The following is a 72,089-nucleotide window of genomic DNA, read 5'->3' as shown; positions in this document are numbered from 1 at the left end:
CTAATAACTGTAAAGGCATATGCCAAACTGGGATTCATTGAAAGCTCCTTAACAAATATAGTGCGTTAACAAAGGACGTAGCATCCAAAGTTCTCGTTCGACCAATACTTGTACTTGAATATTACTCGTCAGTGTGGGATACATACACTCTTTGATATATAATATGGCTGGCGGCTGGCAGCCACAGAGTCTACGTCAGCACCGATCGTTTTGGGACAAATAACCTGGCCACACTGACAAATATTCTAAGTCCGGCCATCTGCAAGATCTGGCAACACTGTAAGCTACGGCTCTTCCTGGAAGACGCCTTGCCTCCAGTTCGAGGAAGTCTGTTCCGTTCATGTGAGTGATCTAGGGTTAAAATGCGTGACGTCCGAGTGTCTTGTCTCGCAATCGAGGCCCGTTGTCAGTTGTATTTTTATAGTTCCTTTCACCTGAATGTTGAAGTCAGCAGTGAAATGATAGCAAAGCTACTATTTGTTTCACTTTCTGACAATAGAGTTTCTCCCTTGCCCCTTGTCGAAAGCCCCTGTAACCGCTCATCGCTTTGGGTGATATAAAATGCTTTAATGTTGTCGAGTGATTCTACAAAACTTTCCAAAATTTGGGTGACGGCGGCATACGACTGTTTTTAGAATGATGACTTTTCTATTACACTAGTATGGCACAAAACTATTTCTATAGTTTGCGATCCAGTTAAAACACCTCACTAAGCGGTTTAATGTTATTATTAATGTTTTATATCTCACTTCTTTCCTTTTTAGAGGCACGTTGCACATTTTTAGGACCACGAATGGATTCATGGAGAACTTAACGCTAATAGAAACCAATTATATTTAAACCACCAAAACTGCCCATACTCCAAACTACCCCAAAGGGAAGAGAGTGGCTAAGGCCGGTGTCAGCAAACGCCTACAGGGTCTGTCTCATTGCTGTTCACTACATACCTACTGCTGACATGTTGGTCCTACGTGACGAGTAAACCTCAAATTCGTATCGTTGACGGTCGATTCGAATCTCTTCAGAGATGTTTGTATAATGTTGCAGCTTGATATTCGTCAGACTTCAACGGTCCCTCAAACAATTTACGGAGTGGAGAAGTCGAGAAGACTTAATGTGTTGAAGTTTTCTTCAGATTTCGTTAAACAAGTATTCCTAGCAATTCTCAGCTCAACTAAAACAAAAAGAAATTTTCAGTGCTTTGGTACCCACCGCGATTAAAACTTACAACCCACACCGCCGTCGAAGTGTAACACATATGCAGAACCATTGAGCTAATTAAACGTTGCAAGCAGCAGCCCTCTCATATCAGAAGATCAGTCTCTAGCCCCGATAACGCACCGATAACCATCAGAACAGTTGGTAGTTACGTAACGTACGGATTACAAGTCTAGAAATGAAAATATCCTTCTCAGTGTCTCATCTGACATGAAGACTATACAGCATAAGTCAAGGAAGGTGAATGTCAAGTGAAGTTAGCGGATCTACTGAGTGACATTTGCGGAAGTGCATGCACTCTAACAGGGTTGCCAAATATTTGCGACGATGTTGTTGATTCTTAGCTGTGCTAGAAGCAGCTATGCAGCAAACTGCTAAACGTGTTCATCTTATATGGGCTGGCAGAGGGGAGGCGCGCGAGACCGTTTGAATTTATGCTGCATTATCCCCTGGTCCCCCCCCCCCCCATGAACCATGGACCTTGCCGTTGGTGGGGAGGCTTGCGTGCCTCAGCGATACAGATAGCCGTACCGTAGGTGAAACCACAACGGAGGGGCATCTGTTGAGAGGCCAGACAAACGTGTGGTTCCTGAAGAGGGGCAGCAGCCTTTTCAGTAGTTGCAAGGGCAACATTCTGGATGATTCACTGATCTGGCCTTGTAACAATAACCAAAACGGCCTTGCTGTGCTGGTACTGCGAACGGCTGAAAGCAAGGGGAAACTACAGCCGTAATTTTTCCCGAGGGCATGCAGCTTTACTGTATGATTACATGATGATGGCGTCCTCTTGGGTAAAATATTCCGGAGGTAAAATAGTCCCCCATTCGGATCTCCGGGCGGGGACTACTCAAGAGGATGTCGTTATCAGGAGAAAGAAAACTGGCGTTCTACGGATCGGAGCGTGGAATGTCAGATCCCTTAATCGGGCTGGTAGGTTAGAAAATTTAAAAAGGGAAATAGATAGGTTGAAGTTAGATATAGTGGGAATTAGTGAAGTTCGGTGCCAGGAGGAACAAGACTTCTGGTCAGGTGACTACAGGGTTATAAACACAAAATCAAATAGGGGTAATGCAGGAGTAGGTTTAATAATGAATAGGAAAATAGGAATGCGAGTAAGCTACTACAAACAGCATAGTGAACGCATTATTGTGGCCAAGATAGATACGAAGCCCACACCTACTACAGTAGTACAAGTTTATATGCCAACTAGCTCTGCAGATGACGAAGAAATTGAAGAAATGTATAATGAAATAAAAGAAATTATTCAGATTGTGAAGGTAGACGAAAGTTTAATAGTCATGGGTGACTGGAATTCGAGTGTAGGAAAAGGGAGAGAAGGAAACATAGTAGGTGAACACGGATTGGGGGACAGAAATGAAAGAGGAAGCCGCCTGGTAGAATTTTGCACAGAGCACAACATAATCATAACTAACACTTGGTTTAAGAATCATGAAACAAGGTTGTATACATGGAAGAACCCTGGAGATACTAAAAGGTATCAGATAGATTATATAATGGTAAGACAGAGATTTAGGAACCAGGTTTTAAATTGTAAGACATTTCCAGGGGCAGATGTGGACTCTGACCACAATCTATTGGTTATGACCTGTAGATTAAAACTGAAGAAACTGCAAAAAGGTGGGAATTTAAGGAGATGGAACCTGGATAAACTAAAAGAACCAGAGGTTGTACAGAGATTCAGGGAGAGCATAAGGGAGCAATTGACAGGAATGGGGGAAATAAATACAGTAGAAGAAGAATGGGTAGCTTTGAGGGATGAAGTAGTGAAGGCAGCAGAGGACCAAGTAGGTAAAAAGACGAGGGATAGTAGAAATCCTTGGGTAACAGAAGAAATATTGAATTTAATTGATGAAAGGAGAAAATATAAAAATGCAGTAAGTGAAACAGGCAAAAAGGAATACAAACGTCTCAAAAATGAGATCGACAGGAAGTGCAAAATGGCTAAGCAGGGATGGCTAGAGGACAAATGTAAGGATGTAGAGGCCTATCTCACTAGAGGTAAGATAGATACCGCCTACAGGAAAATTAAAGAGACCTTTGGAGATAAGAGAACGACTTGTATGAATATCAAGAGCTCAGATGGAAACCCAGTTCTAAGCAAAGAAGGGAAAGCAGAAAGGTGGAAGGAGTATATAGAGGGTCTATACAAGGGCGATGTACTGGAGGACAATATTATGGAAATGGAAGAGGATGTAGATGAAGATGAAATGGGAGATATGATACTGCGTGAAGAATTTGACAGAGCACTGAAAGACCTGAGTCGAAACAAGCCCCCGGAGTAGACAATATTCCATTGGAACTACTGACGGCCGTGGGAGAGCCAGTCCTGACAAAACTCCACCATCTGATGAGCAAGATGTATGAGACAGGTGAAATACCCTCAGACTTCAAGAAGAATATAATAATTCCAATCCCAAAGAAAGCAGGTGTTGACAGATGTGAAAATTACCGAACTATCAGTTTAATAAGTCACAGCTGCAAAATACTAACGCGAATTCTTTACAGACGAATGGAAAAACTAGTAGAAGCCAACCTCGGGGAAGATCAGTTTGGATTCCGTAGAAACACTGGAACACGTAAGGCAATACTGACCTTACGACTTATCTTAGAAGAAAGATTAAGGAAAGGCAAACCTACGTTTCTAGCATTTGTAGACTTAGAGAAAGCTTTTGACAATGTTGACTGGAATACTCTCTTTCAAATTCTAAAGGTGGCAGGGGTAAAATACAGGGAGCGAAAGGCTATTTACAATTTGTACAGAAACCAAATGGCAGTTATAAGAGTCGAGGGACATGAAGGGGAAGCAGTGGTTGGGAAGGGAGTAAGACAGGATTGTAGCCTCTCCCCGATGTTGTTCAATCTGTATATTGAGCAAGCAGTAAAGGAAACAGAAGAAAAATTCGGAGTAGGTATTAAAATTCATGGAGAAGAAATAAAAACTTTGAGATTCGCCGATGACATTGTAATTCTGTCAGAGACAGCAAAGGACTTGGAAGAGCTTTTGAATGGAATGGACAGTGTCTTGAAAGGAGGATATAAGATGAACATCAACAAAAGCAAAACGAGGATAATGGAATGTAGTCTAATTAAGTCGGGTGATGCTGAGGGAATTAGATTAGGAAATGAGGCACTTAAAGTAGTAAAGGAGTTTTGCTACTTGGGGAGCAAAATAACTGATGATGGTCGAAGTAGAGAGGATATAAAATGTAGGCTGGCAATGGCAAGGAAAGCGTTTCTGAAGAAGAGAAATTTGTTAACATCCAGTATTGATTTAAGTGTCAGGAAGTCGTTTCTGAAAGTATTTGTATGGAGTGTAGCCATGTATGGAAGTGAAACATGGACGATAAACAGTTTGGACAAGAAGAGAATAGAAGCTTTCGAAATGTGGTGCTACAGAAGATTGCTGGAGATTAAATGGGTAGATCATGTAACTAATGAGGAGGTATTGAATTGGATTGGGGAGAAGAGAAGTTTGTGGCACAACTTGACCAGAAGAAGGAATCGGTTGGTAGGACATGTTCTGAGGCATCAAGGGATCACCAATTTAGTATTGGAGTGCAGCGTGGAGGGTAAAAATCGTAGAGGGAGACCAAGAGATGAATACACTAAGCAGATTCAGAAGGATGTAGGTTGCAGTAGGTACTGGGAGATGAAAAAGCTTGCACAGGATAGAGTAGCATGGAGAGCTGCATCAAACCAGTCTCAGGACTGAAGACCACAACAACAACAACATATCCCCTGGTACTTTCTAACGTCGCCATTTGTGCTATGTGTATTTAAGTCAATAAATTAAATTTAACCAGAATTCCTCAGTTTCTAGCTTTTCCAGCGTGGAAAGAGATTGTTAAGCGCTGTGTTATATGGTAAAAACATATGGACACCAAAGCTAGTGATATTAGTTTCGCTCGAGCAGGATATGGTATGCTGAGGTATTCAATTTTCCACAACAAATGCAACTCCCCAAAAATACAAAGGATTCAAACACTTTCATTGATAATTTGCAACGAAACCTTATTTTGATGGAATAAAAGGATATTGAAAATCAACCTTTTCTCACACATCACTACACAAGAAACCAAAATTTGTACCACCAAATCTACTGTCTGTTTGCACTCTTGTACATGTTGTATCGGTGAAGGCAAGAAGGAACGCAGATAACTAATTATTCGATACCACGCAGTAATCAATTCATTTGAGGACTGAGAAGAGACGAGAGTGCAAATATGTCACTGAACCGGAAACAGTTTTGTATAAGTATGGGCAATGGACACTTCACAGCATTCATACTTTTGTCATCCGGGGAGCCGTTTATATATCAAATGTATACCACATAGTCTACTCACTGCTTTCGTGTTGTCCCCCCCCCCCCCCCCTTTTCCTTTTCCCCGCCACTCTTATTTGGTCCGCAAAGACGAAAATAATGAAAATCCGTGTCACAGATGGCTCCTGCGAATTGTTCTAGGGACTTTTTCTGTGTTGTTGCTTGATATTTTGAAAGTGAAACACTAAACCTTCTCCAACGGTATTGGATCAAGATAGCTAGGAGACGTTTTAACTGCATACTAAATCGAATGTCGTAAGTGAAACACCTACTTGATGACCTGGAATTTACATACTACCTTACATATCTATGTAAACAAGAACAAGAAAAAACTATGCACTGTCGTGTGTCTGAATTGCTAAGGGACCAAACTGGTGAGATCATCGGTTCCTCGACTTACACACTACTTAAACTAACTTATGCTAAGAACAGCACACACACCCATGCCCGAGGGAGGACTCGAACCTTCGGCGGGAGCGGCAGCACAGTCAGTGACATGGCGCCTCAAACCGCGCGGCCCCTCCGCGCGGCTGTACTGTCGTAGACCATTTGAATAGTAGAACGAAACAATTATCAAACATGGCTGTAGAGTAACAGCTGTAAGTGGAAAACGAACAGCTGAGTCAAGGGTAAACAATGGTTGCGGTCACAAATTCATAGCTGTCTGTAGAAAAGTCCATCCATACTGTATATTCCATTGCTGAGTAACACAGTGCAATATTAATTTACTCGTCGTCGTGGTGTTAAATCAACAGAAAGTGTTGCTGAGTTCTGTCTGCGTCGCTGATTGTCGTTTACTCTTATCGGGATATTCCTATTGCCATGAACATAAGATGCGAAGCTAAATGTGCGTAGTCTGGGTGGCGAAACATGCAACATTCCATTCTTCCAGGTTCACATATCAAGTGCATTTCCACAAAATAGCAATACGAAATTTCTTGCAACTGAAGGACTGACAACAATAATAATAACTAACCAACAATGTGTTACAGTAGATGACAGATTAAAAATAAGAATAGGCTGGGCGTTCAGTTGGCGCAAAGCAAAGGTTTCTTTCTCACTTTGTTACTGAATTCCGTTCTTGATATTTCCAAATAAATATAAGAAACCGAAGCAATGTACATCGGCAAGCCGAGATCTGAGTCAGCAACTACCCTTCCACTAGCTTACGAGACAATAATGGTGCCATGGATATAGCATGAAGCATGATGACCTTCCTAGAGAGCTATAAAGCAGTTCTCATTTTCTCATTATTTCAAAGAACTTTTAAGCGGTTGCGTGCACATTATAAGATACAGCGTGTATGAAGTACCTTTCCATGTTTGACATCCTGAAAATAAGTTCACGCGAAACTCGTAAATAAACAGCGATTTGCTGAAATCAAGTGACTAATTTATTTTTTTAGAGTTTTAGAATTCAATATGTTTATCTAAGTGATCATTCGTCTACTCCTTCGCCGTACTAGTAGCAATTAAATCTTGTGCTGCCATGTTAAAACTGCAAGTCAACACACGAGACTCTCAACACGGTCCGTTCAAAAATTCGTATCTGTGTTCCCAGCTAATGGGCCTGCATCGTTAGTTACGAGAACTGCAGCAGACTCCGCATACGTCCTGACTCCAACAACGCACAGCTGGGGCCAGCAACTGTTTCGATGACCGTCGGAAATATACGTCGATGGTCGTATAAACCCGCTGAAGTGTGGGCACTTAACGGTGGGTTCCATCACAAAGGTAACAGTCATGATGCAGTAGCAGTGGGACCGAGTCACTACAGTGTGAGTGATTGCACTGATTGGAAATGGTACGGCTCTGCGCTGGTGAACAGAATGCCACGACAGTGGCTATATCGAGCGGAAAGGAGGAAGTGTCCGACCACGTGTGTCTAGTGAAGCAGATGATCAACGTCTGTTGGAGAAAGTACGAGCTAATCCGTTTCTGAGCAGCAGTGCACTGAGAGAGATTTGTCACTTTCCCAGTAGCGGTAAAACTGTTACGAGGAGGCTGAGAGACGCCCGTTTGTTTGTGGGAGAGCTGTTTCAAACAACCGTTGATCGACCATCAGGAAACAGACCACAGGGCTTTTGCGGCACAGTATATTGACTTTGATTGGAGTAAAATAGTCTTGTCCGACGAAAAAGGATTTTCTTTGTGTAGTGATGCCCCTGTTCAGATGAGACATGAAAGTTACTGTATAATATTATTTCAAAATCAATTTTTTTGTTCCTAAATGGTTTGAGCTTTGTGGTTGGTTACATGAAACAGATATAACCTGTTTCTTATATCCTGACTTCATTTGTCTGGTCAATAATCCGTTAAGTAAATGTAATAGCTGAACGTGTGCGTAATTGTTTTAACAAACAAACAGTTTGGTTGACTTAGGTGCACCGCCCACGGGGACTAAGTCCACGAAAGACAAAGGAGGGGAGGGTTCTCTGTTGCAGTGTGGAGCTATATTCCGGGTCGTGGAGAAGGTCCTCAGTGGAGAATAGATGGAATTGTTAACAGTAACGCCTATATAAATATGCTCATCTCCATCATGAAACCGTGTGTAGAAATGCTGCACCCACAGCATGAAATATATTTTCTGCATGAATGAACAATGAAAACTGGGGAGTTTGGAGTACTTTCAGTTTTTCGTAAGATTTATCCGTTACTTTCATGAACTGTACTTCTTGTCAAATCAACTGTACTACTCTCCATCCTACTCTTTTGATCTCCTCGTAATAAGTAGATATTAGTTCTGATACTGACAGCTTTCTCTGGCATCTCCTTAGTTTCTTACTTAGTACTACATTTCTTAATTATATTTGGAAGGAATAATTCTTTCTGGAACATGACCTATGTATTTCTTTTCATCCTTCCTTTTCCTCTCCTTAGTTTTTTATCCATCTTGTCTTGTCACAACACTCTGAGAATTGTTTTTCTCTGCATCTAATTTAATTTAGTCATTTTCTACTAATATTCAAATTCCCGTTGCCCCACACGAAGCATACGTTGTTTCTCCAGGGTACAGAAAATTGTTCTCAATATAATGCATTTGGTAGTGCGTTTCTGTATTTCTACCGCTGGTATGTCCACTTGTAAGAGTATTGTTCATAACCTTTAAAGGTTTTTGTAGTGCTATCATTCACCGTACTTTTATTAAAGATTTGTTTTCCTCTGTAGTTTCACTCCTGAAGTTGTTGAACTGCTGTACTTTATTACTTCTGTTGCCATCCATTTTTATACATTTATTTCTTTCTTCTTCCATACAGACTTTTTTTTGGTATGTCGGCTAGTACCTGCAATATTTTATTCATTTTGTTTCTAAGTCTGGACCCATTAGCTAGTCATTAAAGAATGTGATATAGTTCATCTCTTCACTGCTGAGTTTAGCTCGTCATGTGTCCTGTTCGTTGGTTGTTAGGTTTCTACAAAGTATACACATTGTTAAAGAAGACATATTCCAGTTTTTGCGATGTCGTAGGGGGCCCAACATAAGAAGAAATTTCTAGTATACGTGGGGTCTAATAAGCTTACCTTTTGAGATATGAGCCCATATTCTGCACAAGAGACGTGTTTCACGGTAGTGAAAATAAACCAAGTCTCATAGCTCTTCATATACGAGCTTTAGAGGCATTGCACACTGGACATTGTCATGTTTTGAACCCTACCATCACCCCTCAAAATATGAGATACATTTTTTGACACCTAGTATTTCTAACAGATACACTATGCGATCAAAAGTATCCGGACGCCTGCCTGAAAATGACTTACAAGTTAGTGGTGCCCTCCATCGGAACGCTGTAATTCAATATGGTGCTCGTCCACCAACACCCTTGATGACAGGTTCCACTCTCGTAGGCATACGTTCAATATGGTGCTGGACGGTTTCTTTGGGCATGGCAGCCCATTCTTCTCGGAGTGCTGCACTGAGGAGAGGTATCGATGTCGGTCGGTGAGGCCTGGCACGAAGTCGGAGTTCCAAAACATCCCAAAGATGTCCTATAGGATTCAAGTCAGGACTCTGTGCAGGCCAGTCCATTGCAGCGATGTTATTGTCCTGTAACCACTCCGCCATAGGCTGTGAATTATGAACAGCTACTCGATCGTGTTGAAAGGTGCAATCACTATCTCCGAATTTCTCTTGAACAGTGGGAAGCAAGAAGGTGCTTATAACATCAATGAAGGCCTGTGCTGTGATAGTGCCACGCAAATCAACAAGGGGTGCAAGCCCCTTCCATGAAAAACACGATTACATCATAACACCATCGCCTCCGCATTGTACTGTAAGCACTACACACGCTTGACCGGGCATTCGCCGTACCCACACCCTGCCATTGCATAACCACATTGTGTACCGTGATTCGTCACTCCACACAATGTTTCTCCGCTCTTCAATCGTCCAGTGTTTATGCTCCTTACACCAAGCGAGGCGTCGTTTGGCATTTGCCGGCGTGATATGTCGTTTATGAGAAGCCGCTCAACCATAAAGTCCAAGTTTACTCAGCTCCCGTCTAATTGTCATAGCACTTGCAATGGATCCTGATGGAGTTCGAAATTCCGGTGTGATGGTCTTGATAGACGTCCGACTATTACAAATTACGACTCTCTTCGACTGTCGGCGGCCTGTCAGTCGAGTTCGGCCTGTACGCTTTTGTGCTGCGCGTGAGCCTTCATGTTTGCACTTCACTATCACATCGGAAACAGTGGACCTAGGGATGTTTAGCTGTGTGGAAATCTCGCGTACAGCTGTATGACACAAGTGACACCCTGGCAAATGACCAAGTTCGAAGTCCGTGAGTTCCGCGGAGCGGCCCATCCTGCTCTCTCACGATGTCTAATGGCTACTGAGGTCGCTGATAAGGAGTACTTGGCAGTACGTGGCAGCACAATGCACCTAATATGAAAAACGTATGTTTTTGGGGGTGTCCGGATACTTTTGATCACATAGTGTATGTAGACAGAGGACAACCACGTCGTACTCACTCCCTGACTTCATATTCTTCTTTTATTCTATTTATAATAATTGCAATATGATTTATGCACAAACTATAATGAATCTTCCCCACTGATTCCAGTCCAACTTTTTTATAGTGTTAAATTTACAACTTCCAGTGAGCATCACTTGTAAATCAAGAAAGGCGAGATACTTCCATCAGTTTGTCATGTTTCTTTGACAAACACGACACACTGGAATATTTTGTTCCTATCTTAAAGATGGTTGATGGCTCTGAGCACTATGGGACTTAACATCTGTGGTCATCAGTCCTCTAGAACTTATAACTACTTAAACCTAACTAACCTAAGGACAACACACACATCCATGCCCTAGGCAGGATTCGAACCTGCGACCGTAGTTCCTGTCTTAAAGCTGGTCCCAATACACTGATCGATTTCTTCTTTTATTCTTATCTTAACACGTTTTTATTAGGTCGTTTTCTTGTGTCTGCCAATTTTGCAGTTGGAACTTAACATTAGATGATAATGAATATTAACTCGCTTTCGTTTCTGCTATATGACGGAGTGTACTTTCTTTTCCTGTGTGTTTGGTAAAAATTTTCCAGCTGATTTGAAACTGACTGCCCGATGAGCTAGAGACTGTAAATTTATAGCATACCGCAGAACTGGGTAACAATAAAAGATTTACTTTCTTTCTTGTCTGTTGTGTGGCGGAGTTTAGTCTGTATACCATTCCTATGCAACCCTATTGCTGTTTCAGCCCGGGAGTTCCGTAGTAAGAACGATTGCTGGTACGCCTGTCAGTAAGGTCGAATCACTCTAATTTTTACCTTCACCACCTTTTCCTAAGATAAATGTAGGACGAAGCAACTGAGTAGTTGGCCCAGATGAAGGGCAACTGAAATTTAACGCATGGCTGTGTTGTAATCTCATAAAAATTTTGAAAGCGATTGATATATTCGAAACAAAAAAGACTAAAAAACATAAGACAATTACTGAAATATAAACATTTTTAATACAACACGTTTTTAAGCGGACTAAGTGGTATAAAATAGTCTCTCCTAGCCAGTTCCATACAGTGTCCCACCCCCATACAGGCAGAGCTGAAAATTTTTGCTTCTCAGTTTCTAAAAGCTGAGGCAGCACTCGTAAAATTTAGAACCAAATCCGTGTGGCGCATAGGACAGATAACGGTAACTAGAGTGAAGAGTGTTGAGAAAAATCACACAACAGTCCATATCATTTGCAGTATAATAAAGTTTGAGTTACTTAGGTGAACTATTCATGCACCAGTGATCAATTGCATGCGCTCACACTTCTTCGTTTTAAATTTTGGGAGCATTGTCATAGCTATTGAAAATTGACAAGCCCAAAACTTCTTCAATATCTGATAGGATAAGGAATTTGTATTGGTCTAGGATAAATTATTTTAGATCTGTTATTCCTTTTTAAGAACTGGTTAAATAATTACACATTTCAAAAAAAGTTTTGAGTCACCTCGGTTCCGTGAGTTGTGGAACCTGTTCAGGAAATTGGAATAGAGATCAACATAAACATCATTTCCGCCCTTTTTATTGCTCATGAGAACCACACATTCCATGTTGTACCGCCATATAGCGAGACCTTCAGAGGTTGTGGTACAGATTGCTGTACGCACTGGTACCTCTAATACCCAGTAGCATGTCCTCTTGCATTGATGCATGCCTGTGTTCGTCGTGGCATACTATCCACAAGTTCATCAAGGCACTATTGGTCCAGATTGCCCCACTCCTCAACGGCGATTAGGGGTAGATCCCTCATAGTGGTTGGTGGGTCACGTCTTCCATGAAGAGCCCTTTTCAATGTATACCAGGCATGTTCGATATTGTTCATGTATGGAGAACATGTTGACTAGTCTAGCGATGTCGTTATGCTGAAGGCAGTCATTCACAAGATGTGAACGATGGGGATGCGAATTGTCGTCCATGAAGACAATGCCTCGCCAATATGCTGCCGATATGGTTGCACTGTCGGTCGGAGGATGGCATTCACGAATCGTACAGGCGTTACGGCGCCATCCTTGACCACCAGCGGCGTACGTTGGCCCACATAATGCCACCCCAGAACGGCAAGGAATTCCCACCTTGGTGCACTCGGTGGACAGTGTGTCTAAGGCGTTCAGCCTGACCGGGTTGCCTCCGCACATGTCTCTGACGATTGTCTGGTTGAAGGCATATGCGAACTCATCGGAGACGAGAACGTGATGCCTGTCTTTAGCGATCCTTTCGGCATGTTATGGGTCCATCTGTACCGCGCTGCATGGTGTCGTGGTAGCAAGGATGGACCTCGCCATGGACGTCGGAAGTGAAGTTACACATCATGCTTCCAACTGCGCTCAATTTGAGTCTTAACACGACGTCTTGTGGCTGCACGAAAAGCATTATTGAACATGGTGGCGTTATTGTCAGAGTTCCTCCGAGCCACAATCGGTAGGTATCGGTCATCCACAGCAGTTGTAGCCCTTGGGCAGCCTGAGCGAGGCAGGGCATCGACAGTTCCTGTCTCTCTGTACCTCCTGCATCTCCGAACAACATCACTTTGGTTCAAGACGCCTGGACACTTCCCTTGTTGAGAGTCCTTCCTGGCATACAGTAACAATGCGAACGCGATCGACCCGCAGTATTGACCGTCTAGGCATGGTTGAACTACAGACAACACGAGCTGTGTACCTCCGTCCTGGTCGAATGACTGGAACTTATCTGCTGTCGGGCAATCTCTGTGTAATAGGCGCTGCTCATGCATGGTTGTTTACATCTCTGGGCGGGTTCAGTGACATCTCTCAACAGTCAAATTGACTGTGTCTGTAATACAACAATCACAGTCAAGTCTATCTTCAGGAGTTCTTGGAACTGGGGTGGTGCCAAACATTTTTGATGTGCGTATTTACGAGATTCGTATGTTTCTTGAGGCTTTGAGGCCGGAACTTTGTACAGTTAACTACCTTAGCAGATTTTCATATCGTTTCCATATGGCCAATACCAGGTCATTCATAGTCGCTTCTGCCAACCTGCCTGACAAGGGAAATGTGCGAGGTCGGGGATAGGGACCAGAGTGGGGTGAACGGTGATCTAGTTTCAGATGCCAGTTGTCTATCCGCAAAGTCGTTTACACTGGTGGGCCTTCGTGAGGCGATATCGCTCTCGGAAAGAGATGAGATACCGGTATTAGTAACGTCTCACGCAAGCTCGCTATGGTGTGGGGTTCGATCCCAGTCCTGCGATAGATTTGTTTTTCATTTATCTGTTTCTTTACTCTTATTCTACTCTGATAACAGTTGAAGATTACCTTCATTACGTTTATTATAAAACAGATGACATGGAGATAAAATACAACCCATTTCATATTTATTATGGCGTAGTTACATACAGATGTATTAATTATAATTCAGTTTACACGTTTAATGCTGTTTTGTCGTCATGTCAACACTGGAAACATAAATTGTTTCATGAGTACGCCTCAAAGTGGCATTTATTTGTCACTAAATGTAAGGAGATACTTGTTTCATTCACATTCTGACGTCCGTTATTTATACCAACCGTAGGCGTTTGTTTCAAGCTCCGACCCGCGAGTGATCGCGCTGACACGAGGCGTGGAGAGACAACGGCAATGGCTGAAGCGACTTTGGCCACATTGTGCGAGCGGGCGTGTGTGACCTCCGATCTTGTGTCTTTGTGGGTGGAAGGAGAGAAAAAGGGGTACTAAAGTAAAGGGAAACTGTCGTTTTGAGCAAGCGAAGCCATGAATGAAAGTCTAACGGGTGGTCAGCATACTTCTTCACTATCTGCCGTAACATACACTAAAGCATTTCAACTCCAACAAAAATAAGAAAATAAACTCTTACACGACTTGCATCGAATCCAAAATTCCCGATAGGTTAGTCTAACATCAGACATTCTAGGCTATCTCAGCATTACAAACTAAGATGTCATTTTAATGGAGGATAATGCGTCCTGAACGAAGACCTACCGGCGTGCGTGAGATACCTGGTACCTTAAACTGCATCACCAACCATTTTGTGTTTTGACCCCCATCCCTGCGCCATCCTCTTAAAAGTGTGATTTTTTTCCACAGTTCTCATCCGAGTTTCATGGAATACGAAACCCTTTATCCTACTGTGATTTTTAAACGTCTAGCTTAGAAACCACAGCTATTACAGGGGTCGAATGTTTTCGCGGTATCGAAATTAAAAATTCTTAGCATTACTCAGTAATGTATTACTTCCAACCTGATAGGTAAGAATTTCTTTGAAGGATCATAGTCCCATTCACAACAGCAGAGCCATCTAGAACTGGTTTCAACGACAGAGAAGGATGAAACACCTTTCTTTCGTGACGAGATCACCAGACGTCAGCTCAATGGAAAGTATGTGGGCGGAAGTTGCGAGGTCGCTACCACTTCTAGCAATGCACGCAGGAAGACTATGGTCGAACATAGAGGCTATGTTGTGGGGGATTAATGTTCGGGAACATCTCTGTAGGCATCAAGCACTGTCCATGCCCTGATGGCTTCGAACTGTCATAAAAAATATGCAGAGGATGGGTGGGGGTACGAAAATCAAAATAAGCGCCAGATCAGCCACTCAGTAAGGGATTAATCTCCCAAGGGTTTCATGACGTACTTCAATCCCCTTGTTTCCAGGGCACTGAAACGGCTCTCTAAGAGCGCAAATATTGTCATCGGTTTGACTGGAAATACGGGGCGGACACTTCTGCCTATTCGTAGAATACAGCCTCCAGCCACTAAGTGTTTTATTCAATATTCCACACATTTCCCCGGCTTCTGGTGTGTATTAGTTTCCGTAAGAGATTAGTTTTTATTTATCGAAGAATGAGTGAAACTCGTTGGATAGTTTACTGTCACTAAATAAACAATTTACAATCAGCTGTATTTTTTCTTTACTTAATACTTTGTGCCCAACTGATGACTTTCGCAAAATATTTTTCATATTATTTGCATGAATGGTATTGACAAGAGAAAGCGCTCTACTGACACTGACACTCCCGAGAAATAACGTGATCAGTAGCTTGCAAAGCCATCTGCTGTGGTTACATTAGCAGAAAGATTAACGCTGAGGCAGCCACTGTGAAGGTATGGTTTTGGCTCTGATCGCATCATCCGATTGCTCCCATTATACAAATCCAACGAAACAAACTGAATCTGCGTTATTCGAATTCATACAGGGCCTACTCAGAAAAAAAGAAACCTTCCCAAACGCTAACGGATTTGAAATTCTTCAGAGTTAAAAGAGTTTTTCGAAAAGCATATAAATCTTTTCTGTCTCGTACGACATAAAACTTGCGTTACCATGAAGCAGGTAAATATTCATTTTTAGGATTCTGCTTCAACGTGTGGAGCCTATTGCCAGGTCGCATTTTAAACATTAACACAGGTAATAGTTGCGTATGCTACCATCGAATAGTCTATTTCCAGGCATGCATTGTTACCATCCAGAGAGTTTTATTGTAGGTCTTGCTGTCATTACGTCAAAAATGGTCCTTTGTTTTTGAACAGCTGTACAGAGCAATTGTCAGCTAAAACGATTTACTGCTCGAAAACAACGAACAGTTTTCATCATGCCTATAATTACGTATGACCGCCACTTTCTAAAATGGTAGCTTCTTTCGACATTAGTTCCAAATTTGCTGCCACTGTTGTATCTTATTAATTCCGTTTCGCTATTACTAGTCAGTGTTTATAATGTTTTGTGTTTTGACAAAGAGATGAGCCTGTGACCTGTGGGGAAAGCTCGACAGGTTACTCTAAAATATAACACAGCACACACATGTCACATTACACATGAAAATCCACCTGACGATTCAGGTTTAATTCATTTCGCTACTTCTTTAACTAAGCCGCCAACTGTCACATCGAAAGTTAGAAATGAATCTTAAGTTCACCTCTGCTTCTCCTGGGTCCTAGCATGTTGTAGCAGATTCCAGGGTCCTGCTTTACGAGTACAAAGTTACATTCCCAATAAAACGTGTGAGAGTCTTTGAAAACATTTGAATTGACTGTCAGTGGCATGAATCTATATTTTGTTCAGCATCTCGGTATTCAACAATACGGGAAAAATTACGGAAGCACTAAACAAGCTTGTTAGCATCTATTATGTACGGTAGACCCAGCGGTGAAAAACGTAATAGAGACCACAATTGCACATTTCCACAAGTATTCTGGTTCTTTCTGCTTCAGGAGTCATACCTTCAAATTTTTCTTGTGAGCCAACAATTTGATTTATTACTCCGTGGTATTACTATATTTGATATAGAGGCAAGGAATCATTCTTTGACAAGCTACACATACGACTAATCGTTATTTTCAGTGGTTTATGGATACAAAAATTATCAGACATATCAGTACAGGTAGCAACTCCCGACTGTGTAGTCCTGAATGTTCTATATGCAATCACATCACGAGGTGGAAAAGTTTTCAGATCACCAGCACTAGAAGGAAATGCAGAATCCACACGCATGAGTCCAAAAGTAAACAACTATTGTCCTTGAAGAACATCAACACAGTCAATGCAAAGTCGAATCGCCCACCACGAAAATCGATCTGTCCGTGTAACACACGAACGAAAGTAACAATCCCTGTTACAATATTATCGTATCTCCACATCTTGGTGGCATTCCTGACCTAGTTATATATTACATGTTACCACATGTAATACAGTCCATTTGAAGTCAACTCTCCAAAGTATCTTAATGTTTCTTAACGTTTCCGACAAGGTCGTTTCCCACTCAGTTTTAGTTCAGTTAAAATAAGCTCTCGCAGCAAACCAAGGAGGATAAGTGAGCGTTTCATTTTTAATTTTCAGCGGTGTAATCTGTTGTCGATCTGCACCGTTCCCTTATATCAGTTTTCGGCAAGTCAGCTCCACTGTGAGCTGGCTGGAGCAGGCTATGGTCAACAGTCAGGGCGTTCTGAGCTGTTCCTGAAGTTCTTCAAAGTCGCAACCCAGATGTGTCTTGGAAATACTGATGTTTGGCACTTCTGTGATCTTTTACTCACTTTTTGGAATGGTTCTAAGAGGGCTAAATTCTCGTAAAAGTCTCTTTTCATACTGATGAAGTAATCTGATTAGTCACTGTTGGAGCTATATTTATCGTGAGAGAACAGCAACGGAACTATTGTTTAAGAGAATTCCAATATATTCTTCAGTCTCAGTTGTACAATCTTTGAAAATGTGCAACTGAGACGGGAGTATAAATCAGATTTGTTTAAATCTTGTATAGTCTTCGCGTTTATATGACATCCACATCGTAAATTTTTCTACTCTTCGAAGGTCAAATCACGATCGACTTGCTACCTGTTCTTTATTTCGTGTTATGGTTGTCTGCATTACCTTCCACCAGAGAGAGTATTGCAGCAATGTCGTATTAGCACAGTGGCGCCAGCCTCATTTGATAAATCTAGACAACGGTGCCCGCTGGCTCAAACCTCGTTGGATTACTGATGTGAAACGCTTCACCTTTTTCTTCTATCTGCAGATTTCGTGTTGTGGTTGTCTGCATTACCTTCCACCAGAGAGAGTATTGCAGCAATGTCGTATTAGCACAGTGGCGCCAGCCTCATTTGATAAATCTAGACAACGGTGCCCGCTGGCTCAAATCTCGTTGGATTACCGATGTGAAACGCTTCACCTTTTTCTTCTATCTGCAGATAGCCAGAACAGATTTCAGTGACGAAATGCGAAGGAAACATTTATATTGTTCTAATTCTTATCTACTTTCATTTTTAATCGTCAAGCTTCTTCTGTAATGGAATAAACTTCATTCACTATTAGTTTCTTATTGTTACTGTTATTATTGTTATTCTTTCACTCGCAAGAACTTCCGTATGCTTATACTGTGTCGATGAATGTGATCAGTGAATTTCGGATATCTCTCCCCTCAGAATACACACATTTACCTCGTCATCTAGGTGCTCAAGGTAATAGCAGTAGCCCAACAAGCACAGACGACAACGTAAGGTCGGCGAGGCAAGCAGAACACTGCAACATTTTCAGTTGATTCCTCAACAATCGAATTTGCAGTAAGGTCTCTGCGCCTGCTACAGATACCTGCGAATTGTGGCCACAACCATAGTTTACCCTTGGCAAAGCTGTTTATTACAGTGTAACAACTGTAACTGGATAACGTTGTTTGTGCTTCTATTAGAGTCGTTAATGCCAGTGGATAAATTAAAATTTTCTATTGCTTTTATTTACATAGCTACGTAATGTGTTTTTTAAATTCCAGGTAATCTAGAGCGTGTTCCCTTGTGACGTTAGATTTCGAGTACAACTCGTAAGTCTTTGGCAGTCTTCATCCGGTACCTCGTGGGACGCAGGCATAGGTAGACACAGCGTTCTGCTTTCCGAATATCAAGGAACAACACAGACAAATTTGAAATCGGCATTGTTCCACTATGGTGTGTTTCCTATACTTCTTATTTACGATACTAGTTTTGGGCATTGGCCGATTGGCCGTTCTCGAGCGCATCTGCAGTGACAGATGTGTTGTTGTCGCTTAAAAAATCTCAGCCATGCACATTTTTCCACAAAGAGGCATGGTCTTCGATATTTTAAAATAACGTCAACGATGTCTCCACGTTTGTCCCCGTAGCTGCATTTGAGAATGAGCAGAGCCCGAAACCAGTAGTGATAATAAGATTTATTAACAGCGTAGAAAACAATGTCGCTGGAGTGATTAGAATCATCTTTTCATCATTTAGAGTCCAAATTAGGGAGGAACATTAACAAAGCAGTTAACAGAAATAAAAGGTGAAATATGTGTCAAGGTGCTGAAATACACATTGCCCACGCCTGCAGTTTCTTTTCCGTGTTAACGAACACATTTCTGAGTTCTTCGTTTCTGAATACTGAAATCAAGTAATTACTGCATAGCTTCGGATAATTAGTTAACTGCGGTTCTACTTACTTCCATCCCCATGAACATACACAGCCGATTTTGACGTGCAAAGTGTTTGATGTAAAAGTGGCTTTTCTTGCTCCCATCTCCACCAACATACACAGTTGAATCTGAGGTCCAAAGATTTTGACATCTCACTGTCACCTGACGTGGGGCAAGTTTCATTTCCAGTTACTATTTATTCCACTGAAATGAGTTATCTGTGTGTTTTATTCGTTTTTCTTCTGTGACAATTATAATAAAGAAGGAAAATTATATATCTTAATATTTCACATGCCATACCCTCCATGAGCGAAACTGCCAATAGCTTAGATATCTTTACGTTGATATTGTATAACACCTGTATTAACAGCCCCCTCCAACGCTGGAAAGCTTAAAAATTAAGAAATTTGGATTAAATATAATTGACTGACTTAAATATAGCTAATCTAATTGGCGACGATAGACGCATACCAGATGATAACAATGTAAGATGAGCACAGCTAAGCATTTGCGCCATAGTAGCAAATACCAACCACTCATCTCATGGTAACACCATGAGATTGCACATATTTCCGCGCATGACCCTTAATACAGCTGCTAAATTAATTTGACATTCACTTCCAGCTCGATGACTTAAGCTGTGAGAAAAGACACTGAGAAGGGAGATTCCTATTCTGGACTGTAGATATTCCGTACTTTACATAAGTAACAACTGTACTTATGTTTAACGGTGCGTGATGAAGCTTAACGAACGATCTTCCCAGTCAGCTTTTAGAGGCGCAGTGGTTCGGATGGTGTTTACGTCTTTGCCGCATGTGTGCGCGAGAGGTATTTACATTAAGTATGTAGCGGTGTGCTGGTCGAAGTGGCCGAGCGGTTCTAGGCGCTTCAGTCTGGAACCGCGCGACCGCTACGGTCGCAAGTTCGATTCCTGCTTCGGGCATCAACGTGTATGATGTGCTAAGGTTTTAGTTAGGTTTAAGTAGTTCTAAGTTCTAGGGGACTGATGACCTCAGATGTTAAGTCCTATAGTGCTAAGAGCCATTTGAACCATTTTTAATGTAGCGGTGTGCCGCAGTAATACATAGAAAGAATCATCGCTTTGACGTTTCAAAAATCGACACTGAAATTCAGTTTTCTTAATGAATATGCTCCACAGAAGGCTTGTGAGATAGAACGTTATTTACGGGACGAGCTAAAAATCGAACCTGACGTTCTATTGGGAATACACTTGGCTATAGTCAGCAGTGTGATCTATGTGAAGCTCATTAATGAAGCGGCACGTGACGAAATACTACTCCGGCATCGACTAAGGCTTCGTTTCTGTCATTCGGACGGAAATGTTGGAGATATTGCAGTTGAACATGCCGGCATTGGGACTACGAACGATCTGCATCTTTGAGCTTCCATTCAAGTGCCACAAGAATTGGCAACAGACGCCTTTCGTCCTAATGGAACTGTTCTATCCCATGTGGCTGAAAAATGGCGAGTTTTACAACGTACACTGTCTTCAATGGCGTAAAAAAATATGGATCGAACTATGAAAACATATTCCATCCTACCATCGCTGGTTGTAGGGCGATTGCAATGTTTGACGGACAATCAGGAACGCGCCTTGGGTGTCTGAGTGTACCCAATGAAGATTGTTACAGTTTCCACGGGATGATCCACCACCCACACCGAATCCGACTATGCTCCCCCTGGGCTATGTCCCCCCAGCATTACGCGGTGACAGGCCGCGCGATAGAACCGTACCGAAACGTACAGACCGAGGTAAATCGTGGCGAACACGGAAGGAAGACGTTGCGCTGGACAGCCTTTCTTCAGATACAGCACTTGTGGACGTCGACAATGCTGACCCCTGATTCCGAGGCTTGGCAACTGGACCAGCGATCACCAAAACGCCAGAAGAAGCGCCGTCTCTTGTGGAGAACGACCAACCAGATCCAACAGGCAATACTGAGGCGCTCCCAGGTACATAGGAGACAAACATGGATACAGAAGGACTGTCTAGCGTGGATGCATTGGTCGCTAGCGGGACGGTGACACGATCTACCCATGACGATGCACCAGAGACAGCGGAGGAGTCCAGTCGGCGGCAACAGCAGAATACTGAGGAGGCTACGGCGGCTACAAAGCCCGACGACTACGGGACGCTGGGGGACTGGATGATGCTGGAGGAGTTGCGCTCACACTCTGTCCCGGCGTAAGACCGAAAGCGTTCACAGATTAACGGCACACCTCATGAGGGTACGGCGGGGGACGGGGGACGGTAGAAAGAAACCAATCTTTGTACGGAAGTGTTATCGGCCGTAAGGTGCCCTATCTACGTTGACAGTCATGCAACAAGCTTATCGGTTAGGGTCGCTTAACATCTATAGCATTGGGACGCCTGTAAAAATCAAGATGCTCAGTGACATGATAAGGGCTGCAGACTTACACATAGTGCTGTTACAGGAAGTTCGGGTGCTCTCCGTCGGACTTTTACGGTTATGATATTTACTGTTCCCCGTGTGACGAGAGGCATTGGCACTGCGGTACTGTGATACGTGCAGGCAAAGTGGAGTATTTGCCTTCGGCCCGTGGTACGGCAGTTACCATTGGGGGAGAACGTTTGATCAATATATACGTACCGTCAGGCTCTTATAAGAGAAGGGGAGGTTTGTACGCCCACAAGGTAACACCGTTGTTCCAGGCACGATACGAGGCTTACATACTCGGCGGAGATTTTAATTGTGTGCTCGACAGGAAGGACCTACTTCCTAAATATATTCCTCGCCAAGAACTTCGGGAACTGGTCAACGGGATGGAGTTAGTCGATACACGGGATTTGAAGTATCGTAAGCAACCGCGATCCACATTTTATACAGACCACTCCGCGAGCGGCTTGGATTGGATCCATGTTTCAGTGAAGTTAGAAATGTCAACGGTGGAAGCAGATATCTGGCCGACCGCGTTTACAGACCATGAGGCATATATTTATACGGTTACCTTGCTAGACAGCAGGTAAGGAAACGGAGGGGTAATCGGAATATGAACGACTCCCACCTACGTGATGCCGAATGCCGACGCATGATGGAGTACACGTGGCATGGCTGCCTCCGCCGATGACATTCTTACGGCTCTGTCCTACAGTGATGGACCGAGTGCTCGAATCCAGCTGTACAGACGACGTCAATAAGTCATTGGGAAGGAGATTTCTCGATGGCAGCACACGACCTCTGCCATTTACTTTACGGCCCTCTGGGAGCTGTTCGCTCAACCAGCTACAACAGAACGCCAGACAGCCGTCCACCGAGTCAAGGCGAAGTTGATACAACTTGCGACGCTAAGGACGGCGGGTGCGACGATACGCGCGAGGGCGCAGCACTTCCAGCCCAACGAACTTACGTCGATGCATTATGTGATAAACGAAAGAAGAAGGAGACGAAGAACATTAATTCATGAGATCGATCCCGGCGTTGGCCGTCGTTTTTCAACGCAAGGCGGCACAGCACAGGCGTTCGCGGATAATTTTAGCAGATTCTATACGAGCGACTGGGAGGGCCAGAGCAAGATGGGGACCATCCTGGATGAAATCCCAGACGTGACGCGTGTGAACGGGGAAGCGAACGTGTTATCTAAAATTACGTGCGAGGAATTTCAGGAGGTGATTACACGAGGTGCCTCCAACAAGTCCGCAGACCCTGATGGATTCACGTGCCTTTGTGACCATTATGACCGCTGTGGTTATGCGTGTTTACTGAGCTTCTGCGGTAAGAGGTCATGGTTCCCGTAAATTCACGGATGAGCTCGTGATCCCGATGCCCAAATGATCTTGCGATTATCGCCCGCTGACCCACCTTAACAGTGATTACAAACCTTTATGTGCATACTGGGCAGTCGAAACGATACATCGTTGGCGGTTCGAATACATGCCGATCAGACGTGTCCTGGTGGCGTCATCAATTTCCACTTAGCCTTGGGAGATTATCATGACGTCGTCGCCCTAGCGGCCGCACGGCGCCTCTGGTGGGGAGGGGGGGAGGGGGTCACTGGTTGCTATCGATTTCGATCATGCTTTTGACGGGGTGCATTGTGTGTAGGCCTACCTCGCAACGGTGATGAACAGGATGGATATCTCGCCGTTATTGACCACTGCAGTGATGTGGCTGTTGCACGGCGCCAGTTCAGCGATGATGATTTTAAAATCTTAAGATGCGTTACACAGACTCCTATATGAGATCGCCTTGGAGCCTTGCCTCGCAGGCCTTCGCCGCCCACTGACCGGTACCTCCCTGCGGCATCTATCTACATCTACATATACATCTACATCTACACACATACTCCGCAATCCACAATACGGTGCGTGGCGGAGGGTACCTCGTACCACAACTAGCATCTTCTCTCCCTGTTCCACTCCCAAACAGAACGAGGGAAAAATGACTGCCTACATGCCTCTGTACGAGCCCTAATCACTCTTATCTTTGTGGTCTTTCCGCGAAATGTAAGTTGGCGGCAGTAAAATTGTACTGCAGTCAGCCTCAAATGCTGGTTCTCTAAATTTCCTCAATAGCGATTCCAGAAAAAAAACGCCTCCTTTCCTCTAGAGACTCCCACCCGAGTTCCTGAAGCATTTCCGTAACACTCGCATGATGATTAAATCAACCAGTAACAAATCTAGCAACCGCCTCTTGCTTCTATGTCCTCCCTCAATCCGACCTGATAGGGATCCCAAACACTCGAGCAGTACTCAAGAATAGGTCGCACCAGCGTTCTATAAGCGGTCTCCTTTACAGATGAACCACATCTTCCCAAAATTCTACCAATGAACCGAAGACGACCATCCGCCTTCCCCACAACTGCCATTACATGCTTGTCCCACTTCATATCGCTCTGCAGTGTTACGCTCAAATATTTAATCGACGTGACTGTGTCAAGCGCTATACTACTAATTGAATGTAGAGCATACGCAGATGACATTGTGTTCCTCGTCCGGAATGAGCGGGAGACTCGATCAGCAGCGGATTGGCTACAGACATTTGGGATAGCAGCTGGCAGCGAGGTCAACTTCCGAAAATCATAATTCATGCATGTGGGGCGTGGGGTAGAACCAGGAACAGACTGACCCTTACCTGTGGAGCAAAACCTCCGGCGTTTGAGTATCACCTTTGATTAGGAGACGGCAGGAATGGCTGCGGACAGCTACCGAAAGTTGTTGCTCAGAGATCTCTGTCGGCACGGCTAAACGCCCTACGGTCGGTGGATACGCTGCAGCGAGTGTCGCTCGTCAACTTTTTTCTCCCTCCCATGATTTTCCACCTGACAAACTTGTTCCCTTGACGAATACGTCGGCTATGAAGATTCAGGCGGCTTTTGGGTACTATGTAAGCTAGGGACAGCTCTTTAAGGTACAGTATAACACACTTACCCTCCCAGCATGAGAAGCGGGCGTTGGTTTAGTCAACATACACAAGAAGGCGCTTGCCATGTATATTAACACCATGCTAAAAGGTGGTGAACAGGAATCACACCCTTACGCGGACAATCATTGAAGAACTAGTGCCGACATCGCATCTTCCCTCGGTCAGTGTCGGCCGTATATCGCCCCCGTTAACGCATGCGCGCACGTTCATCAATGAACACAGTTACGTTCGGGAGTGTTTACCGACCTCCCGACGGCCGACATCGAAGGACGTGTACTATTTGCTGTTTCGATAGATAGTCCGGAACAGGGTAGAACAAAAACATCCTGCCGTTAATTGGCAAGTGGTGTGGCGTACCGTACACCAGCCCTACCTACCTACAATATAAGGTCAACCTGGTTAGTTGTAGTGAACGGGAAGTACCAAACAAATGATAAAAAGTGTGCGACACATTGGCGGATTCGCCCACGTGTCAGAAATGCAGCATGGTCTGCGACGAGGCGTTGGCTATCTGGGCTCTAGCAAGAAAGATCATCGTTCATGCGGAGCGCTATACACATGGTTTTATCTTACGACATTGTATTTTTTCCAGAGGGAATCCTTTCTTCCGCGACACAAGACGAACGCAGTTGCGTAAATCACAGGAAAGAGGGTCCATTACATATGTAGAGATACACATATAAACATACTGGATTACTGGCAATACTTCAAGATGGACACACAAAACTGGTATGGAAATTTGATGGAAACAGTTTTTGCTGATCAGCCAGATGATTTGCTTGTGCCGGGTGAGCAAAGATGAGCGGCGGTGTTGCCGTTTGTAGAGCCGACCAAGTAAAGTGATCAGCTACGGAAAACTATTCGCCCCAGGAAGGACTTGCACAGCTAGCGATGGAATATTTCTTTTCAGTGCGAGTCGCGAAAGAAAAATGAATGGTTCTGATACTTGTTACAAAGCCACAGTGGTGTGGATTGTAAGTTTAAATCACGGTGGATACAAGGGCAGTGACAGTTTTTTTTTTTTTTCAATTTTCGTTTTACTTCATGGAGCTAGAACTTGATGAAGTAATTCCTTAATGAAACCAGATGAAAACCTTTAGACATTCAACCTTCTCTCACTCTCGACTAATTAAGCTGTTTTAATGGCCATAGATGTCGGTTTTGCCAATATCAAACTCCATCAATATACAGACGTCTCAGTATCAACCGTCAACGATACTGATTTGAGTTTGGTTCTTCTCGTAGAATCCATATGTCCAGGGGAATCGCTGTAAAGCGAACATACTGATTAACAGATGTAGTTCAAATGGCTCAAATGGCTCTGAGCACTATGGGACTTAACTGCTGAGATCATCAGTCCCCTAGAACTTAGAACTACTTAAACCTAACTAACCTAAGGACATCACACACATCCATGCCCGAGGCAGGATTCTAACCTGCGACCGTAGCGGTAGCGCGGTTCCGCACTGTAGCGTCTACAACCGCTCGGCCACCCCAGCCGGCTTGTAGTTCCTCTATGCAAAGTTTCTGTAGTAGCAGTTAGGCAACCCTTGTACACGTTTGCTGAAGCTGATTTTAACCACTTCCTTCTGTTCAGGGTGGCTTCCAATATGGGCAGATCTGTTGGTTTAAATCCAATTGAAGACCTTAAATATAACTTCCGATTGGCATTAAGTTTTCCACGAATCTATACAGGGTGAAAAGTATTTAAACCGACAAACTCTGGGAGGTTGTAGGGAACATCAAAACAAATATTTTTCCCTATTGTCATTTTTTCCTACGAGGATTATTTAAGCCGTTGGAGGCCGTTTCACGCTCTTCAGTTGATGGATGCCGTATTACGATCTTCAGTAGTTAGAGGGCATATTACGCTCTTCAGTTGTAGGCAACTGCTGTCCACCAGTGTAGCAGTGCATTGTCTCTGTTTACTAATGGAGCGATACACCTGGAGTGAGTACACTGATATGGTTCGTGCGTACTACATAGCGCACCAGAAGGAACGTGCTGCACAGCCGGTTTATCAACAACAATATCCTAATCGCCGTATCCCGCATCATACGACCCTTGATACTGTGTCCCAACGTCTGCGTGAGACCAGGTCATTTAGCAGATTACCTGGACAGGGATGCCGTCGCACGGTAAGAACGCTGCAATTTGAGGAAGCTGTCTTGCAGCATGTGGAGCGGGATCCTCCAATCAGCACTCGTGCAATTGCACGTTAAATGGGGACGAATCAGACGAGTGTAAGAAGAGTCCTTCGAGAGCAATTGTTACGTCCATTTCACTTACAGCGTGTCCACAACCTGGAATCAGTTGATTAACCACCCAGAGCACAGTTTTCGCAGTGGCACCTGGAACAGTGTGAAATTCATCCTACATTTCCATCCTCTGAGTTGTTTACCGATGAAGCAACGTTGGGGCGTGACGGAGTCTTCGACATGCACAATATGCATGTCTGGAGTAAGGATAACCCACATGCCACAGTTACTAGCGCTCATCAAGTGCGGTTCTTCGTTAATGTGTGGGTCGATGTTGTTGGAGACTGTTTAATTGGGCCGTATCTGCTACCTAGTTGTTGTCTCTTGGTCATAAAAGAATGGATAAGTGTTTGTTGTTTTAATTAACTTGCCACCAGAGAAATCTTCCTCTAACGGTTTAAATATTCCTCATAGGAAAAAATTATATTAGGGGAAAATATTTCTTTTGATGTCCCCTTCTCCGGAGTTTGTCGGTTTAAATACTTTTCACCCTGTACATGTTTCTCAAAACGTACAGTGTGTTTGCACTGCAATAGATCATGCGCTTAAAGTATTCTCAGAGTTTATCACGGACATTTAACGTAAGAAGTCAAACAAAGACAGTAAAAAGCTGTGTATCAACATTACTCACTGTAACAGAGATAGACGAATTCCTGACGAAACAATTGCATGAAGAATCGCCTCTAAAAGGAGAAAAGCGACATATAAAGCATTAATAACATTAAACAACGTAGGTATCTTAATTGAATAAAAAACTACAAAAATAATTTTGTAACATATTCAGGTCTTGCATATTAGTGTTATGGAAACGTCATCATATTGAAACGGGTGGTCTGCCTACGCTTTTATCACCTGCGAAATCCTAATCGTAGACTTTTATGTGGAGCATCACTCACCAACAGTAAAGCGTTTTGTACTCTTCAAATCGATGAGCGACGGCAGGCGCCTTTGACAAAGGCAAGGCAGTGTAGCGCCGCCGTAGTAATCGCTGGCAGTAACTCATAACGAATAGGTCCCGGACAGCACTCCCGCATGTAGCGTTCAGAGGCAGACAGATCGCAAAGTCGTCTCTCGCAAAACTCCGTACAGACGGAGGCATTTCTTGTGCCATGACCGGTATAATGAGTAAACTGCTGCGTGTGAACAGTTACCTAGCTTGCCATCTGGTGGCGTGCCACATGCTAGTAAATGGTTTGCGGCCGAATGGAGCTACTGTATATTCCACGCAACATGGCTGCCATTTGAGTGAGCAGATCGGTTTGTTTTTGTTATCGGTAGTGCACTGTATGAGAATGGAGAGGTCAGCAAGCTTTAGAAATACTTGTTTAAGCATACGGACTCGAAACTTGTCTTTATGACTCAAAATCACCCACATATCATAGCAAACACGCAAGGAAACACTCACTCGACAAAATAGTTGATTCAGTGAAGGAGGTTATGTTTTCGTCTCATGCCGAAGTTTTAGCAGTAGATGAAAATTTTACGAACGACGTTTGTTCGGAATTAAATAAAATAAAAGCTTCGACGAAGAATGGTATGGGATCTGCGTACGTGTATGAACCCACAGTGTGGGATATTGAGAAACTTCTACTCGTACTTTTGCGAGACCACGTTCAGGCAAGTAAAGAGACTTGCAGCAAAAAATTCGCACAAGAAAGCGTGGACTGTACTAAAAATACTAGCGTCAAAGTAAGTAAATTTTTATCCTTGAGTTTCCCCTGTTGTTAGCACAGTAGGTGACAAAAAATCTAAGCTGATAACTAATTTGTCTTGGCGGAACGCACAAGTCACATTATACTCAGTTGTTTACAGTCTCTCAAAATGGCTCAGTTATTTGGCTAATTTAGATTTTAATTCGAAGAATGTGGCTTCGAACCCAAGAAGTATCGTTGTTTTGTTTTCTTTGTAACGTATGATAAAATACTACGTGAAGCTGAGTTCGTGATCAATGATCTTATACATTGTCTAGTATTCGCTATAAATATCAAATCACAAAAAGTATAAAGCACACACTGCAAACTGTATACAGTTGTTATTCTTATCTTCCAGGATGACTGTCTGGGTAGGGAGATCCCAAAATATCCCTTTGCTGCTTGTGATGATTTCATTTTTATAGACGAATGTAATGTTGCACGATGTGGCCAGCCATTCCAAACAGCATCATTGTCATCATCATACAGCAGTCCACGCGGGAGTGGTATGATCAAGGGGGTAAAAAGCAGTACTGCTTACAATGTAGAAGAAAATGTTTTTCTTCAAAGAGCTGACAATATAGTGACCAACATAAATAAACCCAAAACTGCTGCAACTGATGTTGAAGTATTTGGTTCATATGTAACTGCTTCTCTACTGCAAATAACAAGTACAGCTCTGGTGATAAAAACTAGGAGAAAGAGATTTAACCTACTTTGTAATTTACGAGAGGAAGACTTAAACAATAAGGCGCAACAAGACTGTCCATTTACTTATTTTGAGCTACAAATCTGTATATTTGTTTATTTATACTAAAATCTAATTTCTTAATGTCTACAGAATGCAAGCTGAATTCAGTGCATTATCTTGAATGTGAAATGTAATTACAGGAAACTGAAATTACAAAAATTATTGCTAATACCAACTGAGTTACTTTATGAATGTCATTAATTTTCCTGTACACCATATTTACAATTCAGTCGTAATTTACATTAATTATTTTCAAGATCTGGCACTGTATTAGTGCAGAAATTTTTTTTTGTAGAGTCCCTCTGCCACTATACATCTCTGGTAGAGTTGAAAAGTTCCTGAAGCGTTTTCCTCACTTTCCTATCTTCTTTAACTGACTTGTTTTGAACTAATCTTCCTATGCCTCTCAGATTATTTTGCTGCAATTCTCCTGGAATGATAACACATTGATTTGTGTCCTCTTTCTCTTACAAGTGTCACACATAACTCTTCGCACACGTGTCCGGTATTAAATTATGTAGCACACAAGTAGACAGTGAGATTTTCCCCACGGTCTCAACAGGTAGCTCTATTTTCTTAAGGGGAATTTCATTATATACTGTGATAAGGGAAAAGCATTATCATCTACATCTACATAAGGCACTGCATTTTGAGCTCGTGATAAAATCTCTGGTAGAGGAACGTTACTTAAATTTTCAGCATGAGTAAGGATTTCACAGAATGAACTTATCTGGAACCCTCCTCCATCACTATCCGTCCAATTATAACCTACACCCACACATTTAAATTTATACTGTGCATCAACAAGTGCCAGTATCACAATGCTGTTATCTCCATAGTAATTGTGATAGTATGGTCCCATACATCTCGGGGTCAGAATTCCACATGCCCTACATCTAAAGCCCAAAGACAATTTGAAAAATTCCACATGTCTTGGAATTATTTTGATATATGTCTCCATTCACTTTCTGCTGCTAGCATCTGAAATCTAGAAAATCTGATGTTAATATGTCAATAGGACTTTCATTCCTAACTGAACGAAAACTATTTGTAAGTATGAGCTTAAACTCTGGAATTTAGCAGAATAAAGTGAATGCTACGGGTTTAATAATTAACTATACACAACAAAGAAACTACATCAAAAAGCTGTTGCAAAGGCAACCAGAATACACAACCCGCCCGAAATTTCTTTCTTTCTGAGAGTAACACATCTGAACTAAAATGCTTGCCTTATTGTTTTTTTCAGCTTATTTAAATGTGTTATAGCATTAACTTACATTAGTCATATTTTGAAGAAACATAACAAAAAATCAACGTACCTTCATGCATGAATCCCTCAAGCAGTGGTAAATTGCGTCACAAGTTCAAGGAATAATTGAGGGTATCGTGCTTGCATGTATTCGGCAGCTTTCTAGGATCCTTAGTGTTAGAACTAACGTAAATGAAATTATGGGTTTAGTTACAAGTTTACAAGTATGCACTGTACATACGGCAGCTTTATAATACCAAGTTTATACAGGGTGTTACAAAAAGGTACGGCCAAACTTTCAGGAAACATTCCTCACACACGAATAAAGAAAAAATGTTATGTGGACATGTGTCCGGAAACGCTTAATTTCCATGTTAGAGCTCATTTTAGTTTCGTCAGTATGTACTGTACTTCCTCCATTCACCGCCAGTTGGCCCAATTGAAGGAAGGTAATGTTGACTTTGGTGCTTGTGTTGCATGCGACTCATTGCTCTACAGTACTAGCATCAAGCACATCAGTACTTAGCATCAAAAGGTTAGTGTTCACCACGAACGTGGTTTTGCAGTCAGTGCAATGTTTACAAATGCGGAGTTGGCAGATGCCCATTTCATGTATGAATTAGAACGGGGCAATAGCCGTGGCGCAGTACGTTTGTATCGAGACAGATTTCCAGAACGAAGGTGTCCCGACAGGAAGACGTTCGAACAATTGATCGGCGTCTTAGGGAGCACGGAACATTCCAGCCTATGACTCGCGTCTGGGGAAGAGCCAGAACGACGACACCTGCAATGGACGAGGCAATTCTTCGTGCAGTTGACGATAACCCTAATGTCAGCGTCAGAGAAGTTGCTGCTGTACAAGGTAACGTTGACCACGTCACTGTATGGAGAGTGCTACGGGAGAACCAGTTGTTTCCGTACCACGTACAGCGTGTGCAGGCACTATCAGCAGCTGATTGGCCTCCAAGGGTACACTTCTGCGAATGGTTCTTCCAACAATGTGTCAATCCTCATTTCAGTGCAAATGTTCTCTTTACGGATGGGGTTTCATTCCAAAGTGATCAAATTGTAAATTTTCACAATCAACATGTCTGGACTGACGAGAATCCGCACGCAGTTGTGCAATCACGTCATCAACACAGATTTTCTGTGAACGTTTGGGCAGGCATTGTTGGTGATGTCTTCATTGGGCCCCATGTTCTTCCACTATGCTCAATGGAGCACGTTATCATGATTTCATACGGGATACTCTACCTGTGCTGCTAGAACTTGTGCCTTTACAAGTACGACACAACATGTGGTTCATGCACGATGGAGCTCCTGCACATTTCAGTCGAAGTGTTCGTACTCTTCTCAACAACAGATTCAGTGACCGATGGATTGGTAGAGGCGGACCAATTCCATGGCCTCCACGCTCTCCTGACCTCAACCCTCTTGACTTTCATTTATGGGGGCATTTGAAAGCTCTTGTCTACGCAACCCCGGTACCAAATGTAGAGACTCTTCGTGCTCGTATAGTGGATGGCTGTGATACAATAGGCCATTCTCCTGGGCTGCATCAGCGCATCAGGGATTCCATGCGACGGAGGGTGGATCCATGTATCCTCGCTAACGGAGGACATTTTGAACATTTCCTGTAACAAAGTGAAGTCACGCTGGTACGTTCTGTTGCTGTGTGTTTCCATTCCATGATTAATGTGATTTGAAGAGAAGTAATAAAATGAGCTGTAACATGGAAAGTAAGCGTTTCCGGACACATGTCCACATAACATATTTTCGTTCTTTGTGTGTGAGGAAAGTTTCCTGAAAGTTTGGCCGTATCTTTTTGAAACACGATGTATAATGGTAGCTACTCATCTCTTGAAGCTGAGATACCTTCTCGCATAACTGTACTTTGCTCCGTTATTTTTGGACCTGCTAAACAAGGAACTGTCGAGAATACTGGCTCACCCATCCCCAGAACACTTACGTATGATTCACTGTTCTCCAAATAGTTCAAATGGCTCTAAGCACTAAGGGACTTAACATCTGAGGTTATCAGTCCCCCAGAATTAGATCTACTTAAACCTGATTAACCTAAGGACATCACACACATCCATGAGCGAGGCAAGATTCGAACCTATGGCCGTAGCAGCAGCGCGGTTCCGGACTGAAGCGCCTAGAACCGCTTTGGTCACAGCGGCCGGCCCCTGTTCTCCACCCTCAGTTCATCGTGTAATGGGCTTCGCAGTTCCTGACCGCCGTCGTCATATCTTACAATCCAAGATCTACTCCACCAACTTCTGTTATGCCAACGTAAATTTCTTTATCGATGTCTCCGAGATATTACTGCAGTAATTACTGTGTGCACAAACACAGCTACCAGATGGCATGCTGGCACTTATAGCGGGAAGTGGTACCATTTAATTGCACCATTAATGTCGCGAGACGTGTTCTCCGCTGTACAGAGCTTTATTGGACGGAACTGTTATTACCGGTATGTCAGGAGGCGAAATTCACTGTAGTTTCTCTGTGATGACGCTCATGACATCAACAGTTAGACGAAAAGCGCTATGAGATTTTAAGCAACTAGTTGTCTCGTTCGCGAGACCTCATGTTCGGACGTCACGCATGTTGCCGCTTTTTCTTATTATCAGAGTGATTTGGTACTATCGTGAAACTTCAGTAGACCATCGTCAAATCATGTAATATAAGTTGCAAATGGGAGAAAAAATTATGACTACAAAACAATATTATAAGGAGAACGGAAAAAAACCGAGAACCTAGCCGAAACACCACCACTACCAAGCTCTCATGATAGGTATAAATATTTTTATGTAGTGTTTTAATATATATATATATATATATATATATATATATATATATATATATATATATATATATATACATATATATATCTGTGTGTGTGTGTGTGTGTGTGTGTGTGTGTGTGTGTGTGTGTGTGTGTGTGTGTTTGTGTTTATATATATAGAATATAAAGGTAGAAAGACAACGAGGTCAGATTGTATTCGAAATAACAGACTAAGAAAAATTCCAAGCTGATGTCAAATACTGTATAAGCTCATGTGTATATATACTTCATCTATACACATTTTACAATAGAACTGGAGTGACACTGAGTCAAAACACAAAACCAAACGAGCAGGTAAATTAGGAGAGAACAAGCCGAAGCGATTCAGATGGGAAACGTACATAGCAAAGAAAACACCTGTCATCGGAAGAATGAAATCAACCAACACCTTGCCGACAGAAAACAAGATTCATCACGTTGGCGAAGAGGTCTCGATATCGAGGCGTTCTCAATCATGTCGAATAGGCCGTGATCACGCACTGCATGACGTTTATGTGATCCTCCCCTCGTCTTCTGCGACATAATGAACGAAGTATACCAGTAACCACTTTACTGTACGTGTTATGAACCGTGGGAAAAAGGAAGAATCTGGGCGTAAAGTAATGTGAGTTGTGTATAAAGTCGCAGAAGATTAGGTAAGGAAGGCCAATTTCGTCCTAATCCAAGACCAATTTGCCGTATGACCTCCACAAGTAATGCGATGTCGTATCGTATCTGTAGACCTACAACGACTGCATAAATCCGTGTCACCAATCCCAATACTGAAAAGTCGCTCGTTCCTTGGAATCAAGTTATTTACTGCCTTATACCAAGAGGACGCTACGCGCATCGGCGAAATCGGACGACTGATATTGCACCACACTGCCGTCCAGTTTGTTTGTGGCGATCCTCTTTCAACGAGGTTGAGGGAAGGGACTACTTTCCTACGAGTCTCTAGGTATCTCTTGGTGAGGACGGGTCTCGATAAAATGAAAGACCCTAAATAGCTCACGGCAAGATAGAGCTCATGAATTTAATTTAACTTGTAATCTGTGCGACCAACATCAACAGGTGGTACAAGGCCATCAGAGTGGACTCAGAGAAATAAACCAGACGTGAATGTGTATGTTTCCTGAGCCATCGTCAAAACAGTAGGTCGCACATATAGTATCTGCGTCTTCCTTCGAGTCACGCAGGCCCAAGCCCCCAAAGTAACGAGGCTTCATGTCCACCTCATACCATAAGCGAAAGGTATGTCTTGTACGTAAGAAACGACCAGACAACTGCTGCAGTTTCTTCGCTTATATCGATGGAGGCGGATAAACTTGGTCCACGTGAAATTCTTTGCATAAAACATATAGATCAAGTATTCAAACTTTCTGGAGCCGAGTAAGAGAACGCCTCTCATGTTCTAGTATCACTCCCTGAATTTTTTCCTTAACATACTTCCAGTTGAGTGTCGCCATTTTCAGTGGACAAAAATCAATGATGATACCGAGAGACGTTTTACCGATCCACTACAGTACCCTATGGGACAACGGGCTCATCGAAACCTCCCAAAGTAAGAAGCCTTCATTAAGTAGTGCACCTGAAGCAGTGCACCAGAACTCATGCAATAATCATCTATTTCAGTCTAACTGCGGATCACCACATCCGCGTATGCACGAGCAGCTGTAATCCCTCCGGAAAACATACAGCCTTTCAGCTGGGATGCTAGTATCCGAAATATGGGCTCCAGAGACAACACAAACAAAGTCATTGACAGCGGGCTTCCTTGAGACACGATCTGACGGATATTTATCGGGGGCGTCAGTTGGCCATTAACAACCACTGAGGCAGAAATACTCGCAAACAGATTTGAGAGCGCTCGTCGTGTGCCAACAGTAAAACCAATTGCCTCCAGAATCCGAATCCAAAAGTCGTGTTTAACACGACCAAGTGCCTTGTCAAAGTCTAGGAATGCAAGGGGACAAGGGACGAGCGTTAGAGCAACAACCGAAACCACATCACGACCCTCGACCATAGGGATAAGAATGGCACGACCAGGTACGCAGCTTTGATGTTTTGCAACAATCACCTCCAACAGAGCCGACATCCCAGTATTAACTGCCCTCGCCACAGTCTTATAATCAAAGAAATTGGGCAAAAGCTATCAGAGGAAGACGGTTCAGGGCGATTCGGGATAAATACAACTTTTCCCACTTTGAACGAGGTCGGCACAGCTCTGTCCTGTAACGTTTCCTTGAAAAGAAATGTTAAGGTAGCAACGGCCAAAAGCGCACGTAAAATTCCTTGCGAAGTCCATCCAGAACGCGAGACATACGAGGAGGCGATCTCACAATAAGTTTGTAAACTTCCTCAGGCTGAAATGCAGCTAAGAGCATTTCATTATGTTCAGGTTTTAATTGTCGTATCCAAGATGCTGACTAGTGGGTCGTAAAAGGTTGCACAGGTCTCATCAATGTCGTAGATGTTTACATAGTAATGACCTAAGACACGCACTGCATCAGCTTGTTCCGATACGGTATGTCCATTATTTGTCGTGAGAGAATGAATACAAGCTCGTCGGCGACGGGTCTGATGAAGCAAATGACGTAAGGAAATCTGTTCTTCCGTCACCAATGAAAGCGGCTTGGATCGGATTTTCAACCCTTCCATTTATATTCTTTTCAAGGTCAACAATTTTGCCTCACACGCTTAACATGCGCAATTCGCAGAGGGGCGAACCGGGCGTGGTTCGCCGCATCACAAAGTTCACGCAGGATGGAATAGTAATATTCGTAAGTCTCACAATTTGGCAGCACAGAAAAGTATCAAAGTTTGCCTGAGCCTCGGTTCTACTAGCTTTGTCCACCAATCAATTATGGAAGAGTGCTCCCCAGTGGACTTTAGAGTACTCTCCTAGACGTCTCGCATCACGTCATCGAGAGAGCGGTCATCTAGGTGAGCAATGTTTAACATCTACGGAGTGTGAAAGACTCTGATTGGTTGCTGTTCTGGACTGAGGGTTGTAGTCACAGCACAGTGATCCGTAAAGGAAGCTGGGTTGACTTCAACATTAAGAATGCAATCGCGGTGACGGTCTGATAAGTAAAACCTATCTAACCGACCACCAGAAGTCGCAGTAAAGTGGATAACTTTAACTAACTTCTGGTATTTACATATCCAGTCATCTTCCAGGTATAAGGAGCGGACCAATTCGTGTAATTCGCGACAGAAATTAACATTTGGATATTGATCTGCAGGACGCAACACACAGTTAAAATCACAACTCAACAGAATACCCGGAGGACTCTTTTTTTTTTTATTTTGGTCATCAGTCTTCTGACTGGTTTGATGCGGCCCACCACGAATACCTCTCCGGTGATAACCTCTTCATCTCAGTGTAGCAATTCCAACCTACGGCCTTAATTATTTGCTGGATGTACGCCAATCCCAGTCGTCCTCTACAGTTTATGCCCTCTACAGCTCCCTCCAGTACATGGAAGTCATTCCTTCATGTCTTAACAGATGTCGTATCATCCTGCCACTCAACTTATCAGTGTTTTTTCTTATGTTGCTTTCCTCTCCGATTCTGCGCAGAACCTCCACATTCCGTACCTAATCAGTCCACATAATATTCAACATTCGTCTGTAGCACCACATCTCAAATGCTTTGATTCTCTTCTGTTCCGGTTTTCCCATACTCCATGTTTCACTACCATACAATGCTGTACTCCAGACGTACATTCTCAGAAATTTCTTCCTCAAATTCATGCCGATATTTGATATTAGTAGACTTCTCTTGGCCGTGAATACCCTTTGTGCCATTGCCGGTCTGCTTTTAATGTCCTCCTTGCTCCATCCGTCATTGGTTATTTTACTGCCTAGGCAGCAGAATTTCTTAACTTTATCTATTTCGTGACCATCAAACCTGATATTAAGTTTCTCGCTGTTGTGATTTCTACTGCTTCTCATTACCTCCGTCTTTCTTCGATTTACTCTCAATCCATAGTCTATACTCAGCAGAATGTACATCCCTTCAGCAGATCATGTAATTCTTACTCACATTCACTCAAGATAGCAATGTCATCAGTGAATCGAGTTATTGATATCCTTTCACCTTGAAATTTAATTCCATTCTTGAACCTTTCTTTTATTTCCATCGTTACTTCCTCGATGTACAGTTTGAACAGTAGAGGAGAAAGGCTACATCCTTGTTTTACATCCTTTTTATTACGAGCACTTTGTTCTTGGTCGTCCACTCTTATTATTCCCTCTTGGGTGTTATACATATTGTATATGACCCGTCCCTCCTATAGCGTACCCCTACCTTTCTGAGAATTTCGAACATCTTGCACCATTTTACACTGTCGGACGTTTTTTGCAGGTCATCAAATCCTATGAATGTGTCTTGATTTTTCTTTAGTCTTGCTTCCATTATTAACGCAATGTCAGAATGTACCTTTCCTAATGCCAAACTGATTGTAATCTAGCGCATCCTCAGTTTTCTTCTGTATATTGTTCTTGTACAACATGAACAGTCGTTTTGTTGGCACTTCCCCCAATGATTTTAGAAATTCTGATGGAATGTTATTTATCCCTTCTGCCTTATTTGATCTTACATCCTACAAAGCTCTTTTAAATTCTGATTTTAATATTGGATCCCCTGTCTCTTCCAAATCGACTCCTGTTTCTACTTCTTTGACATCAGACAAATCTTCCACGTCATAGAGACATTCAATGTATTCTTTCCACCTGTCCGCTCTCTACTCTGCAACAGTGGAATTCCCGTTGCAGTCTTAATATTATCACCATTGGTTTTAATGTCACCTAAGGTTGTTATGACTTCGGTGTATGCTGAGTCTTTCCTTCCGACAATCATTTCTATTTCGATATCTTCACATTTTTCCTGCAGCGATTTCGTATTACCCTTCTAGCACCTTCTATTTATTTCATTCCTCAGCGACTTGTTTTTCTATATTCCTGAGTTCCTCGGAACATTTTTGTACTTCTTCCCTTCATCGATCAATTAAAGTATTTCTTCTGTTACCCATGGTTTCTTCGCAGTTACCTTCTTTGTACCTATGTTTTCCTTCCCAGATTCTGTGATGGCCCTTTTTAGAGATGTCCATTCCTCTTCAACAGTACTGCCTACTGACCTATTCCTATTGCTGTATCTACAGCCTCATAGAACGTATCTCGTCATTCCTTAGTACTTCCGTATCCCACTTCTTTGGGTATTTGTTCTTCCTGACTAATGTCTTAAACTTCAGCCTACACTTCATCAAAACTATATTGTGATGTGAGTTTATATCTGCTCCTGGGTACACCTTACAATCCAGTACCTGATTTCGGAATCTCTATCTGACCATGATGTAATCTAACTGAAATCTTCCCGTATCACCCGGCCTTTACCAAGTATACCTTATCCTCTTGTGATTCTTGAAGAGAGTATTCGCTATTACTAGCTGAAACTTGTTTCAGAACTAAAATAGTCTTTCTCCTCTCTCATTGCTTGTCCCAAACCCATATTCTCCTGTAATTTTTCATCTACTCCTTCCTCTACAATTGCATTACAGTCCCCCACGACTATTAGATTTTCATCCCCCTTTCCATACTGTATTACTCTTTCAGTATCCTCATACACTTTCTCTATCTCCAGTTTGGGACATCTTCATATATATCTCAACTACCGTTGTCGGTGTTGGTTTGCTGTCGATTCTGATAAGAACTACCCTGTCACTAAACTGTTCACAGTAACAAACTCACCGCCCTACCTTCCAATTCATAACGAGTCCTACTCCTGTTACACCATTTTCTGCTGCTTTTGATATTACCCTTTACTCATGTGACCAAAATTCCTTGTTCTCTTTCCACTTCACTTCAATGACGCCTACTATATCTATATTGATACTTTGCATTTCCCTTTTCAGATTTTCTGGATTCCCCATCGTGTTCAAGCTTCTGACATTCCACGCCCCGACTCGTAGAACGTTATCCTTTCGTTGATTACTCAACATTTTTCTCATGGGAACCTACCCCTTGGCGGTTCCTTCCTGACTTCCGAATGGGGGCTATTCCGGAATCTTTTGCCAATGGAGAGATCATAATGCCGCTTCTTCAATTAGGTACCACACGTCCTTTGGATTCACGTTACGGGTCTCAAATGCAGTGGTTTACATTGCCTTCTGCATCCTCATGACGTTGATCACTGCTGATTCTTCCGCCTTTAGGGCTTTTTCCCACCCCTAGGACAAGTGAGTGCCCAAAACCTCTGTCCACTCCTCCGCCCTCTTTGACGAGGCCGTTGGCAGAACGCGGGTGACTTCTTACGCTGGAAGTCTTCGGCCGCCAATGCTGACTACTAATCAAAATTTAAGCACCGACAGGATACCAACCGGGAACCGAGTACGTTTAGGCTGTGAATCAAAGGTGCTATCCCTAGACTACGCGTGCAACAATCGAACGTAATCCTCATTATGAAAACGACAACGACCAACTGCGGGACCAGTACCAGAAGCAGCAAATAAGTGAACCAGGGTAAATTAAAACGTTGACAACCTCTGCCACTGCCAGAGTCCAACATTTCCACCTCAGCAATAAAAATGCCTTCGCAAAACTATAAGGTGGTCCCCGTGGAAAATTCTGTTGCTACATTGCAGATTACACGACAACAATTCCTGTAAATAGACTGTGTCCGCACATGAGAAAAAATGAAATGACGCAGCGAAGCCGATCACTATTTTGATTGAAACCCGGTGGTAGTAAAGGGAAGGCAGGATTCGGTTACGATTGTTGACGGGGCAGTAAGCAGTCACTATTACAAACAATTTACTTTAAATCAGTAATTTCAGACTCAACGATAAATAAAAAATACCACACTTTATTAATGTAGAAATAAACGACAGTGTAAATAATAGCGTTTTCAGTGAGTTACAATTTACCAAATCACCATTAATTACAGATACAACACTTAATGATTTAAAAGCAAGCCAGGAATGGTAATAATTAAGAATTCTTTGAAACTCGCTGCAACTTACAAATTACAGGTATTGAAATATTAAGGGCAAGTCGCCACAAACAAAACACACGGCATCAGACGCCAGTAATGGCAGTAAATAAGGTTTTAAGGCTTACTGCTAAAATACAAATACCACATTACAATTTTAAGGCAAATGACCACAAACACGACTGAAGGCCTTACACGCCAGGAACGGCAATAACATAAGAAACTTTTGGAAACCTGCTGTAAACAGCAAATACAATAGCAAAAGTTCATTAAAACAATAAGCAACTGATCCAGACGGTGCTCCAGGAATCGACCTCTGAGTAGGTCTGGCAACAAACACTTTCGCGAGCGATGAGATAGGCAGCCAAGAGTTGCATTCACTTCATAAGATGAAAACTCAGACTAGTGGCAGTCTAACGAGTGACCAATGATAATCTTGCTAAAGCTACATGACTTCCGATGAACCAAATGCAACGATGGAACAATACGCCAAAGCCGGATCCGGCGGTCTCCACTACGTCCCCAGAATACTATGTTTAGAGCGCCCGGAACGAGAAAGGAACCACTACCACCAGAGTAGAAGAATCACCAACCGGCCTACAACCAAGAAAGCTGTCAAACTACACTCCATACCGGTACAGCAGCGGCAAGGCGAGGAAACGTACACTGCCGTTACATACACTAACATCCGCGGCAGGTAACTGGGGAGTTAGCGGCCACCAGGCAGGAAAAAGTACCGCTTGTAGAACTTAACTAATTGTAACAAGTTGAACGCAGTAAATAGTACTAAGAAGTCGAGGAACGCTAATCAGATCCGCCTTCCCCAAGCACTCCAATCGCTGCTCTTTGCCTCGGCGTCACTATGAGCAGCAACACGAACCCAAGTCACTGGAGAATCGCGAGATATCACAGTGGTGGAGGTTTCATACTTGGATTGAAATCTTTTCATATTATGGCTTGCTGGATCCGGTTTACGACGAGGTACTCTTGTGACCACAGCCCTTCCATCCAGGAGTCCATGCGTGCCGTCAGCGGTCCCTGCGCCTTCTGGCACTGCGCAGTCCTGGCTCCTCTTGAGTTTGTTGTGTACCTGGCTCTAGGGTGATTTGGAGGTGGCTAAATTCTTCTTGCTGTAATAGTACTGGGTAATGATCCGAATACATCTCTTCCATTGTTTCTATTGTAACGTCATTTGCTATATTTTTTGTCAGAACTACGTCAAGGACGTCTGGGTGGCGAACAGCAATCACTGGAAAATTTGTGGGGTCGTCAGGACCCCTAACCGAAAACTGTAGTTCGTCTGAGAATCTTAGAAGCTGCTCTCCCTTCGGGTTTGTACTTCAAGAATTCCATGCTGGGCGCTTCGCGTTCGGGTCGCCGCCCAAGAGTAATTTTGGTTGTTGACTGAGCAGTTCTACCAGATCTTCTTCTATTAGTTGGTGGTTCGGGGCTCCAGTCGTCATGACACAGTCTCCTGTGTGGATTTTGATTAGCGTGGTTTCACTTTGTCGGATATCGCACTGTACGACAGTGTAATGGAATATTGAGTTTCTAATTAACACTGCTGTACTATCGCCTCGCTGGTTTAGCCTATCTGTTATGTAGGTCGTCATATTTCTGAGGTGGGAATGGTCGTGTGTTTTGGGGTGTGTCCCTGTCACTAATAAAACGTCTACACTGTGTTCCGAAATGAAGGCCTGTGTTTCAAGCTTTTCGCTTTTCCACCCATCTGGGTTCCATACGAATATGATAAGTGGCCTTTTTGGCACTTTGGGCCGCGCCCTCTCTAGTTCCTTATTCTGAGTAACCCTTCTAGCAGATTTGCTGCTTTTGTCTCCCTGTCTTATGCAGGTTTCAGTTTTTCGGTTGGCTCTGTTAGGGTTGAAATGAGCTGCTCCTTATTAAATACTTCCCGTATGCCTAGAATTTCTTTGCTGTGCCTAGTGGGTTATTTCGTTGTGTATTTTGGTGTTGTCTTGTCCGAGCGATCCTGTGACTGATTATAGTGGTCCCCTCTCTGTCGGTGGTCTCGTGTGTTGAGGTGGTTTTCTGTTTTCTAGGTCTGGATGACTCTGTCTTCTGCTGTTAAGTGCTGGGAAAGTGGTCAGGTCCGGAGGTTTTTGTCTTGTTTCTTGTACTCAGGCTGTGGTCTTGGGTTGGTGCAATTTTATATTATGTTGCTGAAATTCGCGGTCCTTCCATGGCGCTGTTTGCCCTCCTTTGAAACTGTTCATTCCTTGGTGTAAGAGAGTCTCGGGATCGATGTGATCGGCGAATTTCACACATCAGGGTGGCATGCAACAGTAGCTTATGTCCAAATTTTTGGGAATTTCGGCACTGGGGTTTTCCAAGTCTGTCCTTGTATGCTTCGATTACTGCAGTGGCTTGGAGTACGAAGAGTTCGCCGTAAATTTTCTCTGACTCCTTCTTATATGGAAGAATCACCTGGTATGTGGCGGTGAATGTCAGCTGGTTGGTGTGTCTGACCCTGTGTTTATATTGGTGTACTGCTTTTGGTTTGTATCCTAGCCTTTTCACATCTTCGGAAACTCCTCTGTTGATATGAAACTTCCTGGCAGGTTAAAACTATGTGCCGGACCGAGACTCCAACTCGGGACCTTAGCCTTTCCTGGGCAATTGCTCTACCAACGGAGCTACCCAATCACGACTCACTTCCCGTCCTCATAGCTTTAATTCCGCCAGTACCTCGTCTCCTACCTTCGAGTCTCGGTCAGGCACACAGTTTTAATCTGCCAGGAAGTTTCATATCAGCGCACACCCCGCTGCAGAGTGAAAATCTCATTCTGGAAACATCCCCCAGGCTTTGGCTAAGCCATGTCTCCTCAATATCCTTTCTTTCAGGAGTGCTAGTTCTGCAAGGTTCGCAGGAGAGCTTCTGTGAAGTTTGGAAGATAGGAGACGAGGTACTGGCGGAATTAAAGCTGTGAGGACGGGGCGTGAGTCGTATTTGGGTAGCTCAGTTGGCAGAGCACTTGCCCGCGAAAGGCAAAGGTCCAGAGATCGAATTTCGGTCCGGCACACAGTTTTAATCTGCCAGGAAGTTTCATATCAGCGCACACTCCGCTGTAGAGTGAAAATTTCATTCTCCTCTGTTGGTAATTGCTGTGGTGGGTATTTGATTACCACTTTCAGTGTCTTGTCTTCTTGCGCCTGGTGCGCAAAATGTGGTGCGTTTTGTGACCTGATCAACTCAAATGCTGTCGAGTAATCTGTAGTGGAGTCGGCATTTGATGGTTTCCCCACATTATACTGCCTTTAGGGGTCCATTGAGTTTTTCTCTCAGGTCCGGTTCAGTCTTAATAAGTCTGCTGTGTGGTGGATTACTATCCGTGTTTCTCGCGTTTCTTTAGTCTTTTGGGTCGTCTTCTCCTGTTGGTTACCCTTCGTCTACCAGCGGTAGGGTCGTGAACCTGGTTTTGATTTCAAAGTTGTTTTCCCCCTTTCGAGATACAGTGGTAGGACCTGTTTTCGCATCTTTTTCGCTTCCCGTCATGGATGTGTGTCTTGTGAGGCTGGGGGCATGTGCGTCTCTTCTCTTCGTATCTCCTCTCCTTGCAGCATCGTGTTCCCTTGGCATGTCCTTGCTCCGAGGTTGTTATTCACAGACTTTGTTCGGTTTTGGTACTTTGTGTCCACACCTGTGAAATTGGGTTGCTCGACCTCTGGTGTTGACTGTGATTCAGGCGTTTGGAGGCCGATTGTGTCGGTGGTTTCTCCGTTGTGTTCCTCATCGGTGTGAATGGCGCCTGCTGGTGTGGAGGGACACCTAATCGCGAAACGGCCTTGTCTCTACACATATTCTTGCCTGGAATACAGCAGGCTTGTCCCACAGCAGCAGGGGCCCTGGTTCAGTTACAGCTTTCCAAAACGTTAATCCTGTATCCTAACTCGAACCTAGTTGCTGCGACAGTTTTTCCTTTTTTTGTGATGACGACAGGAGCAAGGGGAGGAAGGATAGGTACTACAAACTTTTCTTGCTTTTCGTGAATGCGGCCTTATGGGAAGACTCGCTTGTTATTTCTTATTCCAACTAACGCATCGGGTGTGCCGTCTGGTCCCCGCGTCGGCCATAAGGGGCTCCTATAATTCTCTCAGGTTGGTGGTGTTCCTACTGGTGTCCACGAACGGCTCGGCTGTCCTGTACGATTGTGGTCGTCATCTGAGGTTTGTCAAATCCGACCAGTAATGTCAGGTGCTCTGTGTCTCTGTCTGCACTTCTCTTTCCTGCAAAATATCGAAGAGACCTTCGTTGACTTTTCAGAAACCCAAAAGCCGGATTCCAGGCAGTGTTGAGCTGGTATCCAGTGTCATGGCTGATGAGATTCTCCGTGACCTTTTCCTCTATTGATTCTTCTGTGACACTGTTCCCGGACCTTGGGGTCTGTGTGATAACCTTGATGTCATTGTAGTTCATCGAAACTTCTAGACAGTGTTCCGCAATGGCTGATTTTGTTGCCTCTTTGAGTCTGGTATGCCTCTGGTGTTCTTTACTCCTGATATTCACAGTCCTGGTGGCCTCGCCGATGTATGACATCCAACACCGGCGTGGGATGTTGTAATTGCTTGGCTTGCGTAGCCGCAGGTCAACGTTTACATTCCCCAGCATTGTCCCAATTTTAGTGGGTGGGGAAAATACGCTCTGATGTCATGTTTCATGAGAATTCTGCTGATCTTGGCAGCATATGGCTGGTATGCCACCTTCTTCATCTCTTCTGGTTCTTCTTCTGGATCCTGTGGCTGACTCTGAGGTCGAAGGGCCTTCTGGTTGTCTCTAGAGGAAAACGCATTTTTGCTGAACTCCGATTGTGTGTGTTCTGTTTCCGTCGCCAAAAGTCGCGATTTGATAGAGTATGTGCCCTCTGACAGCTGGGGCCAGCTATCGGCTGTGAGTAGGTGTGCGGTACACACTGTGCCAAAATGTGTCACCTGCATTCCTCTTGACTAATAAACCCAGCAATGAGATTTGTCCATCCTTCTCCAATTCTATTAGCCACAGGGTCCAAAAGAAGAACCAGAAGAAACGGATAAGATGGCGTACCTGCCTTATGTTATACCGATCTCTGCCAAGATCAGCAGAAATCTCATGAAACATGACGTCAGGAGCGTATTTTTCCCACCCACTAAAAGTGAGACAATGCTGGGGAATGTAAAGGATGACCTGGGGTACGCAATCCCGGTGTTTACAACATTACAAGACAGTTTGGGACGTCATACACCCGCCAGGCCACCAGGACTGTGGACGCCTGGTGTAAAGATCACCAGAGGCACACTGGACTCAGACAGGCAACAAAATCAGCCTTAGCGGATCAATGTCTTGAACTTGGTCACTTCATGAACTATATTTGTGTAATGACATCAAGATTATCACGCAGGCCCCAATACACTGGGACAGGTCATTAAGGCATCTAACTAGGTAGTCACCGTGACTATTGCCCGAGATCCGGCTCTTGAGCTTCTGAAGACAACGTAGGACGGTGCAGACCGAGGAAACAGCCATGAGACAGCACCGGACATTACTGCTCAGGTTTGACAAACCTCAGATGACCCAGAGGACAGCCGAGCCGCACTTGGACACGAGTAAGAACACCAGCGGCCGGAGAGGGTAACTGGAGCGGCTCCTGGAGAACGTACCGCACGACGCGGCACGGACCGGTTATGGAACGCCCAGTCAGCAACAGAAGTGTTCGAAACCGAGGAAACAGCCGTGTAATAGAGCACCAGGCACTGCACGTCGGTCTAAGATAACTGTGGACGCCTGGTGTAAAGATCACCAGAGGTACACTGGCCTCAGACAGGCAACAAACTCAGCCTTAGCGGATCAATGTCTTGAACTAAGATAACAATCATGACCGCAGACGACGGACAGCAGACGGAACACCGGTGACAAGAGAGGACTAGGAGTCGCTCCTCGTGGACGCGGACCACGAAGAGAACGCTTGCCGCGTCACGCACCGATTACGGAGCGACGAGTACCATCCAGGCATAAGTACTGGACCCAATCTCTCCAATGACCATTATAGGGTAGCACCTGAAGAACACAGTGAATTACGCCATCGAAATATCGTGAGACAACAACGCGAACATCCGGCAAAGATAGCTATTATTCAACATGTCATCCAACATCTTTATTCCTCATGCGTACTTAGAGGGTGTTGGGGATATAAGTGGAGATATTTCTACTGATGACTGAGTACAGTGTACGGAACAATATTCCATTAGTATTTATTTCATGCGTCGTCTGGTAATTATAGCAACTTACTGTTCTAGGTTTTCAGGTACACCGGTACTGCAAAGTATGCATGGCAGAAGCAAGCCATTAATGTTTATTTTCCCCTAGGCAGTAGGTCAGGTACTGAAGTTTGGGTGTGTGGAGGCACAATGGGTAGTCCGTATCGACAGGCGTAGTCCACTCCACAGTAACGCTACTGTAATGCAGGCAACAGCAGGTAGTAAATTACGTAATGTGTTTGCGCGAAAACTGTTAGAAACAAGGAAAAAATGACTAACACACCGAAGTGGCTACACATTAGTTGAAAACTATCAAAAGATCTGTACCTATTCTACTAATACCATAAATTTGCAATCTTCGCCGCTAGAGGCCTCCTACTTATAGCGTGTAACATGGCAGTCTGTAACATAACTAAGTCGATGCGTGAGAAATAGTGTACTGCAATCGAGTTTCCAATTGGGAAACTCTACTTGAGCATGACAGTGCGAGACTCCACGTGAGTACTGAAAGGTCTGCAACAATCCGACACCTTGGGTGCAATGTCATCGGTCATTCTCCATACAGTCCAGACTTGGCTCCATTCGCTTTTCATCTGTTTCCAAAGCTTCGACGATTTAACTTTGATAAACGAAGTCAAACATTCTATAGTGACTGTATGAAGCAACTGGTTTCCTGTTGGAGGAAATGTGTTCTTCACTGGGGTGACTATGCTGACAAATAAATATGCACATGAAATATAGCGGTGCGGAATGTTAATAACATTTCTTTTATTCAAGAAGCTTTAAAAATGTTCACATAAAGAATTGAGAGCCATTACTTATTCAGCACGCTCTCGTAAATATTACTTGCTTTATATAATAACTGCATGGACAATAATTTTAGTATCACATTGGGGTGTCAGAGGTTGTACCTGGCATAAATAGAAACCATTATTTTAAATCGTATTCATTTCAGATTTACTTACGGTTACCGGTTTCGGTTATGAAACAACCATCTTCAGATCTGATTTACTCAGCGTGAACAACCAGTTCGTGAAAATATTATAAACACACTGTTTTCTTATTTACCTTCAACTAGGTGGTGTGAATCTTTCTGTGATACATTTGGTCGGAAATCCATGGAGAAAAGAATTACTTCAATCAGTCTGACTGCGTTTATTTCTTGTCGTATACTATTTTCTATATACGAAATATACAGTATTTTGCTTGTGCGTGAACATTAAGGTATGACTTAATAGCCCTATGTACCTCTGACGTTCGTGGTGCTGTGCCAAACTAAGTTTTGTACAAATGCACTAGAGTTCCCTGTGGACTTTGCTACTCGTATTAAAATTATTGTTATTTGTTTCAGATCAGGAATTTTCCATTGAAACACCAGGCTACAAACGTATGTAAATCGATAGATCACACTTAGAATTATTGTTGTATCCGTAGCAACCTAATTGCGTAGAAAAACATCATGAACCAAGGGTAACGATGAACAGCGAGCAGTATTTGGAAACAAGGCTAAAATTTGACCTAAATATGGATTACAAGCTGATCTGAAATAAGCTAAGATATAAAACCGTTTATTGTCTTGGTGAAGGAACCAACTGGATGTTGTCCGTAATTCTTCTTCAGTGACTTATTTGATCCAGGGACATGACCGAATATGTATGATTTATAAGCTCAATCTGTGTGCTTAAAATAACATTTACTCATGAAAATTGACAGTTCTTTCAGTAATATGGCATATATAGCTTCCCTCTCGTTTCGTCGGGTTGTCTCAATTATAAACGCTCACTCACGATGTTTATTGTTCGGTTTGTCTCTGCAATTCTTTGTGGTCCGTGACCGAACTGCATGGTAACCACAGGCACTGACCTCTGTATACCCTGCCGTCCGCAATATTTCTGATGTCGCATTTATTTCTATATCATTATGCGTAGCGTCCATGTTATCGAATTTTTGTCATACTGAGACTCTCGTATGATTTTTATATGTTCATACTCAGTGCCAATATAAAGTTTTAGTTCCCCTTTTACTGGCCACAAAGGTCGCTGTTTCCACAAGCATCCACGTTACTACTGTAAGAAGGCAGAATATTTCATCGCCGGCCGTTGGTGGCCGAGCGGTTCTGGCGCTACAGTCTGGAACCGCACTACCGCTACGGTCGCAGGTTCGAATCCTGCCCCGGGCATGGATGTGTGTGTTGTCCTTAGGTTAGTTAGGTTTAAGTAGTTCTAAGTTCTAGGGGACTTATGACCTCAGCAGTTGAGTCCCATAGTGCTCAGAGCCATTTGAATATTTCATCGTTAATATTCAGTAAAATATTCTCGGAATTCCCACAATATCACGGGATTAAAAATCCTCCAACATTCGACCAAGTGTAGCACGGTCATTGTAAAATGGAACAGACTGCAGGTGGCCTGCTGTTACGCCTATAAACGCTGAAGCTTCCTGCGTGCCGTCAATTACGCTCGCGGTATCGTCAAGTCTGTGTGTTGATACCGTGTTCTGCTTCTACCTCGAGATCACAATTACGCCACTTTTGTTCAACTTATTTCCTGATGACAGAAAATGGAAGTGGGACAAAAGTTCATAAAAAAGCTCAACCATAAACTTCCTACTGTTTTATGAGGTTTCTAAACAATAACGAACTGAATGATACTGTATGTAGCGCAGTATTTTGGTTATGGATGTTGTTGTTGCGATCTTCAGTCCAGAGACTGGTTTGATGCAACTCTCCATGCTACACTATCCTGTTCAAGCTGCTTCATCTTCGACTAACTATTGCACCCTACATCCTTCTGAATCTCCTTACAATGGAACCTCCCCATCGCACCCCCCCCCCCCCCCCCATCAGATTTAGTTATAAGTTGGCACACTGGATAGGCTTCGAAAAACTGAACACAGATCAATCGAGAAAACAGGAAGAAGTTGTGTGAAACTATGAAAAAAATAAGCAAAATATACAAACTGAGTAGTCCATGCAGAAGATGTGCAACATCAAGGATAATGTGAGCTCACGAGCGCCGTGTTCCCGTGCTTAGCGTGAGCAGTTGTGGAACAAGAGGTCCTTGGTTCAAGTCTTACCTCTACTGAAAAGTTTACTTTCTTTATTTTCGCAAAGTTATGATCCGTCCGTTAGTTGACTGACGTCTCTGTTCACTGTAATAAGTTTAGTGTCTGTGTTTTGCGACCGCACCGCAAAACCGTGCGAACTATATTTGCTGGATTCATATTGCCCACGGAATACATCTCACGTATTTAGTGCACTCTCGTCCAAAGTAGCGAACAGTCAACTGCCAGCCAGGCAGCCTCGTTAGCGGGAATACTCTCTCTTCCATGCGCTGTTGTCGACTGACGTCGTGTGTTTCGATGTTTGTTTAGGTGTAGCGTCCCCATACTACGGCGCAGTTACCTCGCATCGAACGGACGGACAGATAATAATTGTCTAAAAATAAAAAATTAAACTTTTTACTCGAGGGAAGACTTGAACCAAGGACCTCTCGTTCCGCAGCTGCTCACGCTAACCACGGGACCACGGCGCTCCAGAACTCACATTATCCTTGATGTTGCATATCTTGCCATGGACTACTCAGTTTTTATACTTTGCTTATTTTTTTCATAGATCCACACTACTTCTTCCTGTTTTCTCGATTCATCTGTGTTCAGTTTTTCAAGGCCTATCCACTGTGCCAACTTATAACTAAATCTGAGGGGGGTGCGATGGGGAGGTTCCCTTGTTAGTGTGTTCATCTCTTGGTCTCCGTCAACGATTTTTAACCTCCACCATTCCCTCAAATATTACATTGATGATACCTTGATGCCTCAAAACGTGTCCTACCAACCGATACTTTCTTTCAGTGAGGTTGTGCCACAAATTCCTCTTGTCCCCTATTCTGTTCAGTACCTCAAAAAAAGTGTTCAAATGGCTTTAAGCACTATGGGACTTAACATCTGAGGTCAGCAGTCCCCTAGACTTAGAACTACTTAAACCTAACTAACCTAAGGACATCACACACATCCATGGCCGAAGCATGATTCGAATCTGCGGCCGTAGCAGCAGCGCGGTTCCGGACTGAAGCGCCTACAACCGCTCGGTCACATCGGCCATCTGTTATCTCCTCATTAGTTACGTGATCTACATATCTTATCTTGAGTATTCTTCTGTAGCACCACATTTTGAAAGCTTCTATTCTCTTCTTGTGTAAACTGTTGATCTTCCATGTTTCATTTTCATGCATGGCTACATTCCATATAAATGCTTTCGGAAAAGACTTCCTGACACTTAAATCTGTACTCGATGTTAACAAATTTCTCTTCTTCAGAAACGCTTTCCTTGACATAGGCAGTCTTCATTTTATGTCCTCTCTACTTCTACCATCATCAGTTATTTTGCTCCCAAAATAGCAAAATTCATTTAAGTGTCTCGTTTCCTAATCTAATTCCGTCAACATCACCAGATTTAATTCGACTACATTCCATTAACCTGTTTTTGCTTTTGTTGGTGTTCATCTTATATCCTCCTTTCAAGGCACCTGATAAGGAGAATGAAAGCTAAAAAGTAAGAAGCGAAGAGTGATAACAGAAGGCATAATGTCTTCATAAACATCAAACTTTAGGAAAACGAAGTAGATGTTACAAAAATCACCTACATAGGTCGACATATTCCCATTAATGAACAAAACATGGTAGATTTTAGCTGATGCAAACGAAGAAACGTTCTTGGACAATACACACCTACTGATATCGAATGACGACGTGACAATGAAGACGTTCCGAAGCTTTACGCCTGAAGCACAATGCTATATCTGAATAAATGTAGGCTACAGAATGTCAAATATATGTAAACTATGTTTGTGCTACAGACTAAAAGAAGTTGAGGAGAAGGCACTGCTAGTTCGGTAGATACGTGCTACGTCATGCTGGAAAAGTTACCTTAGCATTGAAAAAAGTAAAAGAGGAAAAACAGGGGTGCATAGGAAGACTAGATTGTATGAAACACATTATCGAATACGGTGCGCGTAGAACGTGGGGTGTAAGTAGAATTGAAAAGATAGCGCTATGCAAAAAGAGCTGAATGACAACATAGAGCCAGTCAAAATACTAATGATTTAAAAATGAAAAATGTAGCAAGTAGATTTGTAACTGAAAACAAGTTATAGTGATGAAGCGCTTCACATAATCCGTCCAACTTTTTTGCTTGTGACTTAACAGACGGGGCCTTACGACAGATTCACATTTTTTTGTACAGAAAGCAGTCGCTAAGGACTGCTTGTCGTAGCTATCAATATTTGGCGAGGACATTACATTTACATATTGGAGCACAGAGTGCTGGATATGTGCCAGACACATATTTCTGAAGTTCAGTCAACACAACAAGCGAAGATCGAGTTGCCAGCAAGGGTTCTGCTATGTTGTACCTTTACCAACACATCAGAAAACTACGTCCCGACGTAAATTCGTTAGTGTCTTTTAAGAAACCAACGTACTTCGTAACTGGAGCGGAACACCTCAATGAACACTCTGGCAATAAGATTCCTTCCAATGAACTTCACACCAGTACTTTGTTTGTAAATAAAAACGCATTTTCTTGCTGCAACTTATTTTTATTGCTTTAAGGCATCATCAGTGCTACCTGTAATGATACAGTTGTGTTGTTTTCAGATTTTGTTAGATTATCAAACAGCGTCGCGGTCTTTTGTGTAAGTAAGTAATTCTTTACGGTATGCTGTGATCTGTGTTTTCTCTCATTTGGTCTAGAGGTCGCACTACCACTTTATTACCGACGCATAAGCACAATTTTGTACTCCGAACTTTTTCACTGTGCTAACCATATCTCTCCTTCTTTTTTGTGGTCTATTATTATTCTTTTACCACTCGAAATAGCTATTTTTTCGGACACTGTGCTTTTAACAACGTAAATACTGTAACTCCATTACGTGTTTCCTCCTCTTGGATTTTTTTACGTACATGTTGCCAACCTAACGAAGTATATGTTGAAAAACAACTTCTATTCGTGATGTTTATTTCGTTTGTGTGTGTGTGTGTGTATGTGTGTGTGTATTAGAGTGGGAGAGAGAGAGCGAGAGCTGAAGGGTGTGTATACGTTTTTTGTAGTGAGCGTGTGTGTGTGGGGGGGGGGGGGGGGGGGGGAGAGTGGGTTGGATTGGTGGTTTGGTTTGAGTTGTAGAGTGTTTAATATTAATGTACAAGCTGTTACTGAGTGGGTGGTGGTGGTGACAGCTGTTCTGCGGAGGGAATCACGGATAAGTGAGTGTAAAGATGCTAGGTGGTATTATTATTACACTCCTGGAAATTGAAATAAGAACACCGTGAATTCATTGTCCCAGGAAGGGGAAACTTTATTGACACATTCCTGGGGTCAGATACATCACATGATCACACTGACAGAACCACAGGCACATAGACACAGGCAACAGAGCATGCACAATGTCGGCACTAGTACAGTGTATATCCACCTTTCGCAGCAATGCAGGCTGCTATTCTCCCATGGAGACGATCGTAGAGATGCTGGATGTAGTCCTGTGGAACGGCTTGCCATGCCATTTCCACCTGGCGCCTCAGTTGGACCAGCGCTCGTGCTGGACGTGCAGACCGCGTGAGACGACGCTTCATCCAGTCCCAAACATGCTCAATGGGGGACAGATCCGGAGATCTTGCTGGCCAGGGTAGTTGACTTACACCTTCTAGAGCACGTTGGGTGGCACGGGATACATGCGGACGTGCATTGTCCTGCTGGAACAGCAAGTTCCCTTGCCGGTCTAGGAATGGTAGAACGATGGGTTCGATGACGGTTTGGATGTACCGTGCACTATTCAGTGTCCCCTCGACGATCACCAGTGGTGTACGGCCAGTGTAGGAGATCGCTCCCCACACCATGATGCCGGGTGTTGGCCCTGTGTGCCTCGGTCGTATGCAGTCCTGATTGTGGCGCTCACCTGCACGGCGCCAAACACACATACGACCATCATTGGCACCAAGGCAGAAGCGACTCTCATCGCTGAAGACGACACGTCTCCATTCGTCCCTCCACTCACGCCTGTCGCGACACCACTGGAGGCGGGCTGCACGATGTTGGGGCGTGAGCGGAAGACGGCCTAACGGTGTGCGGGACCGTAGCCCAGCTTCATGGAGACGGTTGCGAATGGTCCTCGCCGATACCCCAGGAGCAACAGTGTCCCTAATTTGCTGGGAAGTGGCGGTGCGGTCCCCTACGGCACTGCGTAGGATCCTACGGTCTTGGCGTGCATCCGTGCGTCGCTGCGGTCCGGTTCTAGGTCGACGGGCACGTGCACCTTCCGCCGACCACTGGCGACAACATCGATGTACTGTGGAGACCTCACGCCCCACGTGTTGAGCAATTCGGCGGGACGTCCACCCGGCCTCCCGCATGCCCACTATACGCCCTCGCTCAAAGTCCGTCAACTGCACATACGGTTCACGTCCACGCTGTCGCGGCATGCTACCAGTGTTAAAGACTGCGATGGAGCTCCGTATGCCACGACAAACTGGCTGACACTGACGGCGGCGGTGCACAAATGCTGCGCAGCTAGCGCCATTCGACGGCCAACACCGCGGTTCCTGGTGTGTCCGCTGTGCCGTGCGTGTGATCATTGCTTGTACTGCCCTCTCGCAGTGTCCGGAGCAAGTATGGTGGGTCTGACACACCGGTGTCAATGTGTTCTTTTTTCCATTTCCAGGAGTGTATATTGGTTGGTGTTGTTATATTAATCCTCTTTGGGAGCGTTGTTCTATTATTTATCTATTGGTGAAAATAATGCTAGCAGCAAAGGGAAAGACGACGGCTGCGTCGTCCTCTCTAGAATTAGACAGATCTAAATGGGTGCAAGAGTGTCAGACGTCAGCTCTATATCCCCCTTTACCACAGGCAGTGCATTTTACATTCCAAAAGTTTGAAAAGAAGATGGAACTTTGGAACAACTATGTGGCGTGTATGGAGCCAAAAGTCGTGGCACACAGCATCACCAGGGACACCCAGCAGCGCTACTACCTCCGTTCTCCCGCTTTGAGACTCTTAAGGTCAGTCTTTCTGAGTTCTTTGATGCACAGATCCATTTGGCTGCTGCCCTGTCAAAATTTTGTAGCTCCTACAAGGCCCCCCAAACAGTATTACTGGGAATGGATTGCACGTCTTCAAGTGTTATGCCGGGACTGCCATATTGTCTGTCAACAGTCCTATGCGGCTTCTGCGGTGAGTGACATGATCATTGTCCATGCAAAAGACGACAGCCTCCATGTCGATATGTTGAAACTGGAAAATTCTCCTTTAGGCAAATGTCTTCCAGTTACAGGGGCTTTCGAGCAGTAATTACGTTCCACTGTCTCTCTCCAGGCTCCGTCTTCTGTGCATGCCGGATGACCAACGCACCAGACAGGACCTCCTCTCACCCACTGGATCGCTTGGAGACACCGACTTTACAGTTAGTCGCCGCCCACAACCGTTGCCACCGTGTTGTCATTGTCTTTTCCTAGCATCCGCGTCATCGATGTACCCACTAACGCCGAATATGCACTGCCTATGGTAAAGGGGGTCATAGATCTGAGGTCTGGCAGTCTTACAGACATTTACATCTGTTTGATGGTATGGAGGACGACGCAGTCGGTGACTTTCCTTCCATTTCTGTGAAACAGTCTGGCTTTCCACATTCCACGCGAATGCCATTTCCATCCGACAGTCAATTAACAACGTGCCCCTCGACTTCCAGGTCGATACCGGCTCACCTGTAACTATCATTGATTGGAGGTCATATGTGCGGATAGGGTCACCACCCATACATTCATTCGATACCCCCTTTGGCAACGATCTTACTTCGATTTGCAGCCGGTTTTACACTTCTATCTAGTACCACTCCACTTCATTGTCGCCTCGGACCCTGATTGACAGTTCTACCAGTACCAACAGTCTCTTAGGAATGAATATTTTTAATATTTTGGCCATAGAGATCCATGAGTGTGCTCTTTCTGACAAGGCAGTCATGGACAGTTCCTACTTATAGGAATTGCTGCCTGGCTCTGACTTCAAGCAATACACTACAGGAGTCGTTAGATTTGAAGTCACGTTGCTCTCCTTGCCACGGCAATGCCAGGGCCCTTTATCCTTGGGGATGTGCTCCGCCAGGTTTCTACAACATTCAGGATGCGAATGTCCTCACTCCAGTGCCATCGCCAATTGTGATCAGCGAAAACCTTAATGAGGCTTTCTACGAGGGCTTCCCAGAAATTAATGCACCTCATCTTCTCTCTTCAACAATTCTTGACTGAATATAATGAAAATTACACACACAGAAAAATGTTATTTTTATCTACACACCCTATTTTTCCACGTAGTTCAAATGGTTCAAATGGCTCTGAGCACTATGGGACTTAACTTCTAAGGTCATCAGTCCCCTAGAACTTAGAACTACTTAAACCTAACTAACCTAAGAATATCACACACATCCATGCCCGAGGCAGGATTCGAGCCTGCGACCGTAGCGGTCGCGCGGTTCCAGACTGTAGCGCCTTTAACCGCTTGGCCACCACGGCCGGCTTTCCACGTAGTCTTCATCCCATTCTACGGCCTTCCTCCAGTGCGAAACAACGGCGTGTGTACCCTGTCGGTACCGATCCTTGCCCTGGTGACGGAGCCAGTGCTTCACTGTGTGAACCACCTCCTCATCGCCCTCAACATGTCTTCTACGAATGATGTCTCTTAATGACCCAAACAAATGGAGGGACCAGAACATGTGTGGCATGTGTTACAACCGTGGACCGGTCTCCCTTACTGCTGAAAATTGTGGAGTTCCGCCGAACCGCCTTCTGATGACCTTACGCCCTGTACCTGGAGACTAACTGTACTTCTGTCGACAGCAGATGCGCCATAGACTTTCCACAAGCGTTTGTGTATATTCTCCGTAGTTTCTTTCTCTGCTGCGAGAAATTCAATGACGGCACTTTGAGTGTAACGTACCTACAGACCCCATTTTGAAATTGTCATGCAGCAACGCTAACTTTTGGAAGCATACAGCCAGTGCTCAGTCCGTAACTGATGCATATCCCATTCCCATTCTCTCTCTTGTCTGGCTGTTGGCCGTGATCACCAAAACTGATCTGCAGAATGCCTCTCTGCAGCTACCGTTGGATGATAACTCCCAGAAGCTGCTCGTCGTTAGTATGCCATTTAGCCTGTTTCAATATAATCGGTTGTCTTTTGGTGTCCCCAGCGTACCCAACATCTTTCAGCGATTCCTGAAACAATTGACACATGAGGTACCAGGCACAGTCAACTATTTAGATAACATTCGGTGGCAGGCAAAGACAGCCAGGTTGTCGCTCACAGTCTTCATTCTCTGTTCAGTGTACCAGAAGGTAACCAGAAGGTAACCTTAAAGGTAACAAGGACAAATTGTATATGTTTTTTATTATTTATTTCAGGTGGCACGTGGGCCCTGTGTTCAGCGCAACAGGGAACAATCTAATGCGGCAGTATATGGATTCCATTCAACATCTCCCTCCTCCCTCCGACAGTAGTCAACAGAAGTCAGTCATGGGCTAGCTGATTACTGCAGGTTCATTCCTCATCCAGTGTCCATGGCCGAACCCTTACAAAGGCAACCGCGCAAGAATGTGACATGTCACTAGACGACCAGCTATGATGACGCTTTCTAGGCACTAGAAAACGCTCTCCTTCGCTTGACGTGCCTGGCAGCATATCATCGATTCAGACTTCTGATCTTCAGCTAATGCTTCTGATTGTGGCCTTGGCACTTAATGTCTAAGTATTTGTCAAACGCTCAAAGGAATTATAGTCAAATTGAAAAAGAAACATTGGCAATAATATTTGGGGTCAAGGATTTCCACAGTTATGTCTATGGCAAGAAGTTCACTGTCCTAACTAATTTTTTATACGATTTAACTTTTAAACGTAATTTGTCATTCATATACGTAAACTATATTTTAAAAGGTGATATACAAATGTCTTTTAGTAGTGGAAACAATGTTACATAACTGCCTCAGGAAATGAATATCAGAGATGAAGCATCTTACTTGCTAGATTAGATTTTGAGCCTGAGTGAGTTTCTTAAATTATTGTCCGTTTAGGTATTACGGATGACTGAAACCCTGTGGATGACTGAGCAGGGGTAAATCACTGACTCAGAGAGTTGCTCAAACTCCATCATCTGATTAGGGACTTCACCAACCTCTGTCCTCAAAAATTGCATGGATGAGCGTAAAAAAATGCTACTGCAAGACCACTTAGTAATTGTTCATCTAAAGTCTGTGGTACAGCAAAGACCACAAGCTCCACATGAATTATACTACATGCAGTAATGTTCATATGTTTTCTTGCAGTCAAGTAGCTTTGTGTGAGTGAGTGATCCTTGTGTTAAATGAGGCCACGTTACGATGCCTTTTTCATGTCCTGTCGTTGTTGGCAAAGTCACCCTTGTCACTTACTGCAACATTGCGAAACTATTTCATGATTTAGACTGTTCCGCGGCTCACTATACAGGTTTGAAGTGAGACGCCACCCGTGCGGGAATAGACCACAGGTGGGCGGGCAGTGAGAGATTAACTTCTTTCATTTATTTTCGAATTCAAGGACATTCTTTAATGTTCTTGTTACGTACCAGATATCATTTCCTGTGGGACAAAAGGAAGTTACCAATACAAGCAGGCATTGATACGAGCATGTACATTGTTAATGCATGTTGTTGTTGTTGTGGTCTTCAGTCCTGAGACTGATTTGATGCAGCTCTCCATGCTACTCTTTCCTGTGCAAGCTTCTTCATCTCCCAGTACCTACTGCAACCTACATTCTTCTGAATCTGTTTAGTGCATTCATCACTTGGTCTCCCTCTACGACTTTTTCCCTCCCTTGGTGATCCCTTGATGCCTCAGAACATGTCCTACCAACCGATCCCTTCTTCTAGTCAAGTTGTGCCACAAACTTCTCTTCTCCCTAATCCAATTCAATACCTCCTCATTAGTTACATGATCTACCTATCTAATCTTCAGCAATCTTCTGTAGCACCATATTTCAAAAGCTTCTATTCTCTTCTTGTCCAGACTAGTTATCGTCCATGTTTCACTTGCATACATGGCTACGCTCCATACAAGTACTTTCAGAAACGACTTCCTGACACTTAAATCTATACTCGATGTTAACAAATTTCTCTTCTGCAGAAACGCTTTCCTTCCCATTGCCAGCCTACATTTTATATCCTCTCTACTTCAATCATCATCAGTTATTTTGCTCCCCAAATAGCAAAACTCCTTTACTACTTTAAGTATCTCATTTCCTAATCTAATTCCCTTAGCATCACCCGACTTAATTCGACTACATTCCATTATCCTCGTTTTGCTTTTGTTGATGATAATCTTATACCCTCCGTTCATGACACTGTCCATTCCGTTCAACTGCTCTTCCAAGTCCTTTGCTGTCTCGGACAGAATTACAATGTCATCGGCGAACCTCAAAGTTGTTATTTCTTCTTCATGGTTTTTAGTGGCTCTAATGGTTCAAATGTTCTCCGAGCACTATGGGACTTAACATCTATGGTCATCAGTTCCCTAGAACTTAGAACTACTTAAACCTAACTAACCTAAGGACAGCACACAACACCCAGTCATCACGAGGCAGGGAAAATCCCTGACCCCACCGGGAATCGAACCCGGGAACCCGGGCGTGGGAAGCGAGAACGCTACCGCACAACCACGAGCTGCGGACATGGATTTTAATACCAACTCCGAATTTTTCTTTTGTTTCTGATGTGTTGGCAGAAGAGCCAACACCGTTTTGCTAGAGGAGGCCGAAATGCACGCGTTTAAGCTCACGCGGACTGGCGTGAGGTCTGGAACAGAACAATGTCTTGAGAATTGCAAATAAAGTACAAAGATCTTGGAATATTTAACTATAATCCATAATTGGTGTACATCGCTCTTGATGATACATAAAACAATCTCAATATAAACTGGTAACGGCGCCTTGCTAGGTCGTAGCAAATGACGTAGCTGAAGGCTATGCTAACTATCGTCTCGGCAAATGAGATCGTCTTTGTCACTGTAGCATCGCTAGCAAAGTCGTCTGTACAACTGGGGCGAGTGCTAGGACGTGTGGCGGCGTTCGGTCTGCAATCACTGATAGTGGCGACACGCGGGTCCGACGTATACTAGCGGACCGCGGCCGATTTAAAGGCTACCACCTAGCAAGTGTGGTGTCTGGCGGTGACACCACAGTTTCCTTTACTGCTTGCTCAATATACAGATTGAATAACATCGGGGAGAGGCTACAACCCTGTCTCACTCCCTTCCCAACCACTCCTTCCCTTTCATGCCCCTCGACTCTTATAACTGCCATCTGGTTTCTGTACAAATTGTAAATAGCCTTTCGCTCCCTGTAATTTACCCCTACCACCTTCAGAATTTGAAAGACAGTAGTCCAGTCAACATTGTCAAAAGCTTTCTCTAAGTCTACAAATGCTAGAAACGTAGGTTTGCCTTTCCTTAATCTAGCTTCCAGGATAAGTCGTAGGGTCAGTATTGCCTCACGTGTGCCAATATTTCTTCGGAATCCAAACTGATCTTCCTCGAGGTCGGCTTCTACCAATTTTTCCATTCGTCTGTAAAGAATTCGCGTTAGTATTTTGCAGCTGTGACTTATTAAACTGATTGTTTGGTAATTTTCACATCTGTCAACACCTGCTTTCTTTGGAATTGGAATTATTATATTATTCTTGAAGTCTGAGGGTATTTCGCCTGTCTCATACATCTTGCTCATCAGATGGTAGAGTTTTGTCAGGACTTGCTCTCCCAAGGCCGTCAGTAGTTCTAATGGAATGTTGTCTACTCCCGGAGCCTTGTTTCGACTCAGTATTTCAGTGCTCTGTCAAACTCTTCACGCACTATCGTATCTCCCAATTCATCTTCATCTACATCGTCTTCCATATCCATAGTATCGTCCTCAAGTACATTGCCCTTGTATAGAACCTCTATATATTACTTCCACCTTTCTGTTTCCCTTCTTTGCTTAGAACTGGGTTTCCATCTGAGCTCTTGATATTCATACATGTGGTTCTCTTCTCTCCAAAGGTCTCTTTAATTTTCCTGTAGGCAGTATCTATCTTACCCCTAGTGAGATAAGCCTCTACATCCTTACATTTGTCCTCTAGCCATCCCTGCTTAGCCATTTTGCACTTCCTGTCGATCTCATTTTTGAGACGTTTGTATTCCTTTTTGCCTGCTTCAGTTACTGCATTTTTATATTTTTTCCTTTCATCGATTAAATTCAATATTTCTTCTGTTACCCAAGGATTTCTACTAGCCCTAGTATTTTTACCTACTAGATTCTCTGCTGCCTTCACTACATTTCTCAAAGCTACCCATTCTTCTTCTACTATATTTCTTTCCCCCATTCCTGTCAATTGTTCCCTTATGCTCTCCCTGAAACTCTCTACAACCTCTGGTTTAGTCAGTTTATCCAGGACTCATCTACTTAAATTCCCACCTTTTTGCAGTTTCTTCAGTTTTAATCTACAGTTCATAACCAATAGATTGTGGCCAGAGTCCACATCTGTCCCTGGAAATCTCTTACAATTTAAAACCTGGTTCCTAAATCTCTGTCTTACCCTTATATAATCTATCTGAAATCTGTCAGTATCTCTAGGCTTCTTCCATGTATACAACCTTCTTTTATGATTCTTGAACCAAGTGTTAGCTATGATTAAGTTGTGCTCTCTGCAAAATTCTATCAGGCGGCTTCCTCTTTCATTTCTTAGTCCCAATCCATATTCACCTACTACGTTTCCTTCTCTCCCTTTTCCTACTACGGAATTCCAGTCACCCATGACTATTAAATTTTCGTCTCCCTTCACTATCTGAATAATTTCTTTTATTTCATCATACATTTCTTCAATTTCTTCGTCATCTGCAGAGCTAATTGACATATAAACTTGTACACTTGTACTACTGTAGTAGGCGTGGGCTTCGTGTCTATCTTGTCCACAATAATGCGTTCACTATGCTGTTAGCAGTAGCTTACCCGCACTCCTATTTTTTATTCATTATTAAACCAACTCGTGCCTTACCCCTACCTGATTTTCTATTTATAACCCTGTATTCACCTGACCACAAGTCTTGTTCCTCCTTCCAGCGAACTTCACTAATTCCTACTATATCTACCTTTAACCTGTCCATTTCCCTTTTTAAATTTTCTAACCTACCTGCTCGATTAAGGGATCTGACATTCCACGCTCCGATCCGTAAAACGCCAGTTTTCTTTCTTCTGATAACTACGTCCTGTTGAGTAGTCCCTGCCCGGAGATCCGAATGGGGGACTATTTTACCTCCGAAATATTTTACACAAGAGGACGCCATCATCTTCTAACCATACAGTAATGCTGTATTCCCTCGGGAAAAATTACGGCTGTAGTGTCTCCTTACTTTCAGCCGTTCGCAGTACCAGCACAGCAAGGCTGTTTTCGTTAGTGTTTAAGGCCAGATCAGTCAATCATCCAGACTGTTGTCCCTGCAACTACTGGAAAGGCTGCTGCCCCTCTTCAGGAACCACAAGTTTGTCTGGCCTCTCAACAGATACCCCTCCGTTGTAGTTGCACCTACGGTACGGCTATCTGTATCGCTGAAGCACGCAAGCCTCCCCACCAACGTCAAGATCCATGGTTAATGCATGTGAGACCTTTATGGCAGCTCTCCGTCAAAGAATATTTTCTGGAGTTGAGAACAGGCAACTGCTTTGGTTATTTAACTGTAAATCTTGCAGTGGACGTTCGTTGTTTGAAAGCCAAGTGCACCTGTTAGGGAGAGGAACATCTCAAAGAACATACTGGGGACAGAATGCTGGTCTCAAGAATTTCTCGCACCAGTGTGCACACAATGTCTTCAGCTGAAAAGGTAGAAAACAGTTTACTTGGGTGTACCTGGTAGGTGCTTCTGGCCACGGTAGGAACAGGGCTGCAGGACAGAAATTAGGTCGCCCGACTATGGCATTTTAGCACTGTCCATTCTGTACGTAAGTGGCATCTGTAAAAATCCCTAAGTTACCATGTTTCCTACAGGCAGAACCATCAGGTGGTGTTTTCCCACTGCCTCTCGAGTAATGTGGGAAGTCTCGGGTCTTCGGAAGAATATTAGGATGGAATGCAAAATTTATGTCGACTCTGAAATGGTCTGTGTCGGGACACAAAAGCAGTATCTTAGTTCAACCGAGGCCCCTGGTTGGACACACTGTAACGTTCAGCCCATGCTGATAATGATCTCTGAGATAAATGTGGTTTGTTTTGGGGCTAAACGAAAACTCTGAAATCACGTTACCTAAAATAGCTGTGGGAAACACAATTTCCCTCCCTGTACGGATATTTAAGTCAGGGGCTGACTGCTTTTCTAGCAGGGAAAAGAACATTATTTACTTTGGATAGGACTGGCCTGGAAGTTAAGCAGACGAGCTAAAGGGGAGACGTGGAACTCGTAGACTCTTGTGACTCTTTTCGTGGAAAGGGAGATGGGGCAAATGGTCTTTGGTGTCAGACTTCGTTCTGGAGGGGTGATTCTGGTCTTGAATCTTGTTATGAGTGCCAGAACTTGGTACACTCGTTTTGTGCCTGACTTTGCACAGTCACTTGTCTTCACTGGGGAGCCTGTAGTGAAACCTTAGGTGTAGCAACAGTTTGGACCACAATCATCTCAGACAACTTGCTGTGCCAAGGACAATCTGATTCGTATAACATATGCGACTTTGACGTTTGATCTTCTTGCGGGTATTGCTGTGTAAGTGAGTCCAGTAGTCCATGTTATGACCAGCGAACTGGAGTGTCACACGCCGCAGTCTGTCGAGATTTCAGGCTTACGTTAGAGAGAAATCGCGATCTGCGTCACACATCGCCAGCTAAGACTTTGCATATTTGCATACTTCTTTGCAGAATAAGTCCGACGAAGTCCTTTCAGAGTTAGATGATTTCAGATTGCGCTATGGCTGTTTCGAGCCGGGGTAAATACATTAAACAAATAAACGTTAGTCTTTGCAAACCAAACGTCACGTAGAGGGGTGTTAATTATTTGTTGCTTCTGTTTGTGTTTCCAACAGTTCATTATTTATTTACCGTCTTGCTTAACTTGTGTTGTATGTTCTGTTTTGCGCTTAATAAAATCTTCCCACTTTTATAAAAGATGAAACATGTGTTGGTAGATTAATCACAAACCACTAATTGTGTACAGTAATGACAGGGCCACTATTTTATTAATTTCTCTCAGAATTCAATTTTTCTTTAATATTCTGATAAAAGTAAATAAAATGTCATGTTACTAGAACCTCCAGTCGGGTAGACCGCACACCGGGTGCAAGTCTTTCGATTTGACGCCACGTCGGTGACTTGCGCGTTGATGGGAGTGAAATGATGAAGATTAGAACAACACAACACCCAGTCCCTCAGTGGAGAAAATTTCCGACCCAGCCGAGAATCGAACCCGGGCCCTGAAGTTTGACACTGCATCGCGCTGACCACTCAGCTACCGGGAGCGGACCTGAATAAAGTTATAACCTGCACTACAGGCTAGCAACAGCGACGACAATAAGAGGACAGAGATAATTTAGCAGATGCATTGCCAGATGGGGACTTGGAAGGCTTATAAAAAATGGTTCAAATGGCTCTGAGCACTATGGGACTTAACATCTGTGGTCATCAGTCCCCTAAAACTTAGATCTACTTAAACCTAACTAACCTATGGACATCACATACATCCATGCCCGAGGCCGGATTCGAACCTGTGAACGTAGCGGTCGCGCGGTTCCAGACTGTAGCGCCTAGAACCGCTCGGCCACTCAGGCCGGCGAAGGGTTATAAGTTAAAGTTATTGCTGTCTGGGTGTAAACTAGCAGTTGACAGTCATCTTTCAAATCAAACTGCAGGACCAGTGTGGTTTTCAAAGTGCTCAAGATCGAAAGTCCGTAAAAGCTCCTGGCCCTTTCATTTTAATTTAAGTTCGATACAAGATAGTCAAATCATATCCGTTCCTCTGTCGTTGAGGAGCGGGGAGGGGGAGGGGGGTGGCGGAGGGGATGGAGAGGTTTTATCATCCATACTTGCGGACTGCTGGCCGGAATCGCGACCTGAACCTAATGGAACACCTTCGCCATGATCTATAACTTCCACTTCACTCATTGGTTCAAATGGCTCTGAGCACTATGGGACTCAACTGCTGTGGTCATTAGTCCCCTAGAACTTAGAACTACTTGAACCTAACTAACCTAAGCACATCACACACACCCATACCCGAGGCAGGATTCGAACCTGAGACCGTAGCAGCAGCGCGGCTCCGGACTGGAGCGCCTAGAACCGCACGGCCACCACGGCCGGCACTTCACTCATTACCCCAGTCTCCAACATCACTACCATCTTCTGGTATCAGCTATTCAGGGATAATGGGCTTTCATTCGTCCACAGACAGTCATAAATCTCACTGAAGGTCGTCGTGATGGCGAAAGGTAGAATCATCAAATTTTAGTTTCCAGTTATACGTGTCCGGATGCTTTTGATAAGATAGTGTATAGCACTGAAAGAAAGGGGACCAATGCATAGTAGAGGCTGATCGAGCAGCTTTTATGGTCACAAGCGACTAAGATATTTAGTCTATGTGAGAATCTATAGATATTGGAGGAATTTGTCAAATATCTTAGATCTAAGGTAAAGGGGAACAGACACCCATATAAAACAAAATGAAAGATTTATTTCGTTTCATAGATGGATAAATATACCAAAACCATTTGAAGAACTATGGAGAAACTAATATCTAGCTCTGACGGGATGATCGATAACTTGCCACCAATCATCGACCAGCAAAGGGAGGAGGGATGGTAGCATAAAGTTCCATGATCAAAAGTCGTCGATTACACTCCGAGTTCTCTACAGTGCTCATGGAATGGGGTTATTGATAATCCATCCGTCATGTAGGAACATAAGCTCCGATATTTCCCTTGCGTTATTCGAGAGGAGCAGGCAATGTGCCGGCAACGAGTCCCCCCTCCTCTTGACTTGTCGTAATACAATACAAACTTGGCACCACGCTCTATCCACACCCAGTACAGACACCCAAACATACGACTCAACTCTCATACACCAATAGGAAGGAGGACAAAGCACGAGGAGACACGAAACACATATGTAGGTAGGTGACTGAACCTACCCCTTGGAGTCATCCAGCAAGCAGCGCCATAACGTTGTTTCTTCCTTCAGTGAAACAAAAGCTAAATGAGACAAAATAAACTTAAAGTAGTCATCGTATTGCGTGCCATCAAGATTACTGCACTCCTAATCCTGCACATTACAAACTGACACTGTAACACTACCGCCCTTATCGGACGTAGGTTAGCTATATAAAGCCTGTACTGTAATAAGTTCACGGGCTTCACCTTATAAATAAGGATTTTAGTACATTAGTTGACCGCGTGTACCTAATAGAAGCAAGATCGGACTTATACTCAGTCAATAACTATAGTGATGCATCAAGCAAATGTACAGTATAATTATTCTTTCGCATGGACAAGAAGTACACACAGTAGATGCTACCTATAACTAACAATTCGGTCGCCAGCCTACTTAGGCAATTAGTGAGTTTTTCCTTGTACAAGTGGGTGCATGTACAAGCATAGTAACACGTAGTAATGATGCGTTATATGGCAAAGTTTGGAACCCGAAAAATCCACTGAACTAAAGTTCTCTTTTTTTTGGTACTAATTTGGACGAGCTACATTTACACAACACCACACAGTAATGATTACTACGAACTGCATTTTGTATGTTGAGCAGACTGAAATCGGGCATAGATTACCCTATAATTAGCAGTTTTGAAAGCACATATACAATGTTACTATTAAAGATGGAAAAACACTAATACACTTAGGTATAATATAGAATTTAGCTTTACTGGTCAAATTTGATCAGTACACATCAAGGTTTGAACGAATGAACAAGAGCAAAAGGGGGGGGGGGGCCTGAAACTGTAATAGTCGTTATACTGAAACTGTTAAGTACTGAAGGCAAATTAACACACAAAATTATCAATCTCTGGATAACTAATCTTTTGTCTTACTTCTGAATAATTTAACTGTCATTATTTCTGTCTCAAATTAATTAAATAACATCGCTAACTCAATCCAACAAAAACTCTTTTGTTCTTTACCAATATTTGCAACAGCACACAGAACTATAGATTCCTTTATGGCATAGATTAATCTGCTGATAATTTTCATTAACACAAACATTAAACTTTCAGTTTAGGATACTCGGATTGCACAATACGAGGTAAGGATCCTGTCTAGGTCAGTGATCAGGATAAGTCATGGCCAAAGCAATTCTGGTGAAAGTCACGTTATTATTGAACCATTAGAAACAGTTTCGACACTGGTCCACACAGATACACTTCTAAAGATGAAATAAATGTTTGACCTGTGCAAGTCGGTGCGGCGGTTGGCGGGCAGCGAGATAGCGGGCCGCACGGCACACATGCAAGCACGGCTAAGGCTCACACAACATCGGCACTTTCCATCTTCTTAGCGTCGTAATCTTTCCAATTTTGTGCCTCAGAATGTAGCCGTGCCAAGTAGTCGTCGGAATCGGTTCATCCGAGGCTCAATGGAATCCACTTTTCCTGGGTAGCCTCCTCGGTACAGTACGTGTACTTCCGACTGTTGCTCGCCTCCGACTGTGTTACTGTGCCCGTTGTGCCGAACCGCGCCCAGTGTGCGTTTTCCCGCCTCGCCTGCCTCCACCTTTTCCCGCTCCCCTACAGGTAGGGTATTCACCACAGGTTTTCTACTACACATATCCTAATGCATTACCTACGTATGGACCAAGTGTATAAATTACAATTTTCACATCTTACACTAGTTTTAACATTAAATACATTTTCCTTTGATTACCACATTATTTGAAATCTAACATAAATAATATTCGTTTCAAAAGTTACTCACAGTTTCTTTTAACATGACACGAAAAGAATCGAAAAAGAAATTCAACACATTGCTATTATTAATTTATCTAAATTCATAAAGAAAAAAATTCTTATACGTATAATTCTCGTTACACATGCCCCTGTTTCCAGAAAATTTTCTTAAGTCCAAATTTTATGGGAACACTAAATCTTACAATTATACAGTGGTTCTGAATTTTTACTTAACTGTCCAAAAAGATTTACACTACATATTTCCTTTTGCTCACTGTATATAGGTTTACACTTTTTTAATACTTCAAGAATACTGACTTGTCATTTACTCAAGTGCCTTTCGCACAGTCCAACTTCCCATCACAATCTCACTAAAATAGCAATTTACTTATTTTTTCCAAATTTCTCAAAGAAATAATTTAAAATTCTGGAATACAAACATTTAACTACAAAAACAATTTCATATTTTGTGTACACTATAAGAAAATTTATCGCTGCATGCTTTGAATAGCAGTCCATTTTCTTACTTACTAATCAAAACACACACACATATATTCAGAAAATTAACTACATATATTTGCTGCCTATTATGTGGATTTGGGCAGTCCTTTTTACTTCATATTGTCACATCTCCTGGATCACATTTACAATTTTCCATCGATTATTTATCTGCCCTCATTGGTATTTGGCAGTCCTTCATATTATAGTTCATACACTGCCCATTTTCATTTTTGACAGTCCCATCTTTTATCTGGCTGATAGCATTTATCCTTTCTTTCAGCCCTTTTCTCCATACATTTTTACAGTTACAGTACAATTGGTAATCTGAAACTCACATAACTACATTAGCACACTTTCAAGGGTATACAGACATTTACAAAGATTAGATACATCTAGGATAACTTGGGTTCAGCATAAGATACAGCACATTTACTCGTTCCTAGGTACATACAGTTTCAGGTCCACAATATTTCTTACGCCTAAAGGTCTTTTGGATTTTGGGTAGATCAGGTAGTAAGCATTGTCGTGTGGAATATTCTGTATTATATATGGTCCATTATAAATATATTTAAATTTTGAAATTTCATGGTTTAGTTCACTAGACTTTTCGTGGGTTTTTAAAAGAACATAATCTCCAATTTTAAATTTTGAAACCTTTAAATTTTTATTGTGTATTTTAGATCTAGATTCAGCTTTTTGCTTTGCCCTTTTTATCACCAATTCTTTCTTTTGATCCAATCCCAAACTTGTACAAGGTGGAAACTCTAGTTTTTCTTCAATTAAACTTTTACTACTTCTGCCTAACAAAATTTCTTCCGGTGGAAATCCTGTAGTTTCATGATCCAATGTGTTCATGACATTCTCAAAATCCAATATAAATCTGCCCCAGGCTCTATGATTGTGACTGCAGTATGTTCTACACAATCTCCCTATTTCTCGCATGTACCTTTCAACCGGGTTGCTTGCAGGATGGTAAGCTGAGATATATTTAACCTCCACATCATTTCTCTCCATTCCTTCTTTCCAAATTTTGGATATGAACTGGGGTCCATTGTCAGATAGTACTGCTTTGGGTTTCCCAATGGTTCTAAAGTATTCGACCATCCTATTAAATACAGCTTTTGCTGTTGCTTTTTTCAAGGGGTATAATTTCACAAATTTTGAAAATACTTCCAAAATCACCAAAATATATGCACAATTTCCCGAAGTCTTTGGGAGGGACCATATAAATCTACCGATAATAAGTCTAGGGTGTCTTCGGGCAACGTACTTTGCATTGGTCCCCTACTAGTTTTGTTCGGCACTTTGGCTTTTTGACAGACATCACATGACTTAATTCGTTCCTTTACCTTCTTACTGACACTACCAACCATCACTACTACATTATTCAATTTATCCAAACATTTCTTTGGCCCACTATGCCCCAATGCTAAATGAAAATAATCTATGACCTCGGTATCAAACTGGTGTGGCCAACACACTCTCCATTCCTCAGTGGCTAAATCTTTCCTCCTATATAAAATGCCTTTAAATATTTTGTAATATTTCTTAATTTGAGGATACTGTACACTGTCAAAATTTACCTTCACTGATTTCCAGGTTGAATCCTCATTCTGATGGTATCTCATATTTTTATATATCTGCTCCATTTTCCTCTTTCCTGAAACCTCTTTCATATACCTTATCTGAAAAGTACCCTCTTCACCATTTTCATTTGGCACTTCACTCATACCATTAGGCAATCGAGATAAAGCATCTGCCACATAATTCTCAGTACCTTTAACATAGTAAATATCGTAATCAAATTGTTGTAGGTACAAAGCCCAACGAGTCAGCCTACCATTAAGTAAACGGCAATCTTTAAGAAAAGTTAAAGCTTTGTGGTCAGTATGTATAATGAGCTTATGGCCCCACAGATAATTTCTAAATTTCTTTAGCCCCCAGATAATGGCTAAAGCTTCCTTTTCCGAAATAGTGTAGTTCCTCTCGTATTTTGTTAGAGTTCTACTTGCAAATGCGATAGTCCTGTGTTCGATTTCTTTATCATTACAGATTTCTTGGAAAACTTCTATACCAATTCCATAAGCACTGCTGTCAGTACTCATATGGAAAGGTTCTGATAGTATGGGGTGATGCAAAACATTGTCATTCAAAAGTTCGTTCTTCAATTTTTCAAAATCTCTCATGCACCCTTCAGTCCACACAAAAGCACTATTTTTCTTAAGTAAATTATTCAGATGAGGACTATTAAAAACTTGCCCCATGACGAACTTTCTATAGAACCCACATAAACCTAAAAAGGCTTTCAACTGTTTTCTATTTCTAGGAGCCGGACATCCTGATATTGCACTTAACTTTTCCGGATCCTTGCCAATGCCATTTGTAGTAATAATGTGCCCCAGAAACTTTATTTCTGATTTCACAAATTCACATTTCTTCCACTTAAGTGTCATGCCCCCTGCTTGTAGAGCAACAAAAACTTTCCGCAACAACTCGCAATGCTCTTGCCATGCTTCTGTAGCAATCAGTAAATCGTCGACATAAATGGTTAGCCGGGAACTCAGTTCTCTTCCTAACACAAAGTCCAGAGCCCTAATAAATACTGCCACAGAAGTGCTAAGCCCAAACGGCACTACTTTATACTGATAGCATTTCCCGGCGAATAGAAAAGCGGTGTATTTACGGGATTCTTTACTTAATGGGATTTGCCAGTATCCGGCTGTCATATCCAGACTGGTTAAATACTTTACGTTATAAAATTTTTGGAGTATTTCGTCCAGATTTTCAGGTCTGTCTATTTCCTTCTTTACAATTTTGTTCAAAGTTCTAGCGTCGATAACTACTCTCACTCCCCCATCCCTTTTGTTCACTATGATAAGGGGACTGTTATACTCGCTGCTACTTCGTTCGATTACCCCCCACTCTATCATTTTATCTATTTCCACTTGAACAGCCTGCCTCTTTGATATGGGTATCGGAAACGGTCTTACGAAGAAAGGTTTATGCTCTATGGTCTCAATCTGGTATTCAAAATTCTTAACTAGGCCAGGTTTGTCCGAAAATACGGGGTGGTTACTATCTAAAATTTCAAGTAATTCTGCTTTCTGTTCGGGAGATATTCCCTCTAAATTTTCCACCATTCCCTTAAATTCATGCCCCTGCTGGTCACTCTCATGTAATAATCTCTGGACATGGTACACCTCGTACTTGTTTGTCAATCCATCATTCCCTTGGTCGATCTCCAACAACAAAGAATCGATTTCTGAATCAAACACTTTCCTCAAAATTTAATTCCAAATTCCTAAATGTACTATTTATTTTGACCACTCCCTGGCTACAGTCAATAATAACCTTTTCTTTATCCAACCAATCTATCCCCAAAATCATTTCAGTACTCAAGTCCGGCACAACCAAAAAATCGTGTTCAAAGTTTTGTCCTTTTATACTAAATTCAACCAAAATCTGGTTCTTTACCGGCTTACTAGCCTTACCAGTTGCACCAACAATTTTTACACCTGTCACTGACATAATTACTAGCCCAGGCTTATCACAAATGTGTTCGAAAAATGACTGAGAAATTGCACTTATCTGAGACCCAGTATCAAGAAGTACTTGCAATTCCACGTTATAAATTTCAATTGGTATTATAGTTTGTTTAACCGTCGAATGTTTTTCATTACCGTGGTCTTCCTTGAGCAAATCCGGGTCGATAATAACATCGTCCCAAGATATGCTTTTAACATTCATTTCACATATATCTGGCGGTT

The sequence above is a fragment of the Schistocerca serialis genome, chromosome 1, assembly GCF_023864345.2.
Source record: "Schistocerca serialis cubense isolate TAMUIC-IGC-003099 chromosome 1, iqSchSeri2.2, whole genome shotgun sequence".
NCBI classification, from domain to species: domain Eukaryota; kingdom Metazoa; phylum Arthropoda; class Insecta; order Orthoptera; family Acrididae; genus Schistocerca; species Schistocerca serialis.
The sequence above is the reverse complement of the archived record's forward strand: the minus strand, read 5'-3'. Positions refer to the sequence as shown.